This window comes from Haliotis rubra, unplaced genomic scaffold (genome assembly GCF_003918875.1).
Source record: "Haliotis rubra isolate DU_JTF1 unplaced genomic scaffold, ASM391887v1 Scf52, whole genome shotgun sequence".
In the NCBI taxonomy this organism is placed as follows: domain Eukaryota; kingdom Metazoa; phylum Mollusca; class Gastropoda; order Lepetellida; family Haliotidae; genus Haliotis; species Haliotis rubra.
The window spans coordinates 625,421-678,631 of NW_025767213.1; the positions used below are offsets into that span (position 1 = coordinate 625,421).

The following is a 53,211-nucleotide window of genomic DNA, read 5'->3' on the forward strand; positions in this document are numbered from 1 at the left end:
CAAGTCAACTACATAGTATTTGTTAAGCCAGGTTAGACTTCCTCCCATCTTCCTCCCATCTTCCAATGACAGACTTAGGTATATTGACATGTTTGGTTCAAAATTGCAGCGTGGTAGTGTACTCGCCTCGTATTTAATTAATTCAACTTATCATTCCGTTTGATAGTGTCTTTCAGGAACACAATGACCAATGTATTAGTCAATGAACAATGGCCAAACAAGCCATCATATAGGTTTATATGTGTCAATATTCCCATGCATTATAACATACGTTATCTCATTGTATTTGTCGATTACATCACTGTGATTAGATCGCATATGTTCAAATGAATCTTCATCAAGTATGTCACCTACCAATTGTATACAACAAGCCATCACTTCATGTAAAGCCGAGATATGAGCCAGTGAATAAGTTGGACACCAAATTGAACTGTGTTGCAGTCCCATAACTGAAGGTTTCATACCCTAATGAGACATTGATTGCAGATCTGAAATACTTTGAACAAAACGTGGTATGATGTTGATCGACGGCATCGTCGATAAATGTATTCAAATATGTTATTTTATATTAGACCAATTGAAGTTGCTTTCAAAGGACATTTACAGACCATCTCCACGTGCCTTTGACCTGACAGTTTTAGAACCCATATAGGCTACAGCTAGTGCAGCGTTCAGCGAGAACCTGTCCACATGAATTGTAACACTGACATTCGCATGGCAATGAGGCGAAGAACAGTAGAGACTTTAGGTTTGGTTAATGTCATTCTTGACGGGAGAATACTGAGGTCTTAGCTAAAGTAAGCTGATTAGCACCTACGATATTGGTACAATTCCATATACCAGACAGATGTTTAACAGTTAAGGCGAGTCTCTCATATGCGACCCTCAGAACTGAATAACATGTTGATACTTATCTGTCCCGTGTCTTGAAAAATAAACGTAGCCAGTATTTTATACAAGACACAAGTTGTAACTTGTTCATACATGGTATTAATACCACTTGTCTCAAATACTTTGGCTGTTAATATTAAGAAATCAATTCCTTAATTGAATTCAGGATGATGGTACATCGGATTCGGAGTTATATTCCCCACAGTGTATCCCTTTGTACTGATTTTTGTGCAGCCTTTCAATCCAGTTCAATAGAATAATAATTACGCCTTTGGGATTTAGAGGTAAGTCAAAGGTTTGATAGTACTGGTGGATTGTTTTGGCAGTTTTCTTCCTTATCTTAAGAAGTTACAGCTGTGTAAAATGTTTACAGTTTGCAGGAATCGCAATACATCATCATACATAACACAGTTCAATGGGAAATACATAGGGGTGTTTGTTAGAAGCATATTTTGATGTTAGAAGAATATGAACATCTGAAAGTATCCTCGTTGGCTAAACCAGTCAGCTGCCTTCTTTGATTGGCATTTTAGAAGTTAAGTTGATGAAGAATGATGACAATTGTTATAGATATACAACTTCTGTTATTGTAAAAGGCGACGTTTCGACATAAATTGTAATGTCGTTGTCAAGCATGTATTAACAATATAAATGTAGTAAGTATCTTTGGGCTAACGCCCAAGATATATGTTTAAAATTTGAACTAACAGAAATATCGGAACAGAAATCCAAGCACATTTCCTTCCAGCGTTATTTATCTTATGTCAACTTTTATCAGTTTGTATTTTAAAGATACGTCAAGGTCTCTTAGAAATGGAAAGGAGTTGTTCCGATGGATATAGATGGAAGCTGACGATTGTGGACATCAAAGACGATTCAGCTTCGTTACATAACAACCTTCCACGTATGTATGGTGGACACCAAAGACGATTCCACTTCGTTACATGACAACCTTCCATGTGTTAGGTTGTAGTTTGGGAAGTATTATATTGCTAATCTCACGAAATTTCGTAGGCGAGATTTATATCCAACATGGCGGTCTCCATAGTAACTAACGAATGCTGAGGTAAGATAATTGTGTTCTTCTTTGTGACGTAACAACGATTATTACATATTGTTATGATGTGTGCACCGTTAGGTATCTATGTAGTTGCTAGGGGTCAGTTAGTGGACGTTGCAGCTGTGTGCGCACGTATTTTGGAAGCTGTAATCCTGTACAGAATAAATAGCCACGATTCTTCAATACGAAGTTGTTCTTCCTTATCGGATTTAACATTGGAGGCAGCGGCGGGATGGCAGAAGGGGAAGGAACTAGATATTTACGGCCTGTGGCTATGCCTGAGAAGTTTTCTGGTCTTGGAAACTAGGAAGAATGGCTTGAGGAATTTGAGCTATGTGCCGAGATGAATGCCTGGGGTGGAGAGACGAAAGCTAAGTTTTTGGCATTGTGTCTTACAGAAGAGGGTAAATCTATATATCACTGTTTCAGGTGGATGGAATGGTGGATACAGGTGCATCTATGGCAGTGATTGATGAAAAGTTTCTTAATTCCTTAGGATTTCAAGTCACGTTAGAGCCTACAGAATTTGGTCTGCAAATTCACAGGAAATTAGGACCAGTGGTGTTACCAGTATAAATGTGAGAATTGGACCGAAGAAAAAGAAGCTCAAAGTGTATATATGTCCTGATAGTTGTTGCGATTTGATTCTTGGACTTTTTAAGGGCTGTTCAAGCTTCTGTGGATGTGTCAAACAATATTTTGAAAATGGGACAGCATACTTTTGCATTGAAACCAGAAGGTAAAAAAAAACTTTCGTCGCTCGCGTTGGAGTTAGTACAAATACAGTTGTGCGTGCCAGCTGGTCATGAAATGGTTTTTCCTGTGAAAGTAAATTCTGATAGGTTAGTAAACTTTACTGGATTTCTTGAACCATCACCTAAATTTCAACAAAAACATGGATTGTTAGCAGCTAGAGTGTTAGCCACACCAGCAGTGGCAGGATGCCAGTTACAGTTATGATTTTTTCTGAATCAAACATCACTTTGTACAAGAATACTTACATTGGAGACTTTCATTCTGTCAGAAACCATGGTAACTGTGAATCAAGTGTGTCAAAAGAAATATTGCAACTTTTACATCAAGATTTAAATGAGACATGGTTATCTACAATTCAGCATGGTGATCTTCCTTAAAATGAGCAGATTCAAATGACTGATTTATTGGTGAAATATTCTGATGTTTTCTCTAAGGGGGATCATGACCTAGGATGTACTAATCTTGGAATGTTTGAAATTGATACTGGTGACAGTCATCCAGTTAGACAACCTTCCAGACCTGTTCCTTTTCATCGTCAGCAAGAAGTGAAACAGTTGATAGAAATATGGAAGCACAAGGTATTGTTGAACCTTCTACTAGCCCATGGTCCTCTCCCATTGTACTTGTACCCAAAAAGTCAGGCGCAGCGTCGCGTCTGTATTGATTACAGCCGTTTGAATGATTGCTATAAAGGAAAGTATGCCAATAGCTCATTGATGATACTCCTGATAGCTCATCAAGATCTACTCTCTTTAGCTGTTTGGATTGTGCTTCGGGATATCACCAAATTCCTATTATACTAGCGAATAGAGAGAAAACTGCTTTTTCCACCCCATTTGGATTATTTCAATTTACTAGAAAGCCTTTTGGTGTAACAAATGGTCCAGCTTGTTTTTCAAGACTCATGTATCAAGCGCTAGCGGGACTGGGGGATGTGTGTCTGATATATATTGATGATCTTATTGTACATGGCAGGACATTTGACAAAAGAAAGGTAAATAACTTAGGCCATGTAGTGTCTGCAGACGGTAGTTCGACTGACCCAGCTAAAACTGAGGCTGTATACGTGGGTGGCCGACACCTGCCAGTGTTGCAGAGCTAAGATTATTCTTAGGACTTTGTTCATATTATCGCAGATTTGTTAGAAATTTTGCAAATATTGCGGCTCCATTGAACAAGGTTTCCAATAAAGGGGAAAAATTTGTATGGACCAGAGAATGTGAAGATGCATTTCTCACTCTGAAGAAAGTGTTGACAGAATCGCCCATTCTGTCATATGCACGGTTTGTCTATGAATTCATTCTTGCTACAGATGCAAGTAAGACAGGAATTGGAGGTGTTCTCAGTCAGATTCAGGATGGACAGGAAGTGGTCATTGCCTATGCAAGTAGATCTTTGAGTAAACCTGAACCAACTACTGTGCAACAAGAACAATTGGCTGTGGTCAGTATGTGTAAACAGTTCAAGATTTATTTGATAGGCAGAAAGTTTCTGATTAGAAAAGATCTTGGATCATTGAAGTGGCTGTATAATTTCAAAGATCAAGAAACTCAAGTTGCCAGATGGATAGAGTGTTTGGCTGAATATGAATTTCACATCGAGCATCGGCCTGGTCTAAAACATGGCAATGCGGACGTTTTGTCTCGTAAACCCTGTGGACAGTGTCATCAAACTTTTGAAACGGAAAATGTAGATAATGCTAATGTATTTGGTCATGTAGGTGAAACTAGTCATGGAATTTCAGATAGATTTGATTGGCATGAAGAACAGAAAGATGACATATGTCTCAAGCAACTGTGGCAATGGATGGAGAGTTAACAGAGACCCACAAGCACTGTGGGCTGAATGGAACCTTATGGAGGTGGTAGATAATGTCCTTTGTTACTGATGGGAGTCTGGAGAAGAGAGAGGAGAACACAGAAGTTTGAAACTAGTACCTGATGTGTTGTGACAAAAAGTAATGGATCACCTGTAGCAGTGACGTTTCACTTTGTATTTCATATTTTTTGTTTTATTTAAATTGTCAATAAAACTCATATAAAAACATTTCTTGGTGGTGTTATACAGTTTTGTGGCCAACAGTATTATTTGTGCTTGTCCTGTGTAGGCCAGGTTAATGAATATGCATTTCACGTGCATTTCATGTTTATGGGAATTTCGTATAACACGGATGGTTTTGATTGGTTGATTGGATCATCTGCTTCAACATGATCATACCTCGTGGTGTCTTGTGATTTTCATTGCATTCTGAGAGCTGATAATGTGAGGTCGAGTCGGAGGAGTCACCAGGTTGGTTATATTTGGTTGTAAAATGGTTTCTAAAGTTTTAGGTTATAATATTTCAGTAATGCATATAAAATAAAGTTCCAGGCTAAAAACGTCTATTAAAATATTAATTAATGTTGGCAGTTTGGATATGTAAATATGTTGTGCTAACCGGGGATAGGTTGTAAAGTTTTTATGCCTCAATTGGATTGCTATTATAAATATTTTCACATAATGTTTCTTGGATGGATGTCAAGCGTGTAGTCTGTGCGCGCTGTGGTGGTGACTGTTGAGAATATAATATTCACTTCTGTGTGCTAGTGATTTGTTCATTGTGGTTTATGTTATATTTGTTTTCACTTTATTGTATTAGCATCTAGGCACCTGTCACGCATCGAGCAGATGTCTAGGAGTAGCTTCGTCTTGTAGACGGGGTATTCTTCTTCTCCTTCTCCCTGTGATCTAAAGAATAAACGGATTCCCACCCTACAGCAAGTCGTTGTGTTTTCTCGGCATGGTAGCTGTGACACACCCAACGTCAGGACACTTGGGCTACAAGAGGACCTTAAAGATAAATAGGTGTAGAACAAATTCTTTAAGACTGTTTCTTGATATGATGTGAACATAGTGAACTGTGCTACATATTATTCAATCATAAATGTGTACCTTTTTAAAGGTATATGATGCATTATACAATGTCTACAAAGACTTCTTTGAGCTGGAGTTTCCCGGATGAATGCAAGAAGAGACCAAAGACGATTCCGCTTCGTTACATAACAACCTTCCACGTATGTATGGTGGAGACCAAAGACGATTCCGCTTCGTTACATAACAACCTTCCACGTATGTATGGTGGAGACCAAAGACGATTCCCCTTCGTTACATGACAACCTTCCACGTATGTATGGTGGACACCAAAGACGATTCCCCTTCGTTACATAAAAACCTTTCACGTATGTATGGTGGACACCAAAGACGATTCCGCTTCGATACATAACAACCTTCCATGTATGTATGGCGGACAAAAAAGACGATTCCCCGTCGATACATGACAACCTTCAACGTATCTATTGACAATTTGTAGAAAAACCTAGACTACCACCACATGAAACTAGTGAGTGTAACATGTGCTGACGCCGACTCGTACACAATTTTTAAAGGACGTAGTTAATTGAAAGAGCGACGAATTAGTCACATGAGAAATGCTAGGAAGAATCCCGTTGGTTTCATTGAAGCCACCTTTCCCAGCATCACTTAAGGTTATTGGAGTTTAGGAATATGTCTTCCTTGACTGAACTTACAAATTCTTCACATGTCATTTCCAACTCGTCCTCCATGGAATGATGATGATGATGATGAAATGTGGTGATAGCCTGATACATTAGATGTTGCAACTGCAGAAAACTACTACTCATATTTTCACCTCATAGTTTCATAAATATATATCCCGATACATATCAGTAAAACATCATTAGGTTCCATTTATTCATAAAAAAGTACCCTCATAAATTTAGTAAAGCCTTCGATAAATAATAAAACCATGATCATGTTAGTGACTTGACATGATAGCAAACCACCTGTTTATGAAATCAAGAATAAATTGTACGTATTAAGTTTTCCAGTCCAAGGCTATAGTCCTCCTGGGCTTCGCTCAGCCTGGACCCAAACCTTTCCTGCTTATGACGCACTCACGTTAAAGGTAACGAGGGGATGTTCTACGAAAAGGACTTTTCTGTTTGAAGCTTTGAACTGACCTTTACACATTTGTTCTGTGGTATGTACGAGGCCTGCACAATTACAGCCATCAGAGGGTATTCAAATCCATAGCTGACACTTATCACGTCACCTCCAAATGTATGCTGATGGAAACCTGGTGTCATCACAGATGTTCAGTGATCCATTCATCTCTTATCAGCGCTGTCTTGCCTTCATGGCCCATGGAATCTGTTTCAGCAGATAACCCAGTCTGATTACACTTTAGTGTTGGCGTTTTATATATCATTAATTCTCTGAAGAATGTGGCCTTTACTTTATGTCCCCAACGGGAGGGTGTTTTTTAATTCTGAGGATCATTTTTTTAAAAGCTACACTCTCAGTTTCCTGCAAATTAACCAGTGACACATGTTATATGATATATATCCAGGGACCCTAGATCCTATCTTTCTTCTTATTGTGCTCGATGAAGTAAAATGGGCTTTAGCGTCGCATTTAGTATTGTTGCAATTACACAGCCATGTGCAAGCACGTGTGTAAGCTGAATTAGATTTGAGTTTCTGTGCCCTTTATAGGCTGTTGAAGTTTACAGATCAATACACGGGTACACTAGGAGCAAGTGTGAGAGTGGGCATTGCAGCTGATATCACCGGGTATGTTAGTTACAGGTTGCCCCTGGTGCACTTGGTAAACTCATTACAATATATTTTAGCATTTCAATTAATACCGTCTTTGGTTAAGATGTTTGTGAGATTCATATTTTGACGTTTGCTGATAATCGAGACTGGTGTTTTCTGGTGTTGACGTGTGATATATAATTCAATTCTGTGCTGAATCGTGCCCGTAATCTCTTTCCCCCAGAAGAACATTCTTCTGAAGAACATTCCTCTGTATGCTGGTTACAATCGATGGACCGTTCATGCTAACATGAATAATGGCATTGCTACGAATTAGAAGAAATGAGTATAATTATTCCCAAAGTATCGATAAACAACTTCAGTAGATCGTGATCACTGACAATCTGCCAGTATATGCAGTAACTGCATTCACTAGTTGGTATAGCTAGTTTCACTACATACAGAAATTGCAATCATAATATCAGAATTTATGAAACTTATATTTTTTCAATATGAATTTCCGATTTAGAAGCTGCAATTTATTCGGTCCGTGAAACCTGGAGATTAATATGGATAGGTTGGAACCAAGACTATAGTTCCTGTATGTGTAAGTAATTATGTAAAGAAATATTGTACTCCAATTCAATTCCAACGAAAGTAAATGCAGTTCCGAAGGACGGATACAAGAAATCGCCCGCACAGACCTCTGACCCATAGGTATCTTAAGGACTATGAATAAATATATACATGTTAATCTATGTACAGCTCCGTATTCCTGTGATACAATCTACACAAATACAATAGTATCTGTAATAAGTCTTCACTCACTTTTCTTGCAACCGTCATTGATGGAACAAGTTGAAGTTCCCTAACACGAAGGCTGTGGTTTTCAGATGAACCCCTGACCTGTGTTATAACACCTACCTTGGGAACCTGTTTCTGTAAATCCCTACCGATTAACGTTGTGATTGTGATTGCTAGGTTCTATTTAGATGTGGCTCGTGAAGATCCGTTGGTCTTAGCAACTCATGCTTGTCGTAAGAGGCGACTAATGTGATCGGGTGGTCAGGCTCGCTGACTTGGTTGACACATGTCATCGTATCCCAATTGCGTTGATCGATGCTCATGATGTGGATCACTGGATTGGCTGGTCCAGACTCGATTATTTACAGACCACTGCCATATAGTTGAACTATTGCCGAGTGCGGCATAAACCTAAACTCACTCACTCACTCACTCACTCACTCACTCACTCACTCACTACAGACCGCCGCCATATAGCTTGATCATTGCTGAGGGCGGTGTTAAACAAGCCATTTAGCCTATTTAGATGTATTCCCAAGGACCTGCATTTTACAAAGTTTCCTCTTCCTGCTTAGTGTCATCCGAGTTTGTCGAACTGGTTAGACGCGTTTGGGGCCTAGGATTACTTTTAACGCTGCTAGATCAGTGAGCAGTTCATCCAATAACGGCAATCAATCTGCATCCTTAATCACAATGGAAAGCTGTCTCACAAATGTCAAACACTGGATAGCTTTCAACCTGCGTACAAGAAATTATGATTAAAAAGAGGCATCGAGAGTCGCTCCTCCTTCCATGCATTATAAAATATAAATCTTTGAAAGTCGCCTCAAACTGGACAGTTGTCCTGAGAGACTGGCCATTGATAATCGGAAGGTGGGTTGGGGCATCGAGAGATATTGTATTTAGACTAGATACTTTTCAGCTACATCTTCAGAACCATGTATTTTAATGAAACGAATCAGCCCAAATGATTGAAAAGCAAAATTAAGAAGCTTGCAACAATGTATTTTAAGCTGACAATTATGTTCTTATTCACCAAGGCCATATTTCAATTAAATCCCAGCCCCCCCTGTCTGGCCATCATGATCAAATGGTCCGCCCTTGTGGCCTATGTGAAATGTTTGGTCACAATACAGGTAGCAGGCTCTGATTCGTATTGCCTTATAATGATCAATCCATACAAGTCCTGTATATTTAAGTTTCTGCTCCCTTTAGCTCCTCTGCAGCTATATATATTGACTGCGTCGTTATTAATGAGGGGCCCCGTCTATACTAGTGCCGTACGTATCACATATAGAGTTATATTACACATACTTTGTGGAATTAGTTACTGTATATCACGCTAGTGCTTTACTTGAACTACGTACTGCTTTCTTAATACCCCAAAGGAAACACAGAAAACCACGCGATAACCATATGTAAATGCATATATATTTAACGCATTACTGATAACCGATGACATGTTATGTCCACATCTAAACAAATTCGGATTAACGGGGTTTTCACCTTAGTTCATGAAAGACACTAGCAATACATGATTTTCAACTCCGTTACTTGTTACTCATTCGTAAAAATAATGAACGAGCGAATCCTCAAATCAGTGCACCTAAAACGACTGCTAACATAGTTTTTTTTATCTTTTCAAACTCGTTCTGGTAGTCACCTGTCAAATGCATCTGTAACTCAAACAGGTTTTATAAGTAGGTGTCTTTCATCAGATAATGTTGACAGCCAGCCAACACCTCCATGTCCATCATTATGACGTTATATTAAATGCTGTGCATTTGTGTCGTGTTCCTTGAGTCCAGGTTTCTTACAAGACATTTTCCACACTATTAATTTCCTTTTTGAAATTTCACCAAGAATATGATCCGTTCTTTTTCTAAAAGTTCTGTAGAATAGCTTCCAACGCCTTGCATTTATTGAGTCATCTTCCAAATCGTGCTGTCACAATGTTATAAGATCAGCTTTCACAACAGAATCAATCACAGCAAGCAACATATTCTAATCTCTTTTATATTAAATCGTTCGTAAATGTTTTTGCAAGTGTTTTTAATTTCCGAATTAGATCATCATGTTTTCTAACGTAATGCCCATTAGTCTGAAGAATCCATAATGATAGTCGCCCCACTTCTATCTGCCAGTTTAATAATCATATTAGATCGTTGATCAAGCTATTTAATTTAGTTCCCTCCAAGTTTTCAATAATAATAATAATAATAATAATGTCCATTTGTATGGCGCCGTTTCCACACACTAGTGTATGCTCAAGGCGCCCCGTGTGTACAGCTAAAAAAACAACTGCAGGAATTGTGCAAGTCATTCGTAATATTTCCTGAAAAGATGGGTCTTCAATGAAGATTTGAATAAGTCAAGAGATTTTGCTGTTTTGATGGTTATGGGAAGACTGTTCCACAGTGAAGGAGCAGCATAGCTGAATGATCTGTGACCATAGTTCTTGAGATTGACAGGGGGGTGTTGTTAGGAGGAACTGTTGGTGTGATCAATACCAAGGTTTATTGTCATTACTTTCCACAAATTCACCCAAACGTATAATTTTACCCTTCTTCGCACACCAGTGGGATTACTGAAGTGGCCACTGAATCTGTGTGTTTAAAAAGGATTTCTGCATTTCTAAACTGTCGGTAACGTAATTTCTTCTTTCTGTTCATTACATTTACGTCTTTTCGGACTTGGTGTAAGTTTGAGCCTTGATTCGATATTCCTTTTTCAGTTTCCCTCAGCTTCCGCCCTGAAAGGCTGGTGGTTTCCTTCTGCTTGGTATGTTTAGTTTTCTTGTTTGTCAAAGAACGATTTGGAACGAATCCTCATTTTCAAGGTTGTGTTTTTGTTTTGTTTTTGCTGCTACTCATAATGTTTATTTCTTTTTCTCGGTAGTTTCGTCTAATTCTGTCCAGTTCTTTTCCGCAATCCCTTCTGAGGTTCATGTCCCGATCGTGACCTTTTTGTTGGGTTTGTTGTTTTTGCCTTACAGCTCCATTTCTTCCAACGTAAGTGATATTTCATGTAAGTCCCGGATATTGCGAATTTGACTTACTTGTATTGTCAGCTCCTTGTTTGTCTGGCAGATGTCTTCAGCCAAAGTAAGGTCGTTTTCGACCTGGAATAGGGTTTTCTTTCATCATAGAGTAAATTATTATTAAATTATTAAATTCCTATTATCGCGTTAAAAAACCACAATATTTACCTGTGGTTATGTTTGCGAGATCTTCGGCAGGATGTTGGTCACATTTTAATAAAAACAATGATTTTGTAAACGAAAAAGCATAAAATTCCAGCTTTCTGTGTTGTGATATCGTAGACCTTGTCAGGATATTGGCTGCGAGTTGCCCATTCTTTGTTTGTTTGACACAATTCGTACCTTTTTGTGTTATGCTTTCTACGTGGGTGGCTTCTGTGATTGATTATGCAATGCTGTGCCGTGTGTGTTGCATCCCTCCACTGACAGGACAGTTTCTTCTGTCATGCCCTTAAGGTTATGCACGTTGTCTGGATTATTGATCACCGAATTTACTTTGGAATGTTTGTTCATTGAGCAGGGCCGTTGCAACGTCTAGTTTCTCTTATATCCGTATCAGCTATCCACACATGCTTGTGAAGATGCTCAGGCCGCCCTCCTCAAATAGTTTGGCCCTATTGTGTCTTCTTGAATACTGTAATTATTGTATTACCAACAAACAACAAAGCAATGTGACGTCATCAATAACTGTGTTCTAAGATTAACGTAGTTCACAAATAAATACAAAGGTATCAGTATGGCAGTATAGGCAGTACAAGTTGAGTATACATATTCAGCAATAAAGACAATAGTACCAACAGTAATCCGAGGCTATAGAGTGATCTCACACAACGCTGGTCTTCTTGTGGCTTGAGATGTTATGTGAGTTGCGAAGCAATAGCCAGCTCTTCTCATATACCTCTCTCAGGCTTATGGTTCTGGAATAAGAACCTTCGAGCTCTTTCCAGGTCATCTATACTGTTCTCAGCGTCACTTGAGATGCCTATAAGGTTGTAGCACAAGTTTAAATATACACCACTGCCCCTCTCATGTAGACATCAATGGTGTACACAAAGTCGAACTGAGCTAACTGCCGCTATAAATGTGTTTTCAGATGGGCCCTATTCACTTTACATTACTTTGATAGGCATGATCGTGTCTGGCCACGTCGAAATGAAGGTCAAGCCAATGCCAACAAAAGACTTCATGACTGTGGATTGTTTATAGTGCAGGCTGGCATCACGGTGACTGAACGAACCATATTGTGCAAGGTATGGACATTGGACAGGGACAGTACTATTGGTACAACAAACTAACACTCTTTGATATCCCGTAAAACGCCCTTGCTCATCACCAGCAAAACATCCTTTAAATGCAATGACAATCTATAAGCCTCGATCTTACTCCATTTAACACTTTAACATTTACAATTTCACCTCAGCTGTACTTCCAGATTATGATTCTAATTCGTTGATTATCATTACCAGAAACTATTACTAGAAACCAATATTTCTTACAGTTTGGGAAATTCTATGCTATTTCCGAGTAGATAAGAGCAGATAACTGATTTAAAGTGCCCATGGTATTTCTTGCCATTTGACACAGAGAAAAGGAATCTAAGAAATGAGGTAGTTTCAAGAACGGAATAGGGTGTTTCAGCTGTGTGTGATGGGAAGCCTAGCAAGTGTGGTACACTTCGAGTCACTAACATCTGTTATACAAGCACTGTTTGATGTTCACATTATCAGTGGTGCTGGTTTAATGCCATCACGGGTGATATTTCGCACTACGCTGAAGACGGTATTATTGATGCTCTTTGTTTAAGGCCATACAAGTGATGTATATTAACGTTGACAATAACACACATACAACAGTGATAAAGGTGTCCAAGACTACCTGTATAAGTCAAGTGGGAAAAAGTGTTGTAGATTATGTAACATTATGTGTACACTGAGTATATTACATTGTTTCCAGTGCTTTGTGTGCGCTCGCACACGCACACACACAGAAAAAGCTACACACACCACACACAAACACTGCTTTATGAATGGAAGTGTGGCTTCATTTTATTAATGAAGTTCGTCACGCTGACGACCCAGGTTTGATTCCCCACATGGGTACAATGTGTGAAGCCCATTTCTGGTGTCCCCGCCGTGATATTGCTGGAATATTGCTAAAAGCGGTGTAAAATTAAACTCATTTACTACTGATGAAGTGATAGCGGGACTACTGCTGCTTTAATCGTGTTATGAGCGTGGTCAGCCTCTCCCAGTTATATTGTGATTTAACACTCAATGTACCGCTCTCTTAATCGTATGTTCCATTTTTGGATTTATCGAACATTTTGTCTTTATCATGACGTGGATTGAATTAAACAGGAAAAGATGTTTCGTATAGAACTATTTTAAGTCGTATCGTTCGATCTGAGTTGTTTTCATACGGGAGTCAAACACACAAACAATAACTGAACAATTGTATGTCATGTGTCCGAACAATATATTAGCATCTAGTCTTTACACGTACATGCATTCCTTATTATTTATTTACATTTAAACGATAAACGTCAACAAACATTTTACTAACTGTGCTTGATGAACAAAATCAAACATTTGCATTTGGGAACGATTACAAAGTAAACTGTTGGTCGCGGTAGGTATTTTTGCATCAAGGATCGAAATGTTAAGTGAGTGTTTAGTGAAGTACTATGTTCTTCTTCAACACCAGCATGCACAGATAAACGTTAACGTTTCTATCAAACTACACGGCAATGGTACCAGCACGTGGATTTCAATTATGTGCCGAGTGATTCGTGTGAATTGTGTTGTCACTGACATAGTTTTTACAAGATGAAAGGCCAACAAAACTCTCAATGTTTTCACCATCTCCTTCAATTCAATTTACTCAGTTCGAGGTTGTCTTTTGAAAACATTAGTTCATTGTTAAAGGAGATCAAAGGGCGTCCGTTTCAATAAGATTCTATTCTATCTCAGTCGTGGAAAATATTTAATATTGAGTCCTGACGATTGGCGGCTCTGAAACGTCTTCCACAAACTGTCCTCCCTGTAAAGTAGGCGTTGCACACAGTCGTCCCTGTAAAATAGGCCTAGCGCTGCAGACAGTCCAAATCATTTTGAACTACGAGAAAATATCCTCCCAGTCAGTACCTTATCCTGAAAAGGGATGACTGCAGTCAAAAGCCACAGTGAATATATCTGAAATAACTGGGTTACTGTAATGATATTCACTATGAATGAATGAATGGACTTTAGATCATGTCGCACGTGCCATATGCCGCCCATAACGTGAACAGTAATGATATGCGTTGTATGTCGACTCTGCTTTTGGAAGGGGTTTCGTTGATTATATTTGGTATTTAACCAATGCAAAGTAGCAGCGGAAACAACATTAATCACTTGCCACAGCTGAGGAGTAAACAAAGTACCGTGAAGACCATAAACGACAGTATATAAACACCTATAGAAAAGCCGTCTGTTGCACATAGATTTAGTCATTAATCAAAGGGTAACGATTCCTTATATTTTTTAAACACCCAATCATGTTCTATTGAAGACAGCCTGACAATAAAAGTTGTGTTACTTGTTATGTGTGTGACTGTAATAAATAGAGGCGATTCGTGTGTTTACCATTATAGCTCCACAGCATTGGTCAAGGTAGGTTGGCACTTTCAGAAAACTGTTTTAACACATTCTCTTCTGGAAACTACACAACGAGCCATGGGTTGTGTTTCGTGTAATAAGTTCCTTTTGTCAATAGAACTTCCACCCTCAGTCATGTTTCCATCTTAGGTTACATATATAGGTATCGTGTTAAAGATTTAAATGTCACTTAAATGCCAACAATGGGTTGAATCTGTATACCTTATACTGCCTCTATCATCAGCTATGACGTCACGCCTATACGGTATCTTCGTCCTGGCGGCGGTCCTGGGGGCGGCTCTCTCCAACATTGTCAAGAGAAGTAAGGTCCCTGTTCGTAACTGATCATGAAAGAATAGAAATACCTGTATATGAATAATGTTGAAATACATATTTAAGAGAACACATAGAAGATTAGTAGTTTTCTCTTCTCAGTTTTCATGGAGATACAATCAGATCCTGAAACACTATCTATATAGCGAAATATCACATAAGTTATGAGTAATATGTAAGGCAGGGACCATCGTCAAATATATATTTTCGAAAATATTGTTAATTGATGGTATTCTATCTGGATGCTAATTAATGTGTTGGACTTTATGGTAAGGACTGTCTGAAATATTTCAAATCTGGAGGAAACTATTAATGATATGTTATAGAGTGACAGTTCTACTCATCTCCATTGCTGCTAACATTACTAGGTGAGAATGTGACCTTAGGGTGAAGGATACATACACAATGCCATTTAGAAGGAAGTGTAATTCCAAATATAACAAATGTTAGAGATGAACATATACTGTGGTTTTACCTTAGGTAGTGACGGCAGCTGCAACTGTAATGGCACAGTGGTGGCTAATGGCGACTACTTCAACTATGCATGTGTATTGTACAAATGTGTGGATGGCGTCCAGACATGTGAAAAGAAGGGTAAGTTGATCATTTTACTTGCGAATATTCAAACTATTTCTATTGGGAGGAATCTATTTAAGAGCTTCGGCACTTCTATGTTCTATACATTTACCAATATCTTAAAATGTTTCATGATTTTCATGATCATATATAAATGATTTTATGTGATTTTAATCTATTTTTAAGACTACGAATAAGTATTACATCAATGCTATCAAATCAAAGCAAATACAAGACTTGTTAGTGAACTTTTACAGTAAACAATTATTTTCTCGACTGATACTCTGTGCTTACAAATACAATTGAAAACTTCACTGAACGCAAATTACAAAGGCTATTGAAATTCCTTTGTTCTTACTTTTGACCAAAAAATACTTACTTTCCAAATAGAATTTGAAGACAGAAAAACATCAATCCAATTATGATGGTACTGTTGGGAGCTGGAATGGATTTTTTTCTCATATTTTAATTGTTTTCTTCCACGAGAAAAATGAACACATAAAATAGTTAAAAAGGAATTGCAGAATATCTGGTAACCTGTATTGTCTCATCACGTGCCCATTCCTTCAACTTTTCATTCTTAACACGTTTTAATTTTGTTATGCTTCAATCATGAATTATCGTGAGAAAATATATGTAAATGATTTGCATTTTTTGGCATTCTATTTGATGACAGAATGCGAACACGAAGGTGCCTGCTACGCCCAGGGCACTACCATGACCATAAACTGCTACAATCACACGTGCAAGATCTCTGGTGGGACAATTGGGTTTAAAAAGGACGCGGGACAGTCAACTCGTAAGTAGATAAACCAACATGTCACCTTCTAAATACAGTCTCTGATGGATGTGTTTGTTTCCGTTCACCCACCTAAAACCTTACAATAGATACACTATGTTTACAACAGTAATGGTCATTGGAATCAGTAGGTTTTGTTTCCAGTGCGTTCCATTATAGGTGGTTGAACACATAGGTATATTGCACATATATATACTTGGAAATTCAACGTTGTAACGTTATCTGCTGCATATAATACACATACTCTATGGTTCACACACATCACAGTCGTGGACAATTCACGGAATACATGGCGAGGACATTCCAAAATGAATTATCTTCATTCCAGTTGATGCCGACAGTATGGGAGATATATGCCCTTATCACGTATTTATAAGACCTGCGTGGAAACCCGAGACATCAGCGTATATAGTGTACACGGAAATGAGTGTGACACAACTTTTTATATATCCTCATGGTCGATACGCCATGTCTCCTGACCAGGCAAAGATCACGTAACAAGTATGACATGCACTTGAATACATGTCTTGTTTGACCATTATTGTAGGTTTGGTGATAAGTAACTAATTCTATCTTTAATTTCATTCACTCTAATATAGACTTGATCTCAGCCGTGGTGTATTGTATAGTTACACCACGGTTTTGAGCTGCCTTCGACAGCAAGTCTCCAATTGGATCTTTGCATGTTTAGCCACACCTACGTTTAACAAACATAAGTGTCCCTCTCAAATGGATGTAAACCTTCGAAAGAGACAACCAGCATTTGTTTTACTCTTTAAATGAAAATAATGACAACTTTGTCGGAAACGCGCTGACAAATACATCATTAAACCTTTAAATCAGTCACGAAGTAGTTATTTTTTTAAGTACTTTCACAATTTTTGGAACTCAATAATTATTGAAAATACAGTTCTGGTTAATATTGCCCATTCGCCCCACTTGGACACTGATAACAGGTTCAATCCCTGTAACACGGTAGATTTAGTTTCCATTATATCGGCAGTTTGTGAGAGGGTGGTGTCATCGATTGCATCATTCCAGAGTTTAGCACCTTCAATTTCGTCAACTATTTGTGACAGTGTAATGTCGTCTATAGTATTATCCCACTCGCGACCAGACATCTCGGCAGTCTCAAACAGGATGATTTTCAATTAAAAAATCCCGCGTAGATTTTGAAATTTGAATGCACAATGTGGGCATGGTAGAAAGCAGTTACTTCATCCAATCACTCGAGCTTGGTCCAAATACACCACAGCCTGGTCGCTGGTTATTGGTCGATGAATTTGCGTCTCGGGCTACGCCCTCGACAGTTCATCGATCAATCACCTGCGACCAGGCCGTGGTGTATTTGGACCAAGCTCTCGTACTGGAATGAAGTAACTACTACTTAAGATAGTTGAAGCGCTAAGATCGCTTTGTGCAAGTGGACCCTAGTAATCGAGATGCCAGCAAGTGTTTGTACCGCAGCTGATTTAGATAATAATGAGCTATTTATACCACGAAACCTCAAATACACATAGTCAATTGTTAAGAATGACGTAACATTGTTAAGACTGATGTGCCATTGTTAAGAATGATGTAGCATCGTTAGAACTAGAGTTCCATTGTAAACACTGATGTGACATTGTTAAAACTAATGTGTCATTGTTATGACTGACTTGGCATTGTAAACATTGATGTTGCATCGTTATGACTGGTGTGGCATCGTTAAGACTGATGTTGCATTTTTGGGACTGGTGTTCCATTGTTAAGACTGGTGTTGCATCGTTATGACTGGTGTGCCATCGTTAAGACTGGTGTGGCATCGTTATGACTGGTGTGGCATTGTTATGACTGGTGTTCCATTGTTAAGACTGGTGTGGCATTGTTATGACTGGTGTGGCATTGTTAAGACTGGTGTGGCATCGTTATGACTAGTGTGGCATTGTTATTACTGGTGTTCCATTGTTAAGACTGGTGTGGCATCGTTATGACCGGTGTTCCATTGTTAAGACTGGTTTGGCATCGTTATGACTGGTGTGGCATCGTTATGACTGGTGTTCCATTGTTAAGATTGGTTTGGCATCGTTATGACTGGTGTTCCATTGATAAGACTGGTGTGGCATCGTTATGATTGGTGTTCCATTGTTAAGACTGGTGTGGCATCGTTATGACTGGTGTTCCATTGTTAAGACTTGTGTGGCATCGTTATGACTGGTGTTCCATTGTTATGACTGATGTGGCATTGTTAAGACTGGTGTGGCATCGTTATGACTGGTGTTCCATTGTTAAGACTGGTGTGGCATCGTTATGACTGGTGTTCCATTGTTAAGACTGGTGTGGCATTGTTATGACTGGTGTGGCATCGTTATGACTGGTGTGGCATCGTTATGACTGGCGTGGCATCGTTATGACTGGTGTGGCATTGTTATGACTGGTGTGGCATCGTTAAGACTGGTGTGGCATCGTTATGACTGGTGTGGCATTGTTAAGACTGATGTTGCATTGTTAAGACTGATGTTCCATTGTTAAGACGGATGTGGCATTGTTATGACTGGTGTGGCATTGTTATGACTGGTGTTCCATTGTTAAGACTGGTGTGGATCGTTATGACTGGTGTTCCATTGTTAAGACTGGTGTGGCATCGTTATGACTGGTGTTCCATTGTTAAGACTGGTGTGGCATCGTTATGACTGGTGTTCCATTGTTAAGACTGGTGTGGCATCGTTAAGACTGGTTTGGCATCGTTATGACTGGTGTGGCATTGTTATGACTGGTGTTCCATTGTTAAGACTGGTGTGGCATCGTTATGACTTGTGTGGCATCGTTATGACTGGTGTTCCATTGTTATGACTGATGTGGCATTGTTAAGACTGGTGTGGCATCGTTATGACTGGTGTTCCATTGTTAAGACTGGTGTTCCATTGTTAAGACTGGTGTGGCATCGTTATGACTGGTGTGGCATCGTTAAGACTGGTGTGGCATCGTTAAGACTGGTGTGGCATCGTTATGACTGGTGTGGCATTGTTAAGACTGATGTTGCATTGTTAAGACTGATGTTGCATTGTTAAGACGCATTGTTAAGACGGATGTGGCATTGTTAAGACGGATGTGGCATCGTTAAGACTGGTGTGACATTGTTAAGACGGATGTGGCATTGTTAAGACGGATGTGGCATTGTTAAGACGGATGTGACATTGTTAAGACTGATGTGGCATCGTTAAGACTGGTGTGACATTGTTAAGACTGATATGCATTTTTAGGAGTGTTGTTCCACTGTTAAGACCGATGTGGCATTGTGAAGACTGTTGTGGCATTGTCAAGTGAGGGGTGAGTGAGTGAGTATGGTTTTACGCCGCTTTTAGCAATATTCCAGCAATATCACGGCGGGGGACACCAAAATGGGCTTCACACATTGTACCCATGTGGGGAATCGAACCCGGTTCTTCGACGTGACGAGCGGCATTGTTAAGACTGATATGACATTGTTAAGACTGATATGACATTGTTAAGACTGGTGTAGCATTGGTATGACTGATGTGGAATTGTGTCCACAGAGTGTCCCTACGGTGATGAATGCTACGGTGTCGGGCCTATAGGATCCTGTGCTACATGCAACAGCGATGGAACTGTCTTACAGAGTGAGCATTTCTATGTTACTTTAGTAACTGATTCAGTACCATATCCCTTACCGCTGATTTACCTTATGGCGATGTAAACGAAGTTTTACTTCTTATGCTCACAAACTGATATCCAGCTCTACCAGAAAATGTGCTGCATTGTCTGATTTAGACCGTCTCTATTTTTCTGTGATTTTTACCGATATAAAACGTCACACACGGAGAGATCGTGCATCCTAACCTTCGGTGCACCCAATGGCACATAACAACAATAGCAAAGGTCACCATATACAAAACGTGTTTTCGTCGTATGTTTGTTTAAGTCATCCAAGACAGATTGGTTTGTATCACTTTGGTTTCCATTACAAAAATCGTGGAAATAAAAGACACATTAGCCCAACTCACAAATTACTCCTGCACCAAACTGTGTATGAGATCTCAGTACACGGGCTGATTATAATCATAATAAATAATGTTTTCACCTGTATATGTGTTTGATACATACCTTCCTGGTTCCCAGAATGTCAGCATAACGGAGACTGCATTGCTGTGGGGGAGACAGTGGACTTGTACTGTTCCACCTATGAGTGTGTGAACGTCGGCAATGTCTACCGCCTGACAGTGAAGATCCCAAGTACGTGTATCGGTTGTTCAGTATCTTCTATAATTAAAAATACGTCAGTGATTTCTGAAATTTACCTGGCATATCTTTTTAAGATTGTATTATTCATATTTGTAGCAATAATATTCATTACTTATAGATATAGTGGGTTTATCTAATCTTCACTATTATATACTCTCCCCAAAAAGAAACGCATATAGGAATTTCAACTGTATTTTTATGTCCATTTTGAAACATCTTGTAGGCTTTATGAGTCAATGAAATATAGCGAAATTGCACACTGGGAATGAAGACCTATCCGTCTTTGGCACCAACTCGAGGAAAGTCAGTTTGAGTATCACATGGAGACGTGTGGTGGCGCTGAAGTCAATACCTCGTGTGACCACCGTGGGCATCCAGAACTGCACGGCATCGAACGAATAAGTATCAGAATCTCGTGTTGCCCAATCGCAGCCCACTCTGCCTGTAGTGCCTGTGCGAGTTGCTGAATTGTCTGAGGGTTACGGCGTCGCACCCGTCTGTCCAGGGCATCCCACAGATGTTCGATCGGGTTTAAGTCCGGTGATCTTGAAGGCCAGGGGAGCACATTGATGTTGTGGTTCTGGAGGAAGTCTCTAGTGTGACGTGCTGTGTGGGGCCTGGCATTGTCCTTTTGAAACAACTCCCTCTGGCGATCAATGATTCGAAGGAGGTGTGGGCGTAGGATTTCGTCACAGTACCGTTGAGCTGTCAGGTTGCCCTGGATCATCACCAAATCACTTCTCCTACGGCAGGTGATCGCTCCCCACATCATAACACTTTCCCGGCCGAATCTGTCCACCTGGGGAACGCAAGCGTCGGCGAAACGTTCACGTCGACGTCTGTACACCCGCATTCTTCCATCGCGTCGTTCCAACAGAAATCGTGATTCATCACTGAACCAGATTCTACGCCAATTCGGTAGGTTCCAGGCCTGAACATTGGTGCACCGTTGAACTCGATGTCGACGATGTTGTTGTCGAAGCACAGGGCCAAAATAAGGTCTTCTGGCACGTAAACCAGCCTCTCTCAACCTGTTCCTGACGGTCTGTGCAGAAAGCCTCCTCAATCCGGGTATTTGTCGAGCGGTACTGGTCGCCGTAGCTGTTCGATGACGCAGGTGATGTACCCGGATGTAGCGATCCTGTGCCGCAGTGGTCGCTCGAGGTCGCTCACTACGAGGGGCATCTGCTACCGCATTCTGCCGGCAATATCTCTCCCAGAGTCGTGAAATGGTGCTTTGGTGAACATTCATGCGTCGGGCAACTGCACGTTGAGACTGGCCAGCTTTAAGCAAACCCATGGCGATATGACGGTTGGCTTCACTTAGACGTGGCATTTTGCGTTCGTCAACAATATTCCAAATACAGTGACAGACAGCGATCAACCTTTTATACCCATCATTGAGACTATCTGATCCCCAACTTTCACGTGCATTGCATGTGAATTGCGTATTCTGTGACACTAAATGCTGTTAAATACGGGTATTTTACGGATGGTGCGTTTTGTTGTGATGTTTCAAAACATAAACACCATAGGATTCATAAACAGAGCAAAACCTTTTGTAAAATGAATCACGTTTTAATTCATTGCTACATGAAATTGCTATTTTCATGATGCGTTTCTTTTTTTGGAGAGTATATAACTATTTTTCGATATGTATGGCCGTTTGCCAATATGTTTGAGCAATCAGGAAACCTACATCGATATAAGCTGTTTAACATTTCCGAAATGTTAATGATCTGACTGAAATGTTTCAGAGTGCGAAATAGACAGCAACTGCCATGATGTCAACACAACCTTCAACTGCCTACAGTGCAAGGTTGACGCAAATAACGAGCCTTACATTGTCAAAGGTGCGTCAGTTGAGCTGCTTAAACTTTATAAACGTTCATTCTTTTCCCAGTAAGCAAAAACGAGTCTCACCTTATGAAATATATATGTGACGTCAACGTCAGACAATATCTGGTATATCAAAAGTATGTCCACCGAGGCACTTACTATTCGTAAACGTTTATTCTTTTCTATTTAGCCTAATAATAATTTTGTAATGACCAAGGGAGTTAGTGTTATATTTGATACTTGAGGGAAGGTGGTTCAGATTCTACTATCTGGTTAAACTGTTACCAGCCGACACTTTCATCGCGAGATATATATAATGTTGATACATGTTTGTACACGTTTTCATCTAATGCTCTCTGAACATAACCGTAATGTGTGTCTTTGAGAGATTAGCTGAATGTGGTGGATGTTCTCAAACCTGAATGTTACGGTGGTTATGACAGAGTATGGTTGTGTTTATCGGTTTATGTATTGTCAATAGTAGCCACTATACTCAGTCGATTATTGTCTTGATCTTCATATCGTACATGTACAAATCTGTGTAAGGTATCCACACTATTATTGTTTCTGCTGCAGAATGTGCCTATGACGACAGTTGCTACACCAGCGGTTCACAGATAACGCACCAGTGTTACAACTACACATGTCAAACAGACACCACCGTCGGATTTGTCCCGGACGCCGATCAGCCGATAAGTAAGGTCAAATCGGGATGATTAACACGATAGCTATTCATAATCATTTTGCTTCTGCTTCAAAGTGAAGTAAGATCATCTAACTTTCCCATTCTAAGGCAGTTGTGACAGCCCAAACCAGGGATATCACAGCCAGACCAACAACCTGTAGCCTCAACTTGTGTCATCACACCAATTGTTCATTATATCTATGGTTTACTGATGTTCAGTATGCCAGATAGCCTAGAGCTTGGGTAAGTCAGATGAACAGCTCTATTTTGTAAAATTAATTGGCGTACCTCAATGTGGTCGCTCGGTGGAGAGGGAAGAATTAATGAAGAGCTGAATCTAGAGTTTCTGACATCACGTAGTTTTTGTACACTTCTTCTGCATGATGAGGTTCGATCATATTTGATACATTTTAGAGGCCACAGAATACATGCTTTTGATCAAGTTCGACTTTTGTAGCTGTATCATGTTTTATATTATGATCCATCAAATAGAACAGCCACATAATATAAATGAGTTCGTACTATCTTTATTTTTTCGGATTAGGACTTTTAGGTTCCAGACCCATGAAGATCCGGGTTAGAATTGATCTTCAGCAAACCATTCTTGTCGTAAGATGCGACTAACGGGATTGGTTGGTCAGGCTCGCTGACTTGGTCGACACATATCGTCGCATTGAGTTGCGTACGTCGATGATCATACTGTTGATCACTGGATTGTCTGGTGCAGTCTCGATTATTTACAGACCGTTGCGATATAGCTGGAGTGTTGCTGAGTGTTAAACAAAACATTGCTCCAGACGGTCGAGTTCGTAAACTGAAATATTGAAACCGTGTCGCTTTATACAAGACACATATCTCCGGCAATCATAAACATGAAATGGTCAAGTGAGTGCATGGCAGGGGAGCAAGCACGGAGAACATAGTTGAACAATGCCCAGTTGAAATGACACCAACCGCTTGGTGGGTCGCAACACTGTACAATGTGACACACAGTGCGAGCTAGTCTGACTAACGGTCTGTCGTTAGACGTATGTCTGATTAATTACATATCCTTTCAGGGTGCTACGATAACGGTATCTGCGCAGGTGTGGGTGCAATGGACAACTGTAAAACATGCGGTGCTGACGGAAAAATCATGTACAGTTGAGTGATGATCAGAAAGAACGATATATAACTACTATTACTATTATGTTATCTATGACCAGTTGATATCTGTTTAGTTAATACACACATTTGCAAGTAGCATTGGTATGGCCCAAGAGAACATTTCAGTATTTACCTCTTTAATACAGTTTCTGACATCACGCCACGAGCTGTAGTACCCCATAGTACTTCCTCATAAACAGTTCATGTAGTTCCGTCCAGCCACAAACATTTCTCATCAACATTATACCAAGTTCCGTCCCGCCACAAACATTTCTCATAAACATTTCACCAAGTTCCGTCCCGCCACAAACATTTCTCATAAACGTTTCACCTAGTTCCGTCCAGCCACAATCATTTCTCATTAACATTTCACCTAGTTCCGTCCAGCCACAAACATTTCTCATAAACATTTCATGTAGTTCCGTCCCGCCACAAATATTTCTCATAAACATTTCACCTAGTTCCGTACAGCCACAAACATTTCTCATAAACATTTCATGTAGTTCCGTCCAGCCACAAACATTTCTCATAAACATTTCACCTAGTTCAGTCCCGCCACAAACATTTCTCATAAACATTTCACCTAGTTCCGTCCCGCCACAAATATTTCTCATAAACATTTCTCCTAGTTCCGTCCAGCCACAAACATTTCTCACAAACATTTCATCTAGTTCCGTCCAGCCACAAACATTTCTCATCAACATTTCACCAAGTTCCGTCCCGCCACAAACATTTCTCATAAACATTTCACCAAGTTCCGTCCATCCACAAACATTTCTCTCAAACATTTAACCAAGTTCCGTGCAGCCACAAACATTTCTCATAAACATTTCATCTAGTTCCGTACAACCACAAACATTTCTCATAAACATTTCATCTAGTTCCGCCCAGCCACAAACATATCTCATAAACATTTAACCATGTTCCGTCCAGCCACAAACATTTCTCATAAACATTTCATCTAGTTCCTTCCCACCGCAAACATTTCTCATTAACATTTAACCAAGTTCCGTCCCGCTACAAACATTTCTGATAAACATTTCACCAAGTTCCGTCCCGCCACAAACATTTCTCATAAACATTTCATGTAGTTCCGTCCAGCCACAAACATTTCTCATAAACATTTCACCAATTTCCGTCCCGCCACAATCATTTATCATAAACATTTCACCTAGTACCTTCCCGCCACAAACATTTCTCATAAACATTTCATGTAGTTCCGTCCCTCCACAAACATTTCTCATAAACATTTCACCAAGTTCCGTACAACCACAAACATTTCTCATAAACATTTCATCTAGTTCCGCCCAGCCACAAACATTTCTCATTAACATTTCATTTAGTTCCGTCCAGCCACAAACATTTCTCATAAACATTTCACCTAGTTCCGTCCCGCCACAAATATTTCTCATAAACATTTCATCTAGTTCCGTACAACCACAAACATTTCTCATAAACATTTCATCTAGTTCCGTCCAGCCACAAACATATCTCATAAACATTTAACCAAGTTCCGTCCCGCCACAAACATTTCTCATAAACATTTCATCTAGTTCCTTCCCACCGCAAACATTTCTCATTAACATTTAACCAAGTTCCGTCCCGCTACAAACATTTCTGATAAACATTTCACCAAGTTCCGTCCCGCCACAAACATTCCTCATAAACATTTCATGTAGTTCCGTCCCGCCACAAACATTTCTCATAAACATTTCACCAATTTCCGTCCAGCCACAATCATTTATCATAAACATTTCACCTAGTACCTTCCCGCCACAAACATTTCTCATAAACATTTCATGTAGTTCCGTCCCTCCACAAACATTTCTCATAAACATTTCACCAAGTTCCGTACAACCACAAACATTTCTCATAAACATTTCATCTAGTTCCGCCCAGCCACAAACATTTCTCATTAACATTTCATGTAGTTCCGTCCAGCCACAAACATTTCTCATAAACATTTCACCTAGTTCCGTCCAGCCACAAATATTTCTCATAAACATTTCACCTAGTTCCGTCCAGCCACAAACATTTCTCAAAAACATTTCCCCTAGTTCCGTCCCGCCACAAACATTTCTCATAAACATTTCTCATAAACATTTCATCTAGTTCCGTCCAGCCACAAACATTTCTCATAAACATTTCTCTTAGTTCCGTCCAGCCACAAACACTTCTCATAAACATTTCATGTAGTTCCTTCCAGCCACAAACAGTTATCATAAACATTTCATCTAGTTCCGTCCAGCCACAAACATTTCTCATAAACATTTCACCTAGTTCCGTCCCGCCACAAACATTTCTCATAAACATTTCACTTAGTTCCGTTCAGCCACAAACATATCTCTTAAACATTAAACCAAGTTCCGTCCCGCCACAAACATTTCTCATAAACATTTCATCTAGTTCCTTCCCAACACAAACATTTCTCATAAACATTTCACCAAGTTGCGTCCCGCCACAAACATTCCTCATAAACATTTCACCTAGTTCCTTCCCGCCACAAACATTTCTCATAAACATTTCATGTAGTTCCGTCCCGCCACAAACATTTCTCATAAACATTTCACCAAGTTCCGTCCTGCCACAAACATTTCTCATAAACATTTTATCTAGTTCCGTCCAGCCACAAACATTTCTCATTAACATTTCACCTAGTTCCGTCCCGCCACAAACGTTTCTCATAAACATTTCACCTAGTTCCGTCCCGCCACAAATATTTCTCATAAACATTTCACCTAGTTCCGTACAGCCACAAACATTTCTCAAAAACATTTCACCTAGTTCCGTCCCGCCACAAACATTTATCATAAACATTTCACCTAGTACCTTCCCGCCACAAACATTTCTCATAAACATTTCATGTAGTTCCGTCCCTCCACAAACATTTCTCATAAACATTTCACCAAGTTCCGTACAACCACAAACATTTCTCATAAACATTTCATCTAGTTCCGCCCAGCCACAAACATTTCTCATTAACATTTCATGTAGTTCCGTCCAGCCACAAACATTTCTCATAAACATTTCACCTAGTTCCGTCCAGCCACAAATATTTCTCATAAACATTTCACCTAGTTCCGTCCAGCCACAAACATTTCTCATCAACATTATACCAAGTTCCGTCCCGCCACAAACATTTCTCATAAACATTTCACCAAGTTCCGTCCCGCCACAAACATTTCTCATAAACGTTTCACCTAGTTCCGTCCAGCCACAATCATTTCTCATTAACATTTCACCTAGTTCCGTCCAGCCACAGACATTTCTCATAAACATTTCATGTAGTTCCGTCCCGCCACAAATATTTCTCATAAACATTTCACCTAGTTCCGTCCAGCCACAAACATTTCTCATAAACATTTCATGTAGTTCCGTCCAGCCACAAACATTTCTCATAAACATTTCACCTAGTTCAGTCCCGCCACAAACATTTCTCATAAACATTTCACCTAGTTCCGTCCCGCCACAAATATTTCTCATAAACATTTCTCCTAGTTCCGTCCAGCCACAAACATTTTCTCACAAACATTTTTCATCTAGTTCCTGTCCAGCCACAAACATTTCTCATCAACATTTCACCAAGTTCCGTCCTGCCACAAACATTTCTCATAAACATTTCACCTAGTTCCGTCCATCCACAAACATTTCTCTCAAACATTTAACCAAGTTCCGTGCAGCCACAAACATTTCTCATAAACATTTCATCTAGTTCCGTACAACCACAAACATTTCTCATAAACATTTCATCTAGTTCCGCCCAGCCACAAACATATCTCATAAACATTTAACCAAGTTCCGTCCAGCCACAAACATTTCTCATAAACATTTCATCTAGTTCCTTCCCACCTGCAAACATTTCTCATTAACATTTAACTACAAACATTTCTGATAAACATTTTCCGTAAACATTTCATGTAGTTCCGCTGCCACAAACACAAACATTTCTGATAAACATTTTCATAAACATTTCACTTAGTTCCGTCCTGCCACAAACATTCCACAAACTCATAAACATTTCATGTAGTTCCGTCCCAGCCACAAACATTTCTCATAAACATTTCACCAAGTTCCGTCACCCGCCACAAACATTTCTCATAAACATTTCATCTCATTTCAATTTCTGTAGTTCCGTCCAGCCACAAACATTTCTCATAAACATTTCACCTAGTTCCGTCCAGCACAAATACAAACATTTCTCATAAACATTTTCATTTCCCTAGTTCCGTCCCATTTCCACAAACATTTCTCATAAACATTTTCTTAGTTCCGTCCAGTTCCATGTAGTTCCTTCCAGCCACCACATAAACATTTCACCAAGTTCTCATAAACATTTTCATCATCTAGTTCCGTCCAGCCACAAACATTTCTCATAAACATTTCACCTAGTTCCGTCCCAGCCACAAACATTTCTCATAAACATTTCACTTAGTTCCGTCCAGCCACAAACATATCTCTTTAAACATTAAAACCAAGTTCCGTCCTGCCACAAACATTTTCTCATAAACATTTCATCTAGTTCCTTCCCAACACAAACATTTTTAAACATTTCAATTGCTATGTCCCTGCCACAAACATTTCATAAACCACCTAGTTCCTTCCCTGCCACAAACATTTCTCATAAACATTTCACATTTCACCTAGTTCCGTCCAGCCACAAACATTTCTCATAAACATTTCTCCTAGTTCCTGTCCAGCCACAAACATTTCTCATAAACATTTCATGTAGTTCCGTCCCAGCCACAAACATTTATCATAAACATTTCACCAAGTTCTGTCCTGCCACAAACATTTTCATAAACATTTTATCTAGTTCCGTCCAGCCACACAAACATTTCTCATAAACCACCTAGTTCCGTCCCGCCACAAACATTTCTCATAAACATTTCACCTAGTTCCGTCCTGCCACAAACATTTTCTCATAAACATTTCACCTAGTTCCGTACAGCCACAAACATTTCTCAAAACATTTCACCTAGTTCCGTCCCGCCACAAACATTTATCATAAACATTTCACCTAGTACCTTTCCTGCCACAAACATTTCTCATAAACATTTCATGTAGTTCCGTCCCTCCACAAACATTTCTCATAAACATTTCACCAAGTTCCGTACAACCACAAACATTTCTCATAAACATTTCATCTAGTTCCGCCCAGCCACAAACATTTCTCATTAACATTTCATGTAGTTCCGTCCAGCCACAAACATTTCTCATAAACATTTCACCTAGTTCCGTCCAGCCACAAATATTTCTCATAAACATTTCACCTAGTTCCGTCCAGCCACAAACATTTCTCAAAAACATTTCCCCTAGTTCCGTCCCGCCACAAACATTTCTCATAAACATTTCATCTAGTTCCGTCCAGCCACAAACATTTCTCATAAACATTTCTCTTAGTTCCGTCCAGCCACAAACACTTCTCATAAACATTTCATGTAGTTCCTTCCAGCCACAAACAGTTATCATAAACATTTCACCTAGTTCTGTCCCGCCACAAACATTTATCATAAACATTTCATCTAGTTCCGTCCAGCCACAAACATTTCTCATAAACATTTCACCTAGTTCCGTCCCGCCACAAACATTTCTCATAAACATTTCACTTAGTTCCGTTCAGCCACAAACATATCTCTTAAACATTAAACCAAGTTCCGTCCCGCCACAAACATTTCTCATAAACATTTCATCTAGTTCCTTCCCAACACAAACATTTCTCATAAACATTTCACCAAGTTGCGTCCCGCCACAAACATTCCTCATAAACATTTCACCTAGTTCCTTCCCGCCACAAACATTTCTCATAAACATTTCATGTAGTTCCGTCCCGCCACAAACATTTCTCATAAACATTTCACCAAGTTCCGTCCTGCCACAAACATTTCTCATAAACATTTTATCTAGTTCCGTCCAGCCACAAACATTTCTCATTAACATTTCACCTAGTTCCGTCCCGCCACAAACGTTTCTCATAAACATTTCACCTAGTTCCGTCCCGCCACAAATATTTCTCATAAACATTTCACCTAGTTCCGTACAGCCACAAACATTTCTCAAAAACATTTCACCTAGTTCCGTCCCGCCACAAACATTTCTCATAAACATTTCACCTAGTTCCGTTCCGCCACAAACATATCTCATAAACATTTCACCAAGTTCCGTCCCGCCACAAACATTTCTCATAAACATTTCATGTCGTTCCGTCCAGCCACAAACATTTATCATAAACATTTCACTTATTTCCGCCCCGCCACAAACATTTCTCATAAACAATTAACCAAGTTCCGTCAAGCCTCAAACATTTCTCATAAACATTTCACCTAGTTCCGTCCCGCCACAAACATTTTTAAACATTTCATAAACATTTCATCACCTAGTTCCGTCCAGCCGCCACAAACATTTCACATAAACATTTCACCTAGTTCCGTCCAGCCACAAACATTTCTCATAAACATTTCACCTAGTTCCGTCCAGCCACAAACATTTCTCATAAAAATTTCATCTAGTTCCGTCCAGCCGCAAACATTTCTCATAAACATTTCACCTAGTTCCGTTCCGCCACAAACATTTCTCATAAACATTTCACCAAGTTCCGTCCAGCCACAAATATTTCTCATAAACATTTCATCTAGTTCCGTCCCGCTACAAACATTTCTCACAAACATTTCATCTAGTTCCGTCCCGCCACAAATATTTCTTATAAATATTTCACCTAGTTCCGTCCAGCCGCAAACATTTCTCATAAACATTTCACCTAGTTCCGTTCCGCCACAAACATTTCTCATAAACATTTCACCAAGTTCCGTCCAGACACAAATATTTCTCATAAACATTTCATCTAGTTCCGTCCCGCCACAAACATTTCTCACAAACATTTCATCTAGTTCCGTCCCGCCACTAATATTTCTCATAAACATTTCACCTAGTTCCGTCCAGCCACAAGCATTTCTCATAAAAATTTCATCTAGTTCCGTCCAGCCGCAAACATTTCTCATAAACATTTCACCAAGTTCCGTTCCGCCACAAACATTTCTCATAAACATGTCACCAAGTTCCGTTCCGCCACAAACATTTCTCATAAACATGTCACCAAGTTCCGTCCCGCCACAAACATTTCTCACAAACATTTCATCTAGTTCCGTCCCGCCACAAATATTTCTCATAAACATTTCACCTAGTTCCGTCCAGCCACAAGCATTTCTCATAAAAATTTCATTTAGTTCCGTCCCGCCACAATCATTTCTCATAAACATTTCACCACGTTCTGTCACGTCACAATCAGTTTGAATAATATTTTCGCCGAGTTATTTCATGTCTGAAACATTTCACAATTTTCAAGTTAAGTTATAGAAAACAATATCAAGAAACGGTTTACCGTGGGAAAGGATTGCATGTAAGGGCAACAAATGGAACGACAAATAGGTAATTACACAGAAGCAATTAATGCTTTCGAAGGAAAGAAACGATCATAATTTCATATTAACTGTCGATAACGCTTTTCTGTTTTTCAGAATGTCCTCATGGCGATGCCTGCTATGACTCAGGGGTGGAGAAAACAATAGGTTGCCATACTTACACGTGCAAGACGGATACAAGCGTGGGGTTTGTAGAGAATCCCGGCCAACAGAAGCGTGAGTCTATGCCAAAGCGATATGGCCTCAGTTTGTTGGCCTAGTAAGACCAGCATACGAGACTGTTCACTAATATTTCATTAGACGTGTTGCCTACAAAAAACGATCTAAGAATAGTTTAGGTTTAATCTCCAACTCGCTTTTTGTAATCGTAAGAATAGGAAACAAGTCTAAACCAAATTGTTACTTTCACTATAAATAGTACGACCCATAGTTACGGGAAACCAGTGTCCGTACTATATTCTACATTTGGGCAAATATAGCTATTAATTCAAACGTTATATGCATTTCGACTTATCAGAGACCGCCTTGGTGTATTCATAGTGTATGATCATGGATTTTAGGAACAGCTATATGCACACATGAGTGTTTATCAGTTCGCATTATCTGGCAGTTTTTATCCCCCATTGTTATCCCCCGCAGGTTGTTACTATGAGGGACAGTGTCACGGTGTTGGTTACCTGGGCAACTGCGCCACCTGCGAGAGCGACGAAACTGTTACACAGAGTAAGGGCATCCAGCTGTCGGCCATTCTAGGATCATGTCTCAAAGCAGCACAGGGCTGTTGGTTACAATTACATGCATATATAACACCATGTAACAATAATATGTATTGTTGAAGCCAGCCTGTTCTCAACACTACAGTGGAGCCTGTTTTGTCCGGATCCTGATAATCTACACATTATAAGTTGTTCACTGGTCTCGAGGGGGACGAGGGGAACATACAGAAACATCGAGGGTACATCAACCCATGGGCCTCGAGGGACCAGTGAACAACGTTTTTATCTCAGTGGTAATTTGAACTGTTTGAAGCACGGGTATCCGATCATAGTATGGAGTACCAGACGACAAGAAAAACAATTTAGAGTTAACTCCCTTCTATCGATTTGCATTCGCAAAACATCGGTAATTCCGTACTTCATACGTAATGCAATGTTATTCGCGATAAGGAATTACTACTACGAAGTTCCAAATGAGTTTGGCATTCCCAGCGGGGTACATATAACACGCTTGTAAGCGGGGTACATTGAAACTAATAGAAGAGCGCTCAGCCAATCAGAAAACGACATTTATATGGGATGCCAGATAAGTATAAATGTATACATGTTACTCAGTTTCACTTGTAAACTGCGTCATCTGGGTTAAACGAGTTGCACTGTACTGTCAATGGTTGTTGTTTAATAACCTGACTATGTTTGACAATGTTTTTTCCATTGAAAGAATGCATCGTTGGAAGTGAGTGTGTAGCGGAGGGTGAGACGAAGACCGTTGGATGTTCAACAGTGCAGTGTATCAGAGAGGGCAACACCTACAGGCCTTCCTACATACAACCAGGTGCGACACAGGAACTCTCAACCAGAATCGGAATTTACATTTACACAATGCACTTCCATAAGTTACATTTCATTAGTGTGTCATCCATTAGCTCAAAGGGATACCAACTCAACGTGAAAAGTGACGGTAATGATGGGACTGACTAAATGTTATTGTAATTCTGATTTGACTTATTGGGTTTAGACTCAGTTCAATGTTCTTACTGACCATGTGCATAAACAACAAACCACCCCATGGAAAGCACCAAGATAGTTTCATGTGTATTAGGTCGAAAGACTATATAATAATGTGGTATGAGGAAATAGGTTACATGCTTTTATTCCAAATAGAAGACTTCCATAATAAAAGTAATAACTTATCTCACAAACTATGTCTACCTCGAAACATAAGTTTCAGAACTATTTTCCTGTCTGCAGGGAACATATCAACAGTATAGGTAGTTGCAGCTGGGGGTCCTGTGTTGCATGTCGTCGTCCAGTATGTATGGTATTAACTCAGTCAATCATGACACATGTATTTAGTGTTACTTAGTGTTGAATGTGCATGTATTTCAAGGTTGCAGCATCGGTGGTTCTTGTCACGCCGCAGGGAGCACAGTGAACTGCATCAAGTGCCGGGTCGACGCCAACAACGAACCCTATATCGATGCGGGTAGGAAAAAGCTATACCCCAACTAAGTGTTTTAACCAGCCTTCGTAACGAGGAACGCCCAGAAGCATTTACAAAATATCTCTTATTCCTCCACGATCATTAAAAAGTGTAGAATTTTTTTTCTTCCAAACGGCAACATTATATGGATAATTGTTATCGCAGTATAAATACACCGATATGTGTGGAGCAACTGCAGCTCGCAAGTTTGCTTCTACTTCAGAGTGTGAGTACGATACCGCCTGCTACACGAGGAATCAACAGTTGACCATCGCCTGTTACACGTACACCTGCAAAACTGAGGGGGGAGTGGGCTTCAGGAGGGACGAAGGCCAGCAGACCAGTAAGATCATACACATAATAAAATGGCATTTTCTATTTCTTGCTTAAGAAGAATCCTTTCTCCCCAACCAAATGGGATTTGCACAACCAGACAAAGAACAGTTTTCTGACCATACCGTCATACTAGTGCGAGAGTGTTTGACTTGTATGATATGTCGTTTTACAGGATGCTCCTATAATGGAAACTGCTATGGCGTGGGCGACATGGGAGACTGCCGGACTTGCAGTAGCAATGGCAAAGTGAACTATGGTAACCACATATCTTCTCTATTAGCTATCGCTAATGAATGTACACTGAAACCAAAGTCAAGGTTTGAGCCATGTCCATCTCAAACCTCTGTATCTTGCTAGTGGTAGAGTGAAAGACACTGGAGACTATACGTGTGAGCAGTTCACCTCACCGTGTTAGGATCCACTCGGCACGGGGTCTTGTTTAGCTTCAACCGATGGCATTAGTCAATGATCTATCCGGTATTTACTTCTATCATATATTCTCTGTGGTTCCAGGTGAACAACTGGTTTGGTCCCGTGTCTGTGACTGATGTCTATGATGATGCAAAGTACCTGATTTATAAACACATGCTTATGACATAGCCAGAATCGTACAGTGATCACGTGAAGGTTTTGTACCTTCAATAACGAGGACGAACTTTGGTATTTTCTGTTAAATAACTACTCAATCACCCCACAGATGAGAAATGTGTTCCTTATCTACGTCCTACTTTCCAACCAAGGGTTTCCTCCAAAACATATGTGTGGGATTACGTCATGTTGCAGGATGTCAATACAACGGGCAATGCTACCAACACGACCAGGGGATCACGGTAAACTGCATCAGCTACAAGTGTGTGGTGGGCGCCAGCATAGGCTGGCATATCGAGGCGAAACGTAAGTGCATATTCAACTGCTGGGAGAGGATCTCAATTGATTAGTACGATAACGTCATGTGATCTGTAAGGAGTGATCGAGCTCTAGACGTGTCATCCTGAGAATCTGGATGCCTTTTGTCCAGATGTAAAGTTTCATAAATAGTTTTTCTGACAGTTTGATATCGAAGGGTAATGAAATCATTTGAAAAGAAAAGAACGGATACATAACAGTGCTTGCATGTTGGTTTCAGAGTGCAGTTATGGAGGGCAGTGCTACAGTGTTGGAGACATGGGAGGCTGCAAGACTTGCCGGAGTGATGGAACTATCGAATATCGTAAGGATACATAAGCAACGTCGTAGTCTCTTTTACAGGCTCTTCACAAAGCACTTGATAATTACATGTGTGGCCTCTTTTATTTCAAAGTTGTTTCCCTATACATTGTCTACACTAAACACCAAAAGAAACGTTACCTTCCTGCCTTGGTGACGGAGGTACCTATCTTCGGCTAGCGTTGTGATGCGTGGACGTCCACTTCTTGGTCTGTCTACGGTCACCCCAGTCTCTATGGAGCACTGAATAAGTCTTATAACAGTGATACGGTGGCATCCGAGGGCGTTGGCAACAGCATTGTATGTCGACCCAAACTGCACCATCATAATGGCTCTTTCTCTCTCTCTTCAGCTCCTAATCGTGGCATATTTCTCGTACTTGTGTATCATATCATGTATTCTAGGCTCTCTTCATACCCTATAGAATCATTCCACATGTGAAATGGATGCAAATACTGCTCGAATATTGCTGCGTTTGGCGATTGATATTGCTATGTGTACACAGAAAATGGAAAAATGTTACTTTACAAGCAAAAATGTTAACCATGATACTTTTAGATGTTCCTAAACACTATTTCACAAAAGACACGTTTTACTTGTTTTCACTAATGCAAATGAGCAGAAAATGTTTTAAAAGGCTGGAATCATAGGAATGATTATTTTACAATTTTACACACTCTACAACAGTTGTTTCTTGTTTTAATAGTTGAACAATTGTGACTTTAAATGGTTTGTTTTTGTCTCAAAGCAGAAATATATTTCAACCTTTCCTTTGGACATGTAAATCAGTGTTTATTTCGGCATGGACTAAAATAGGACAATTTAACTCTTCTGAAAAGGATGCATTTTTTTCGTGATTTGCATAAAGCTGTGTTGTTAAGCGTTCTTGTAAACTAATACCTTCTAACATATCTTTGATTAATTTTCAGTAATTCATAAAGGTAGGAGGGTAACGTTTCTTTTGGCGTGTTGTGTATTAATGTTTTCACGTGGGTGGGGATATCGTAATACGTATGTTACCTCGGTAAGTATCCTTACTTTAGTGATGACCCTGGTTTCATTTGACATACATAACTATAAATAAAGGAGTTTCCTTGTTACCGTCAGTTACAAATTAAACAGCAAGCCATAGAATATACACTATCTACATTTGCAGGATGTTCCTTTGGCGGTAACTGTTATTCTGAATCCCAGACGCTCGACTACTATTGTGTAAAGTATGCGTGTCATGTCGGGGAGACTTCTATTGGCTTTGTACTGGTGGCCAACCAATCGACACGTGAGTATATATACGTCTCTGACATGTATTTCCAGTCACAAAGACATGTTACACTCCATCAAGCATCATTGTATATTTGGTTCTGGTCCTCAGTTTGAACGTCGCGTGATAGAGGCAACCCATGAAGCTCCGACCCCGACAACGACGGATGTATACTAATACCTCCGTATTGAGTGTATGGACCTCGCGGGCGGAGGAGGGAAAGTTGAGCTAAATAACAGTTAATCATAATTAGCTACATCTCCATCCCTATGTTTTGAAAGTGAATAACACTGTTATGTAACACAACAGTCAACAGGTAAAAGGTAGTACCTATATGAAAGTTAGTGGATTTGGAAGATGGGTTTCCTTTGACAAGACATAACGTTGACGTGTTTATAAATATTAATTAAAAGAAGATAAGATATTCCAAATAGAGCTATACATTATTACAATACATAATGTAGGAAGTATAAGGCTAAGAAGATGACTGTTGTCATCCCGAGGGGAGTCATTTGATCGTAGGATGAAATCACAACTATGTTTGGTTGTGTAGAGTGACGTGAACCTCTTCGCCGTCATGTGGACGGCAGGAGAGACTGACATGGCGCTACTAGTACTATGAAATAACCAACGTAAAGCTTGAGAATATATGTCAACGGTCTTTGGCCAGTTAAGATGGTTAAACAGCATGGTTAATAAAGTCGTGCATATGCAGCGTAGGTAGCAATGATGCTTGATGGTCTATGTCGAGATTTGATGTTCAGTCACACACACACACTTCTGGGTCTGTATACATGGTTTGGATGAAGTAATTATATTACCAGTAAATTGTCTGTAAGAAATGTTTATAAAACATTATATTTGGAGAAATACTATGTCAATCTAGTGACAATGAATTGCAAAGCTTAATAAAGTCGTGCATATGCAGCGTAGGTAGCAATGATGCTTGATGGTCTATGTCGAGATTTGATGTTCAGTCACACACACACACACACACGCACGCACGCACGCACGCACGCACGCACGCACGCACCCACGCACGCAAACACACACGCGCGCAATCACACACTCACGCAAACACATGTACCCCTGCAATATGTTCTGTGATGTTCTGTGGTATTGCTATAGGATTCAGCTGGATGGTTTATGTTACAGGGTGTGTTTACGACAACCAGTGTTATGATGTCGGGGATATGGGCGGCTGCAGGACATGTCAAAGTGACGGGGATGTGGAACACAGTAAGTGCCAGGTCATCTCAGCACTGGATGCAATAGTTGTTCCAGTGTTGCACTTTTACTTCAGGTATGTCCAAACATGTCGGCATGTAAAGCTGATTAGTGAAAGCATACAAATTATGATTATTTCGTCATTATCTGTAATGTGGTTTTTTCTTCTGAACAGAATGTTCGTATAAAGGGGCGTGTTACTCGCACGGTCAACAGACAACAATTGATTGCTATGAATCCACCTGTGAAGTTGGACAGACGAGTTTGAACTTTGTTAAAAACTCCGGCCAACCTACACGTAAGTGTAAACGCTCACTCACTCACACATTCACACACACACATACTCATACCCACTGACTCACTCACATATTCACCTACTCACACATTCACACACTCACTCTCTCATCTACTCACACATTCACACACACACTCACTCACCTACTCACACATTCACACACACTCACTCACTCACCTACTCACACATTCACACTCACTCACTCACTGACAAGCACGAATATCTGGACTCTATGGGGGTTTTTTAAATTATAGCTTATGGGCCTGGCTTGTTAAATGAAACAAATAACACTAAGATAACATGTCTACTGGTATATCCAGTTTTGTTTCTTGGTGAATAACTGACAATATCTGATAAATCCATATTGATTCAATGATGACAAGTGTTTGCTGTTTCAGAATGTTCGTATGGTGGCGCGTGTTACCAAGTTGGGAGTATGGGTGGATGCATGACGTGTAACAGCGACAGATCTGTCACACATGGTAACATCGTCTACCACACACAATCAGTTTATTGTACTCGGGCCGCAGATACACATAGGTTGCATGACGTGAAGGTTAAGACGAGTAATGGATGTATATAACAGTATATATCCGTTAAAAACCTTCGGATCAAATAAGTGTATTTGGGTAATTTTTTAACGTTTAAATGTTTCTCTTCATTTGATGGGGTATATATAGCTTTCTTATATTATCATATAATGGACATAATAACAGTAACAGTAACCTATTGTTATGTGTACAAACCCTTTTGTCAGTGACACAATGGTCACATTGATATCAGTGTTAAGCTATATGTTGTACTGACTAATTGGAAGCTGTATTACAAGACAAGCAATGGGAGGTGAAGCTTGGCCATTTACCAGGTGATTGATTTCGTGGAAAATAATAATGTACTCAACACCTTTTTTTCTGTATAACTACAAAATGTAGTGATGCACCATAGTGATGAATGTACATAAGGTTATTATGTAAATACATGTAATTATATCGAAATCGAACAAAAAAGTCTTTGATGTTGTTCTGCATGTATTGGCAATGGGCGTCCACGTGGATACAAGACACATCTGAGTATGACAAAGTCATCCTGAATTCTACGTCACGAATACAATATCCACATGGAGAAACGTATCGCAACACCCCATATGTTTCACAGTATCAATATGTTGCCATAAACCAAAGTAAAGGAACTTATGCAAACTTCCATTCAACTTACTGGAAAAAACTTGCCCTCGAGGGAAAATGGCAAATCTGGCAAGTCTAAACATAGACAGAACGAAAAGTTGTAGTTTGTTCAGAGAAGCAACATGACAAAGACTTGACTCAGTTTGTAGTGCTGATCGCTATGGTCGTATGACGTTAACACGTGCTCCCATTTTCGAGATTCTGGCATACAATCCTCAAGAAATCACAGAAATGTTAATAACCGAGCACAATGTCAATATCTGGTGTAACCTTCGGCAGTTGCATTAATACCCCTGCCACTCCTCGCTGATATGTATCAAACGTTGAATTTGACTTTTGAGGTATTGCGTTCCATTCTTGATTGAGGGTTTGTTCTTTTTATACATCTAGGTTTTGAACTGTATGATCTATGTTACGCATTCTGCGACCCATAATGTCCCAAGCAAGCTCTATGCGATTGAGATCTGGACCCCTGGTGGGCCATGGTAGAGTTGCTAATGCCTCATGGCGTAAGAAATCACCAACGGCACGTACATGATGTGGCCTAGCATTGTGATACATTGTGAGAGGCACCCCCGCATCACCAATGGGCCTCTGCTACATGGTGCTTGCACCAAGATATTATGACTCTATACCCCACCGATTTTAGGCGATGTTGGATCCTTCGGTTGGACAAGCGATGATGTAGAAGCCATTCTGTTGTTGGTTTGGTTTGGTTTGGTTGTGTTTAAAGAAGCACGCAGCAATATTCCAGCTATATGGCAGCGGTCTGACAATCCAGTGATCAACAACATAGGCATCGATCTACGCAACTGGTATGCGATGACATGTGTCAACCAAGTTAGCGAGCCTGACCACCCGATCCCGTTAGTCGCCACTTGACAAGTCTTGATAAACTCTTGTAATTCTGAGAAGGGCTGTATCCTCCCAAGGAGTTTTCACTCGTGGCCAATCTGAACGCTGGCGGATCTCGACGTCATTCGGTTGCTGGTTTGGCTTGCTTTGTTGTTGTTTTATTTTTGTTTTTTGTTGGTTTTTATCTGGCTGATCGGCTGATTGTCGATGGAGACAACCAACATCTCTTATAAACGATTCTTGAGCAGTTAAGTATGTCAAATAGTTGCTTATCAACAACGAAATGAATTGATCTTCCAAGATATCGAGCTGTAAGATCAGCTTACTAAGGAGAATTTACATTTGCCAAATGACTGTTACGCATGTTGCACGTGATGCTCGCCTATGAACATGGAGCGTGCATATGTGAAACTAATGTGAGGTTACAGATGAACAAATACAAATAATTGTGATATGAATATGATTAAACTTGGGGTGTGGTGGTGGTGGGGTGGGGGGTGTAGTTTAGGTATTTCTTTAAATACCCAAAATGAAGTGTACAATGAGACATCAAGGGACAAAATGAAGATCTCACATTGAACTGGAGACTAGCATGAGCTTGTTTTCTGCTATATAAAATATATTAAACCCATAAATATGTTTATTGTTTTCCTCACATTGAACTTATTCTTACTGTCAATTCCGTTCGGCCACCAGTCATTTCTCTGTTGAGTAAACTGGAGTTATATATTTTCTTTCTGTCAGAATGCAGCCATGATGGTCAGTGTTACCCGAACGGTCACAAGCTGACTCTTAGCTGCACCCAGTACACCTGCCAGGTGGGCTCCACGGTGGGATTCGTGAAGGACACCGCCCAGGAAACTAGTGCGTACATCACCATTGTTACATTGTGTATGGTTACTGCAAACCCATTATCACAAATTCTAAGATACTTCGATAAACATTCAAAGGCGCGACTGCACTGTTGGTTGCTGAAACGTACTGTTTACCATGCTGCCGTAAGTATCGTGTGTTCCATCGAGAGTATGTTGTAGTGAAACGTAGTGTGTTCCAGAGAGAGTATGTTGTAGTGAAACGTAGTATGTTCCAGAGAGAGTATGTTGATGTGAAACGTAGTATGTTCCAGAGAGAGTATGTTGAAGTGAAACGTAGTGTGTTCCAGAGAGAGTATGTTGAAATGAAACGTAATGTGTTCCAGAGAGAGTATGTTGTAATGAAACGTAGTGTGTTCCAGAGAGAGTATGTTGTAGTGAAACGTAGTGTGTTCCAGAGAGAGTATCTTGTAATGAAACGTAATGTGTTCCAGAGAGAGTATGTTGTAATGATACGTAGTGTGTTCCAGAAGAGTATGTTGTAGTGAGAGTATGTTGTAGTGAAACGTAGTATGTTCCAGAGAGAGTATGTTGTAGTGAAACGTAGTATGTTCCAGAGAGAGTATGTTGAAGTGAAACGTAGTGTGTTCCAGAGACAGTATGTTGTAATGAAACGTAGTGTGTTCCAGAGAGAGTATGTTGTAATGAAACGTAGTGTGTTCCAGAGAGAGTATGTTGTAATGAAACGTAATGTGTTCCAGAGAGAGTATGTTGTAATGAAACGTAGTGTGTTCAAGAGAGAGAGTATGTTGTAGTGAAACGTAGTGTGTTCTAGAGAGAGTATGTTGTAATGAAACGTAATGTGTTCCAGAGAGAGTATGTTGTAATGATACGTAGTGTGTTCCAGAGAGAATATGTTGTAGTGAAACGTAGTGTGTTCCAGAGAGAGTATGTTGTAGTGAAACGTAGTGCGTTCCAGAGAGAGTATGTTGAAGTGAAACGTAGTGTGTTCCAGAGACACTATGTTGTAGTGAAACGTAGTGTGTTCCAGAGACACTATGTTGTAGTGAAACGTAGTATGTTCCAGAGAGAGTATGTTGTAGTGAAACGTAGTGTGTTCCAGAGAGAGTATGTTGTAGTGAAACGTAGTGTGTTCAGAGAGATGTTGTAGTGAAACGTATGTAGTATGTTCAGAGAGTATGTTGTAGTGAAAAGTATGTTTCAGAGAGAGTATGTGTGTAGTGAAACATGTTCAGAGAGAGTATGTTGTAGTATGTTGTATGTTGTAGTGAAACGTAGTGTGTTCCAGAGAGAGTATGTTGAAGTGAAACGTAGTATGTGTTCCAGAGAGAGTATGTTGTAGTGTAGTGAAACGTAGTGTGTATGTTCAGAAAGTAGTGTGTTCCAGAGTATGTTGTTGTAGTGAAACAGAGAGAGTATGTTTGTAGTGAAACGTAGTGTGTTCAGAGAGAGTATAGTTGTAGTGAAGACGTATGTTAGTATGTTGTAGTGAAACGTAGTGTGTTCCAGAGAGTATGTTGTAGTGAAACGTAGTGTGTTTCAGAGAGTAGAGTATGTTGAGTAGTGTGTTCAGAGAGTATGTTGTAGTATGTTTCAGAGTAGTGAAACGTAGTGTGTTCCAGAGAGAGTATGTTGTAGTGAAACGTAGTATGTTCCAGAGAGAGTATGTTGTAGTGAAACGTAGTGTGTTCCAGAGAGAGTATGTTGTAGTGAAACGTAGTGTGTTCCAGAGAGAGTATGTTGTAGTGAAACGTAGTGTGTTCCAGAGAGAGTATGTTGTAGTGAAACGTAGTGTGTTCCAGAGAGAGTATGTTGTAGTGAAACATGTGTTAGTATGTAGTGTGTTCCAGAGAGAGTATGTTGAAGTGAAACGTAGTGTGTTCCAGAGAGAGTATGTTGTAGTGAAACGTAGTGTGTTCAGAGAGTATGTTGTAGTGAAACGTAGTATGTTCTAGAGAGAGTATGTTGTAGTGAAACGTAGTGTGTTGTGTGTTCCAGAGACGTAGTGTGTTCCAGAGAGTATGTATGTTGTAGTGTAAACAGAGAGAGTATGTTGTAGTGTGTTCCAGAGAGAGTATGTTGTAGTGAAACGTAGTGTGTTCCAGAGAGAGTATGTTGTAGTGAAACGTAGTGTGTTCCAGAGAGAGTATGTTGTAGTGAAACGTAGTGTGTTCCAGAGAGAGTATGTTGTAGTGAAACGTAGTGTGTTTCAGAGAGAGTATGTTGTAGTGAAACAGAGAGTATGTTGTAGTGTGAAACATAGTGTGTTCCAGAGAGAGTATGTTGTAGTGAAACGTAGTGTGTTCCAGAGAGAGTATGTTGAAGTGAAACGTAGTGTGTTCCAGAGAGAGTATGTTGCAGTGAAACGTAGTGTGTTCTAGAGAGATTATGTTGTAGTGAAACGTAGTATGTTCTAGAGAGATTGTGTTGTAGTGAAACGTAGTATGTTCTAGAGAGAGTATGTTGTAGTGAAACGTAGTGTGTTCAAGGAGAGTATGTTGTAGTGAAACGTAGTATGTTCTAGAGAGTATGTTGTAGTGAAACGTAGTGTGTTCAAGACAGAGTATGTTGTAGTGAAACGTAGTGTGTTCAAGAGAGAGTATGTTGTAGTGAAATGTAGTGTGTTCCAGAGAGAGTATGTTGTAGTGAAGTGTAGTGTGTTTCATCGAGAGTATGTTGTAGTGAAACGTAGTGTGTTCAAGACAGAGTATGTTGTAGTGCAATGTAGTGTGTTTCATCGAGAGTATGTTGTAGTGAAACGTAGTGTGTTCAAGACAGAGTATGTTGTAGTGCAATGTAGTGTGTTTCATCGAGAGTATGTTGTAGTGAAACGTAGTATGTTCTAGAGAGATTGTGTTGTAGTGAAACGTAGTATGTTCTAGAGAGAGTATGTTGTAGTGAAACGTAGTGTGTTCAAGACATAGTATGTTGTAGTGAAACGTATTGTGTTCAAGACAGAGTATGTTGTAGTGAAATGTAGTGTATTCCAGAGAGAGTATGTTGAAGTGAAACGTAGTGTGTTCCAGAGAGAGTATGTTGTAGTGAAACGTAGTGTGTTCCAGAGAGAGTATGTTGTAGTGAAACGTAGTGTGTTCCAGAGAGAGTATGTTGTAGTGAAACGTAGCATTTTCCAGAGAGAGTATGTTGCAGTGAAACGTAGTATGTTCTAGAGAGAGTATGTTGTAGCGAAACGGAGTATGTTTTAGAGAGAGTACGTTGTAGTGAAACGTAGTGTGTTCAAGACAGAGTATGTTGTAGTGAAACGTAGTGTGTTCCAGAGAGAGTATGTTGTAGTGAAACGTAGTGTGTTCCAGAGAGAGTATGTTGTAGTGAAACGTAGTGTGTTCCAGAGAGAGTAGGTTGTAGTGAAACGTAGTGTGTTCCAGAGAGAGTATGTTGTAGTGAAACGTAGTGTGTTCCAGAGAGAGTATGTTTTAGTGAAACGAAGTGTGTTCCAGAGAGAGCATGTTGTAGTGAAACGTAGTGTGTTCCAGAGAGACTATGTTGTAGTGAAACGTTGTGTGTTCCAGAGAGACTATGTTGTAGTGAAACGTAGTGTGTTCTAGATAGAATATGTTGATGTGAAACGTAGCATTTTCCAGAGAGACTATGTTGTAGTGAAACGTAGTGTGTTCCAGAGAGAGTATGTTGTAGTGAAACGTAGTGTGTTTCATCGAGAGTATGTTGTAGTGAAACGTAGTATGTTCCAGAGAGAGTATGTTGTAGTGAAACGGAGTATGTTTTAGAGAGACTATGTTGTAGTGAAACGTAGTGTGTTCCAGAGAGAGTATGTTGATGTGAAACGTAGCATTTTCCAGAGGGACTATGTTGTAGTGAAACGTAGTATGTTCTAGGGAGAGTGTGTTGTAGTGAAACGTAGTATGTTCCTGAGAGAGTATGTTGTAGTGAAACGTAGTGTGTTCAAGACAGAGTATGTTGTAGTGAAACGTAGTGTGTTCCAGAGAGAGTATGTTGTAGTGAAACGTAGTGTGTTCAAGAGCGAGTATGTTGTAGTGAAACGTAGTGTGTTCCAAGGAACGGTTTAATGTACATCGTGTGTTATAGAGTCTATATGTTGTGGTAAACATCGTGTGTTATAGAGTCTATATGTTGTGGTAAACATCGTGTGTTATTGAGTCTTTATGTTGTGGTAAACATCGTGTGTTATAGAGTCTATATGTTGTGGTAAACATCGTGTGTTATAGAGTCTATATGTTGTGGTAAACATCGTGTGTTATAGAGTCTATATGTTCTGGTAAACATCGTGTGTTATAGAGTCGATATGTTGTGGTAAACATCGTGTGTTATAGAGTCTATATGTTGTGGTAAACATCGTGTGTTATAGCGTCTATATGTTCTGGTAAACATCGTGTGTTATAGAGTCAATATGTTGTGGTAAACATCGTGTGTTATAGAGTCTATATGTTGTGGTAAACATCGTGTGTTATTGAGTCTATATGTTGTGGTAAACATCGTGTGTTATAGAGTCTATATGTTGTGGTAAACATCGTGTGTTATAGAGTCTATATGTTGTTGTAAACATCGTGTGTTATAGAGTCTATATGTTGTGGTAAACATCGTGTGTTATAGAGTCTATATGTTGTGGTAAACATCGTGTGTTATAGAGTCTATATGTTGTGGTAAACATCGTGTGTTAGAGAGTCTATATGTTGTGGTATACACCGTGTGTTACAGCGTGCATATGTTGTAGTGGACCTGACAATATTTAGAGTTATACATGATCATGTGTTCCAGAGTGTAACTACTATGGCGTGTGCTATCCTGTAGGAGAGATCCAGGCGTGCAGAACATGCCAAAGCGATGGCACCATTAAATATGGTAAAGTATACTTCAGATTCTCAAAGTGATACGTTTCCAACAAAAACATGATACATATGATAGAAAAATATATATTGCACTTTATTGTCAATTACCAAATTGCTGAATAAGTTATTATCTATAATTACAGAATGTTCCTTTGATGGGCGGTGCTACGAACACAATGACCAAATAACTCTTGGTTGTTATAACTACACCTGTCAAGTAGGTAGTACTATTGGATTTAAGAAGAACGTTGGTCAGCCCACCAGTGAGTATGTATTTCTACTAGCAGATAGGTAGTCATTCCGCCTTTATGTCACAATGGGATCCAATCATATTGACAGCATGTTTAATTTATAACCTCCTCTATTTCTGCCAAACTATCATCTATTACCCCATATCTTATCTTGTCACTCTATCTTGCCACGTTCATTACTCATGTGACGATGCCTTATGTTGTCACCTAAATACTCGCGTCCTGTTTCTAGCAGTACACCATTGTAGTTCTCTCTGGTACAGACTGATGACCTTGGACTAAATATTCATGTCATGTCTGTAGCAGTACACCATTGTAGGTCTCTCTGGTACAGACTGATGACCTTGGACTAAATATTCATGTCATGTCTGTAGTAGTACACCATTGTAGGTCTCTCTGGTACAGACTGATGACCTTGGACTAAATATTCATGTCATGTCTGTAGCAGTACACCATTGTAGGTCTCTATGGTACAGACTGCTGACCTTGGACTAAATATTCATGTCATGTCTGTAGCAGTAGACCATTGTAGGTCTCTCTGGTACAGACTGCTGACCTTCGACTAAATATTCATGTCATGTCTGTAGCAGTACACCATTGTAGTTCTCTCTGGTACAGACTGATGACCTTGGACTAAATATTCATGTCATGTCTGTAGCAGTACACCATTGTAGGTCTCTCTGGTACAGACTGCTGACCTTTGACTAAATATTCATGTCATGTCTGTAGCAGTACACCATTGTAGGTCTCTATGGTACAGACTGATGACCTTGGACTAAATATTCATGTCATGTCTGTAGCAGTACACCATTGTAGGTCTCTCTGGTACAGACTGATGACCTTGGACTAAATACTCGTGTCATGTCTGTAGCAGTACACCATTGTAGTTCTCTCTGGTACAGACTGATGACCTTGGACTAAATACTCCTGTTTTCGTTTGTAGAATGCAGCTACAACAGCGAGTGCTATGGCGTCGGGGATATCTATGACTGCGCGTCCTGTGCTAGTGATGGATCAGTCACATATAGTACGGTGTTAATATTACTATTCTGCCCTCTATTGCTTTTTACCATATTGCAACCTTCTACCAAATAAATATAATTGCCTTTAAGAGACATACTCTACCTTTAACCGATCAAGAGATTAAGATGTGTTGTAAATGAAACCATCAACAATACATATTATATATATATATATATAGAGAGAGAGAGAGAGAGAGAGAGACAGATATATATATATATATATATATATATAGATAGATAGATAGATAGATAGATAGATAGATAGATAGATAGATAGATATACAGTGAGATAAAGATACAGATACATTTTACTTCCGACGGGATGTAAACGACAGACCTTAGCAAATGGAACTATAAATATATGAGGTTGATCACTGTGTTTCAGAGTGTTTGCACGACAACAGTTGCATTCCTGAAAACGACAAAGTGAAAATTGGATGTGCAGACCACATCTGTACAATCAACAGCACTCACAGGTTTTTAGTGAAGGACACCAGCCAACCAGCACGTAAGTCCCTGTTTTGTGAAGCAGTTTAACAGCCGATATAAGGGACCTCGGTAGTCTGAGGAGTTCATGAATGGTTACCTCCCTTCCCCATCCCTAAACCCGGGTTATCTGAAGGTTTCCAAATGTATTCTATCATCACAGAACCCTTCTCTTCCTCAGAGTGCAGCTACAATGGAGGTTGTGTCGATGCTGGCGCCATCACGCCATGTGCAACCTGCAACACTGACGGAACCGTGACCCACAGTGAGTATTGCCATGTGAGCAAGTGTGTTTCCAGCATGAGTAGAATGAATAAACCTGCCGCTGAAAGCAACAAAAGCACTTTCATCGTGATACCACACAGTCAATTTGTACAATCTTCATATGTTAAAATCGCCCTTTAAATACTTACTAGCGAAACGAAGTTACGGTCTGTCCATCCAATAGCTGTACGACCCGGCATGGTCTAGAATGGCTGGCGAAGATTACATTCAAAGGATTTTACATCGACATGTACGTCAGACAAAGCGACCTGCAAGGTCCTGTAAATGCCCCAGGGAATAACCAGAATTGGGTTCATCTTTTAGAGAACACACAAGTAGCTAAACAAACCACTTAAACACTCGGGGAGATGCAGTACCAAAATACACGACTTAACATAAGCTACCCTAAGGTACCCATAAGCATTCATATAACCAGCTATGTACAATTCTTTTGGTGGTTAGAAATACATGAGAAAATATGTACATAGTGCTGGATAATCCTGCAGCGTGGAAATCACGGTTACTAAAACATCTTCATTGCATTAATAATCGTGCCTACTCATACAAGATAACCTTTATGAAAACCATGCATGTGGAAGTTACACAGGCATGATATAGGTTATCTTGTATAAGGGTCAGCGATGAGAAGGCGCTTCTGTCACTGGACAGTGATGAGTCTCGTTTTGCGTCCGAATGACAATTCGCTGGTACTTAAAATAGTCGTGGCATCACATCACCGTTAAATTGTTAAATGCAGTCAACGTTTTCGCAACTGAAACCCCTAACTTCAAAACTCCACATGCAGATGCATCGATCCCGTTATTTCCAAACAATTTGTTAAATGAAAGGAATACCTTTAAATGATTTCTGTAGTACTTTCTACACATATATACTTTCAGTTCCAAATATAATGAAACTTACTATATCCTGACAAATTAGTTGTTTCTTTTATTTGGTCATAGTGGTACATATTTTTGGTACAACCCTCGTTTCATTTGGTTAGTGGACCCACCTTGCACTTTCGATTAGGCAAGAGGAGTTATCTCCCCGCTGGTACCCCGCTTGTGCTTTCCGTTGTGTACAATAAACGTGTACAGTGTACCTGCTACACCGTCTGTTCAGGATGCATGAGTGTGTATATTCAATACAAGGCGGTTATGAAACATGCTGAGGTATATTTGTGCAAGGCTTGTAAGTTAAGTACAAGCCCATGAAACAGACTGCCAATAGGGTTGAGGTGCATCAAATGTGAGCTGGTTTGCACTAGCCAATGACTCGTCACGGTGTTACTTACACCGACACCCCGTTACTCTAACTGTCCAATGAGGAAGTGTGTGTGTGGGGGGGGGGGGGGCTGTAGGAATGCCTGTGTAAGGATGACACATGGCAGCCAATGTCCACGCCCCATGTTTGCCAGCTGTTAGCAATGTTTCCATCAGCTTCACAAGGACAAGAGGGCTGTCAACAATATTTCCATCAGTATGATATGTCTTATGCACTCTAGCTCTGCCATTGCGATTATCTTAAAGTACGCATACCCGCGTCCTCTGCCTGGATGTCCCAACATTCCCAGTGTAACATTGAAGAACTCATGACTTCCATTGAAACATATTTGTCTTTTAATGTATGTAACTTACGTTTCAGCTGAAGGGTGCAGTTACACTGCAAGTGATGGGACACAGTCGTGCACTGCGAGCGGTGCCTCTGGTATCCATGCGATCGGTGGCACCGACTACAACTGCACGTGCACGGTAGCTAACGGCGCCAGCAGCTCATCATGCGCGTATATTTGATCACGACGACACGTAACATTGCTTGAGTGGCTTGAAAAGAAGTATACTCTCGGAATAAACTTAAAACTGTATATACACTGTTTGTTATCGCTTTTCCACAAGAGAGAGAGGGAGAGAGAGAGAAATGTTCAGTCTGTACAGTGGACGATGCTTATTGTCCTCCTTGCTGTGGGTGGTGTTCAGTCACCTATATCCTGAGGGTGATGTTCAGTCACCTATATCCTGAGGGTGATGTTCAGTCACCTGTTTGCTGTGGGTGATCTTCAGTCATGTATGTGCTGTGGGTGATGTTTAATCAACTATGTGCTGTGGGTGGTGTTCAGTCAACTATGTGCTGTGGGTGGTGTTCAGTCAACTATGTGCTGTTGGTGATGTTCAGTCACCTATGTGATGTGGGTGATGTTCAGTCACCTGTTTGCTGTGGGTGATGTTCAGTCACCTATTTGCTGTTGGTAATGTCCAGTCACCTATGTGATGTGGGTGATGTTCAGTCACCTATGTGCTATGGGTGATGTTCAGTCACCTATATGCTGTGGGTGATGTTCAGTCACCTATATGCTGTTGGTAATGTCCAGTCACCTATATGCTGTTGGTGATGTTCAGTCAACTATGTGCTGTGGGTGATGTTCAGTCACCTATGTGCTGTGGGTGTTGTTCAGTCACCTATGTGCTTTTGGTGATGTTCAGTCACCTATATGCTGTGGGCAATGTTCAGTCACCTATGTGCTGCGGGTAATGTTCAGTCACCTATATGTTGTGGGTGATGTTCAGTCACATATGTGCTGTGGGTGATGTTCAGTCACTTATGTGTCGTGGGTGATGTTCAGTCACCTATGAGCTGAGGGTAATGTTCAGTCACCTATGTGCTGTGGGTAATGTTCAGTCATCTATATGCTGTGGGTGATGTTCAGTCACATATGTGCTGTTGGTGATGTTCAGTCACCTGTTTGCTGTGGGTGATGTTCAGTCACCTATATGCTGTGGGTAATGTTCAGTCACCTATGTGGTGTGGGTGATGTTCAGTCACCTATGTGCTGTGGGTGATGTTCAGTCATCTATATGCTGTTTGTGATGTTCAGTCAACTATGTGCTGTGGGTGATGTTCAGTCATCTATATGCTGTGGGTAATGTTCAGTCATCTATATGCTGTGGGTAATGTTCAGTCACATATGTGCTGTTGGTGATGTTCAGTCACCTGTTTGCTGTGGGTGATGTTCAGTCATCTATTTGCTGTGGGTGATGTTCAGTCACCTATGTGCTGTTGGTAATGTTCAGTCATCTATATGCTGTGGGTGATGTTCAGTCATCTATATGCTGTGGGTGATGTTCAGTCACATATGTGCTGTGGGTGATGTTCAGTCACCTATTTGCTGTGGGTGATGTTCAGTCACCTATGTGCTGTTGGTGATGTTCAGTCACCTATGTGCTGTGGGTGATGTTCAGTCATCTATATGCTGTTTGTGATGTTCAGTCAACTATGTGCTGTGGGTGATGTTCAGTCACCTATTTGCTGTGGGTGATGTTCAGTCACCTATGTGCTGTTGGTGATGTTCAGTCATCTATTTGCTGTGGGTGATGTTCAGTCATCTATATGCTGTTTGTGATGTTCAGTCAACTATGTGCTGTGGGTGATGTTCAGTCACCTATTTGCTGTGGGTGATGTTCAGTCACCTATGTGCTGTGGGTGATGTTCAGTCACCTATGTGCTGTTGGTGATGTTCAGTCACCTATTTGCTGTGGGTGATGTTCAGTCACCTATTTGCTGTGGGCGATGTTCAGTCATTGCAATGCAGTCTAAAGGACTTGAGCTAGTATTCTTAAGTACCTTTTCGTCAAATATAAAGTCAGTTTTCTGCCTCTAAGTTCGTACCGGTTCAAATGTTTGACATCCTGTCAATAAGCCATTACGCGGTACGTTGGGTTAGAATATTCACTTAGACATTTGGTTCTGCATTGTCCGGCTGTCAGACGGATCGGTACTCTGACCTTCTCACTGCAGTCGTGGTATCGACAGGTCGTGCGACAATGATGTACCTTAACAATAGAGATCCATATACGAGACTAAGTATCGCCACACCTGTAGCCTGCTGCACGCTTCATTGTTCGACCAAAGTGTTTACTTACTGAACTTATAACATTAACAAAAGTAATTTATCGAGTATTAAAATTGTCAAGATTTGAATTAGTTTAATAGCATGACATTACACACCAGAAATAATTACTAATGTTGAAAAGGAGGCTTTTCGTGAAAAGTACCTTACATTACTTTCCCAAAGTTATAATGTGTATAAAAATTACTGCAGACCTTTTAAGGGGACTGGGATTCATAATTGTATCTAGCTTTTCATAATTATTTTTAAAATCACGAGATGTAGTCACGAAAGATGGCTCAGGCATCAGGGTAACGATTTAGTCTCTATTCGCCTACATCTCAATTCGCCTACATCCCATTTCGCATACAAAAACAATGTAGGCTAATTGGGATTAGAAAATGCACCTCTACTCTTATAATGAACCTGACTCACTGGTCAGTGCCATACTAATTAGGTAAATCTACCAAATTATCCTTACTCATGTCTACATTACTTTTTAACGACATACAGATATACAGATAACAATCAGAAAGGTATTCTTAGAAAACTCTGTTTATTCTGTAATATAATCATAAATGTTTTTAAGAATCTTCGGTAAAAATACTCCATCTAAATATTTCTATTATCTTTTTACAATCTATTTGCAGATAGATTTGCAATCTATCTATTTATCTATCTATCTATCTATCTATCTATCTATCTATCTATCTATATCTATCTATCTATCTATCTATCTATCTATCTATCTATCTATCTATCTATCTATCTATCTATATATTCATCTGTATATATGAAATATTCGACTGCACACACTATGTGAATATATGTAATTGTAACATATATGTAACTTCATATGCCGCTGTCCGTGTTGAAATAAATTTCAGTCAGTTCAGTTAAAATAAAATGAAAGGGATTAATGAACAATCTTAATTGTAAAAGCAATGATGATATGTAGTTAGTTTCTCACTGTAAAATACTCGGTTGTTATAAGGATATGTAGTTGAGTAAAGAGGATTGGTGCATCCACTAAGAAGTTCAGACTGAGACAACGTGTTCGTGATGAAGTGAGAATGGACATCCGCACAAGTAAACTTCCTTAACACTAAGCATATATGATGTTATATGATGTGAATATCATTGTGATCGGAAAATGGACAAATAACAGAGTAAATAAATAACAGACAAATAACAGCAATGCATTCTTTATCAAATGTCCTTTTTTCCTTCAACTACTTCAACTAGAAGAGTCCACTTTTAGATCACA

General features: G+C 39.9%; 1 protein-coding gene across 1 annotated transcript; it reads left to right on the forward strand.

Moving 5' to 3' along the window:
- Positions 1 to 15,027: 15,027 nt before the first annotated feature.
- LOC124292564 (extracellular matrix protein A-like) lies at positions 15,028 to 49,925 on the forward strand. Its single transcript, XM_046729704.1, has 27 exons — positions 15,028 to 15,103; positions 15,595 to 15,708; positions 16,367 to 16,489; positions 20,026 to 20,109; positions 20,609 to 20,722; positions 22,489 to 22,584; positions 23,147 to 23,266; positions 24,314 to 24,397; positions 31,913 to 32,032; positions 32,456 to 32,539; positions 33,254 to 33,367; positions 33,923 to 34,018; positions 34,239 to 34,358; positions 34,524 to 34,607; positions 35,135 to 35,245; positions 35,478 to 35,561; positions 36,714 to 36,836; positions 37,974 to 38,057; positions 38,221 to 38,343; positions 38,739 to 38,822; positions 41,124 to 41,243; positions 45,968 to 46,051; positions 46,182 to 46,301; positions 47,233 to 47,316; positions 47,697 to 47,819; positions 47,979 to 48,062; positions 49,706 to 49,925. The coding sequence occupies exons 1-27, from the start codon at positions 15,028 to 15,030 to the stop codon at positions 49,852 to 49,854; spliced, it is 2,802 nt and encodes a 933-aa protein (XP_046585660.1). The 3' UTR covers positions 49,855 to 49,925.
- Positions 49,926 to 53,211: the final 3,286 nt, after the last annotated feature.

Coding starts and splice junctions, on each gene's coding strand:
- LOC124292564 (XM_046729704.1), top strand. CDS start 15,028: ATGACGTCACGCCTATACGGTATCTTCGTCCTGGCGGCGGTCCTGGGG. Junction 34,359..34,523: donor GGACGAAGGCCAGCAGACCA/GTAAGATCATAC, acceptor GTCGTTTTACAG/GATGCTCCTATAATGGAAAC. Junction 38,058..38,220: donor TGACGGGGATGTGGAACACA/GTAAGTGCCAGG, acceptor TCTTCTGAACAG/AATGTTCGTATAAAGGGGCG.